Genomic DNA, 72,089 nt, shown 5'->3' with positions numbered 1-72,089 from the left:
TGAATTCGTTGAGAACATAGAAAGGGTTAATCCACAACAATTACAAAAACAACAAGAACAACAACAACAACTGTATACTGTAAAGCCTTTTGTTCATCTCGATCGTCCGCTTATCGTTAAGAAAATTCCTCTCTCGTTGAATCCTTTACCATCCAGACTCACCATCAAGCAGCATGTCTAATTACACTACCATGCTTTCCGGTGCGGAAAGATCCTGCTACATATTTCCTGCTACCTTTTGGTGCGTCGCGTTCGCCCGCCCCATTTCATAACAGGAATTTTTACATGACATCATAACAGCACCAGCATTATTTCTAGCTGCAGTACATGATATTCCGACTGCATCAGTTGATTTTATAACGCGATCATGTTTATTATAACTGTGTCAGTTGAAATCAGTATCGTAGCAGTTGATTTTATAATCCTGGTACAAATCCCGCGGACGTCGAAGTGTTAACGGTACACTTTTGTCTCTACGGCATCTGTCAATTCACTAGTAGTTGTATGCACCGGTTTCTGTGTGTGTGTGAGTGTGTGTGTGTTTGTGTGTATGTGCGGGTGTATGTGCGGGTGTATTGACTGATATAAGGATTGGGCGCATCCTACCTCATTGATGCTTGTTGCATGTCAATAACTTTCAACTAAAAGCAAATCTCCACCAACACCAGCATGCAGATGCTTCAGATTGCAAATATTACGGCGATGAACACTCCACGGGAAGATTAGTACTACTAGGAACAATATCGACCTTATCTCTTTTGCTTCTGTCGCCTGCACCTTGTATTCAGACTTCCCTCTTGAGTGCCGTTGGAATTTTTATGACGGAATTCGCTCAGCCCTACCCGAAATCCCCACACCGTCGCTTGGTAAACATTTGATTTTTGTGCTTGGAGCGATTTACAACCGCAGCCGCGAGCTCTCCACGCATTCGTTAGAATGGCGCCCTCTCCAAAGTCTCCCGCCAGCAAGATAAACATAGCCTGTAAACACATCACCGCTGGTCTGGGTTTCCCTCCCCTACCGTGGCTTGAGCTGGTGACCTCAAGAACACACGTTCCGGCGTCGGTTTGAAGTATCCGATGGAAGGGAGGGAAAACCGGAACTACGGTTCAGCAAACCCGTTGCCACTCAGTTTGTAGCCTGACCTTTCAGTGGTGATGTAGACAGAGTTTGAAGCAAGAAATTTTCCCATGTAAACCCCATTCGGGGAAGCGGAAAGGAAAGAGATGTGTATTGGTGCGCGGAACGGCAAGGCAAATCTGTGCCAACATGATAAAATATGTTTGGTGTCTTTGATGCGACCGGTAGAAATATATGTACAGTGGCTCAAATAGTTGATAGTACACCTATCGGTCCTTTTTTGAACCCATCATACCAATGTCTAGCATTGTAGAGGGCAAGAAATACAGTGCTTTTGCTTGTGTTATTTGTCACTGGAAAAGAAACGTTCCTCTGGCAGTTAAATAATTTAACGTTAATAGATCGATTAATGTTGAGTTTCAGGCGTTATTCAAAAAATAAACGAACTTATTCATTTTCTTCGTTCTTTGCCTAAGTACTTTCAGTTACTGATGCGAAATACATGTTAAAAATGGATAATCGTTATGAGTGAGTTTAATCTACGTGCACTTGTGTTACATTTCAACAGAAACGTATGCAACGACAGGTATGTGATCTCTGAGTTATACCACGATGATACTTCTTCGTGGCGTAACGACCTATTGGTCATATGCCTGCCCGTTAAGGGCTTACGAGACTTGTTTCCCTGTTGTACGTGGATAGTCAGTCCTCTCGTATACGGGAGGGTCCGGTTTCGGTTGGGATTCGAACCCACGCCGTCGAGGTGGTGAGCCCCGGCGCTCATGGGCCGATTTTCTAACCGGCGCTACCGCTCGGCTGTCGCGGACCCGCGGACCACGACGATAATTGGTCCGTGGAAGCGAAAATCTGAAACACTACCAGCACGATCATTTTCACGAGTAACTGTATTCAAAAACTTCACGCTCAACATGAAAACTGTCAACTTTTCACCAGTCGTCCGCACTATACTTCAGACATGTCGATTTTCACTATGCGTCACTGGGTGAGTCACGGATCGCTTCCGTTTCCAATTGATGGGGCTAAGAGGAGTAAATTCAATCTGAGTTCGTTATTTGCTTGCCTTTCGTGTTGCTGCAACATGAACGTTGGTCACTCATTTACTTTGCAAGTGTTCTTGCAATGTTGGATAACCTAACTTTTTAAAAACTCGGTCCTATCCACATAAGTTGTAAGTACGACTCTGAAAGTAATTGTTCATTTGCTTTAGAACATGGATAGTTAGGAAAAAAGGTTTCTGTCGGTTTTGCGGACATATTACACATTCCACACCAAATCATGTCGCTGTAATGCAAGAGTGAAAAAATGATTTTCAAATAATTCTGTAGGACCAAAATAGAGAAGCAAAAACCAAAAGAGAATTCAAAGAGAAAAACAAAACGAGAATTCAAGAAGAAAAACAAAACGACCACAGCGCTTCAAGAGTGCACCAGAGTTTTCCGGTGACACGATGATGTTTTTCCTCCGCACGTTGTCCCCTTCTACACGCTGTTTTTTCTTGGCTGCCTTTTATCTCATCAATGGCACATCTCGGTCGACATCCTGATCTGATTTCCTGCTTCGGCGTGCCTTGGCCCAAACTGAGCTTCCTCCATTCCGGCCTGAGTGGTGTGCAGAGGTGGGTCCGTTTACGTTCGTTTATTTTTCCCCGTGGTCCTCTTTTGTTGCCTTTTCACTCTTTCGTTGTTCGTTATTCGTGTTCTTTTAGCTACTTGGTGGCTTTGATTTTTCCCCGTTTAGCGAACGACCGATTAGATTTAATCGAATCCAACCAAAAACCGACTGCCAGGGAGCAAAGTGTTCCTTCCGGTACCTTCGGCACAGGTATGCCTCCATCCAAATCCTTCCTCGATCGAAGTTTTGGTGAGTTTTTGTTTGGTTTTTGGATCCTTTGTACCCAAACCAACACCCGGTGCGTATTTGTATACTGGTGGGTCTAAATCAAAGTGAGCTCAAATAGTTTTCTGTCTTTCACGTTCGAACATCACCGCAGCTTTTCACTTGCCAGTAGGCAGGTACAAATACCTTAGTCGATGTGTGTAGCTTCCTGTAGACATCTTGCGTCTTCCTTTCCGGAAATCCCCCGCCCTGAACAGCAAACGGCTGTGGGATCATTTCCGCGAGGATAAACCGAGCAAGCAGTGTTTGTGCCGGCGTGCGTGCGTACCCGAAGCTTGGGAACACTGCAACCATTCCCACCTTCCCACCGCGCGTTGCAAGAAAGCGATAAAGCGAACAGATGGCAAACAATGAGAGAAGGCGGTGCCTATGGGATGCAGGAGGTTCCCGGCCAGGGATGAATACCGTACATTCATCGTTGTGTGGTGCCTCCTAAGCAAAACGGAAAACCCCCCCACGAGCTCCCCCAAAATGGGCGTTTGAGTGTTTATTAAAGACCCTGTCGGATTTGGGAAGGGCGTAAATTTGTTTACTCTATCTTTTATGCTGATACGATACGGTCGCCTGCTTTATCCGATTCGAGATGGGCAGCGGCCGACGTAGAGTAGGGGAAGACCGACGCGAAGGGATGAGGGAGGAACGAAGGGAAGGATATCTTCGGGTAGAAGACACCCTCCAGCCCGAACTGGGATTGTTGTGTGGAAAAGAGGATCATTCCGGTGGATTGTTTGCTTTCGAGTTTGTGAGTGTGAATTTTCCGACACCAATCCTGGCCGTTCCCACCCTCCGTGAAGGGTTTGTTACTTGGGGGGCAAGTGATGCAACCTGTCCCATATATACCCACTGTCGCTACCTTAAAAGGTTTGAAAAAGCTCACATATTGTTACCTGTGAGTAAATTCGGTGAGTTTCACTATATTTCTTAAGTATAAGGTATTTTATTTCCTTATTCTTATATTCTATCCTTGCAAAATAAATGCCACTCAACGAAAGTAGAATCAAAACGAGCGCCATAGAAACTGGCGAGTCTAGCTCGGGCAAAGCAGTACAAATTCCATCCGCTTGCCCGAGTTAGGTTCGAGCAAATCTATGGAAGGGTTAATAAAATTTCCACTTTTAGGACGCGTTGAGCGGATGATACGCCTGCATACAGTACACATGTTTTTCCTTCGCAATGATGTATCCCCTGATTAAATGGCCACACACAGATCGCGGCCCGCGTAATAATATCAAAGGCAATTTTATAACTGTCAAAAATTTGCTGCTTTTTTGCGACCCAAAGAGATAGGTGGAGCGTTGGAGAGTAGCGTTGGTAGACAATCATGGTAAGGAATATTCGAGAGTTATATACAGCCAATAGCTAGCATGTGAGTTTATCTTCCTGCCATCTGTCCAAACCTTGTTTCCCAACCAATATGGAAAAGTCCGATTGACAGGAATAGCGAGCACTAATTTTCCATCAGAGAGCTAGTTCTAGTGAGGAAAGTGCTTTGGTTTGCGGTTGCTTTTCGCTCCCCGAAGGAGTTTTTCCCGTCGGCACACGAAGTTGTGCGCGCCGCGTAATAAAATCAGAGTTATATTAATTTGATCTGATCATGCGGTGGCATTGGGGATGCGGCTTGGGAGAGTTTTGGCGTGGGAATAAGCGGGTGGACGGAAAAGCAAGGGTATTCACGATTGGCGCCAACGTTTCATTCTCCCCACGGTCGACTCATCATTTTTTCGGGTCGGGATGAAAAATGTCTTTCCGCCTGTTTCTTGCTTCGTTTTCTTCTGGTGTAAGAAAACAGATAGCGTTGTCTATGAGCGTGATATGAAGCGACTATAATTCGGAAGAGCAAAATCCAGGCCCATGAAACGTCGGATGTGGCTTGAGTGCTAAAAACCCAATCGGCCACAATTATGTTCGAAAAAAATCGTGTGTCGTTGCCAAGATTTTGCTTTTGACGATTTAATTGAACGCGGTAGGCTGGACTAGGGTTGTGGTATTGTGAAAATTCCTTAGCTTTCCATGCGTCGCATCACTCGTACTGTTCTAAAAATAAGAATGAGAAAAGGTAAACCATCGGACAACTTTGTCTACGATGAAGGTGCTGCTTTTCGGTAGTTGCGCCGTTGCCAACAGATGCCGGAAATTTTGCTATCGTTAGAGGGAAAGGTTTTTTAGCGGACCCTTTCCTGATCCCTTCCACGGGTTTCGGGAGTTCTGCGTGCGAAACGTGCTCCTCTTCTACTTGGCGTAACAACTGTGTTTGGTTATGTTTGCTTTCTAAGGGCTTACAAGACTGTTTCCCTTTGTGTACGCGGATAGTCCGTCCTGTCGTACTAGGGAGGGACTGGTATCGGTTGGGATTCGAACCCACGCCATCAAGGTGGTGAGCCCCGGCGCTCATGGGCAGATTTTCTAACCGGTGCTACCGCTCGGCTGTCGCGGGCCTCTAGCGAGCGAAACGTGCTATTTTTCAAATTTTCCAGACCTGGCAGGTACAGAACCGGGTTCTTTAATCGGATTCTTTAAAATCGAACATTATTTTAAATTTAAGTTGAGATATCATCTTCTCGGGAATGGCGCAAAACTTCACAGGGTTGCTCATACAACGGTATGCTGTGGGTTGTTATCTTGATAAAAAACAAATTGGTTCGCGTTGTAAAGTACAGAAATAATATACGGGCGTATCAGACTACTAAAAGTAGGTTAGAGCAAGTTTTTATTTTATATTTAGTAAACATGTGTGTGTTGGAAAATTCCATTCTATAGCTAAACAAAAACGTACGAATTGAAGGGAGACTTTTAATGGCATTTATTTTCTCTAATGACCTCCGGTCTTCCCGAGTGCAATCCGTTCCATAGTTTTAAGCACCGAAATAAAATTCGTGGCCTGCAGTGCAACCTCTGGTGATGCTGTTTTTCGCTGCTGTTATTTTCAACCGCACCTGAACCAGGCTGTATTTTCCCGAACTACATTTCAACCCCCCATTCTACGCCTTTTGGACGAGCACGGACTTTGCTGGACTTTGGGTGGGATTTAAGCCTGGCGAACGTCGGGCTAAAATATGAAACTCACTCCCATATTGATTACCGCTGGCGAGTGCGACGTGGAAAAACGGCTATATTACGGACGATTGTGCAAGAGCAGTAAACCATCGTTTCACATTCCTTGCACTTATATCCGTACAGGCAAGGTGAACGAAAAAATCAACCAAAACAAATAAAAACGGAAAATGAGATTCTGGGAAGCTTGTACCTTAGTCTAGGGTGCGTTGGTAGACAGCAGCGGACCGAATGCTCGACTTTTCATTTCCAATTCGCCCGGCGCCCAATCCCCTACGTGAGGACTATTTAACACCGGAAAGGGGTTAAACAGGTGTTTCACTTCTCGCCGGCTCCAAAATTGCACAGAAACAAGTCAATAGTAGGAAGCAGCTTAGAGTAGGTATTAGGGGTGTGATCTGTGGAGAATGTGGCCCAGATCGCACAATTTCACCCTTCTTGATTGTTATGACCAAATGAAAGTGTGTACCTCCTCCTCCCAGCGATGGGCGGGATACTTTTGCGCTCTTTGCTAGATGCGCATTTGTTTTTCCGACAATTTTCTCAGAACCGGGGCACATATACGTAACACACGACAACTTCTCCGCGAGAAAACCGAATTTTCTTTTCTTCAAGCTCTAGCCACAAATTCTGCACCCGCACCGACTGGACAAATATACTGATATTATAAGCCCAACTTAGGTCAAAATCTAATAATATGGGGTTAATTTAGCGCAGAAAACTCATTTTCGAAAACCGAAAAAGGAAACAAAACCAATCTCATAAAGGATTGGTTTTCGCTAGAATGAACATTTCTTATTTGTTGTACTGCACAATAACTGTTGTTGTACACCATAACTGTGGGTAAAGCCTGGGTAACGTTAGTGTGTATTAAAAAAAAAACAAAGCAGGAAGCTGTACAACGAAAGAGCACTTGAAAATACATTCACCCGTTTTAGCTTTTGTAAAACGAATTCCGGGTGGATGATACGCAAATGTCCAAAACTCTTCCAAGCATGCGTATCCAAACCATGAAATACATGACAGGTTTATTCACTACTTACTTCCAAATGAGTGACTTATAGGAGGTTTTAATAGGTATTAAATGTTTCGTCTTACAAAACTGTAGTGAATGTCAATCTCGTTAAAAAAATCCTTAGTAACATAGAAATTGTATAGCTTTGTTCAATGCACCTCCTAATCTCCTTGGAATCGTTTTCATAAAGACACCTCAAGGCAAATCAAACTACCTTCCAATGACAAAGAATTGAAATGGAAGTTAGGGACTTGGATGATTAAAAGGAGGTGGAAGAGAGATGTATTTACTTACTGAATTCAGCCAAGACTGATACGCAGGAGCAAAGTAGACCGATCGCGGCATGGTGGACCGTCGTGTTACATGGTGGCTGGCGGGGCCAATGGAACGATAAATATAATAAACGATGGCTTGAAGAAAATTTATGATGCTCAAACACGGTTTCCGCCGCTCGGAATCAGGGTGAGCTGGTTGCTCGCCAGGACATTTATTTAGTTTTTAAGTTACTGTGCAACCAATATTACAAGCCAATAGCGTTTGCCCATAAAGTGGCTTCCACCTCACCGATACATCATTCATCAATCCCGCCGCGCGAGCAAACATTCTTCTTCTTGGTGTAACGACCCCTTGGTCATGCCTGCCCCGTTAAGGGCTTACGAGACTTGTGTCCCTGTTGTACGTTGATAGTCGGTCCTCTCGTACAGGGGAGGGTCCGGTCTCGGTTGGGATTCGAACCCACGCCGTCGAGGTGGTGAGCCCCGGCGCTCATGGGCCGATTTTCTAACCGGCGCTACCGCTCGGCTGCCCCCCCCCCCCCTTCCCCCGCGGAGCAAACATTTCTACCTTTATTTGTGACTCCTGGAACGAGATGGTGGCCACTTTTGTATGGGCACCCCATGCGGCAGGCTCTTCGGTCGAAATTAAACCTATTTACATTAAAAGTTTTACCGATACGGCAAAAAAGAAGGAGCGGGAGGATGGACCTAGCATGGACAGATTGATTCATTAATGCTTTTTAGACGACTGTTGAGCTTTCTAGCAGCACCTGATTACCTGTTTCATGGCACCAGGTGTCTGTATCATGAATCACCAGGCGTCTCCATCGTCAAGCAGCTAGCATTTCCATTATGGAAAGTAATCATTGTAATCTTTAAAAATATCAAAAGACAACCAGCCCATTTTGAACATGGACGCTCGTTTAGGGAAATCACAACAATGAAAACCTGTGTTTGGTTCCTTTCGTGTTTGAGCTATCGGTGTGGCAAATGTCATTTCAATTACGCGCCATTTCCGGACTCTGACCGGGGCGCAGCTTATGCTGCACATTACAGCTTAGGAGCAAATCTTCCAGCTGCATAAGATGCACTTTTGGCTCTTGGACTTGCCCACCCTACAGCACTGCCATACTCGGGCATGACGATGAGCAATATTTACCCCCGAGCCACTGATTGAGGTTGGCAGTGAAAAATTATCCACTTTTTCAGCGTCACGAAATGCAGTGAATGGTCTCGTGTGCAGAAGGTACAATAAAATACATAGAAAAGAGTAAAAACTGTATATAGATATAAATGGAGAAGGCAACAAAATAAAAACCTCGCAGTACGGAAATCGTTCGATTGATGGCCTATTAATGGATTCACGTGTCCGTTTTACTATCAGTTTTTGTTTGCGTTAATTCCCTCACATTTTTTGATCCTCATCCAATTCCGGCTGGTTGGTAGTTATTTTATCATTTTCTCTCAGTGTCCGGGTCGAAACCGGCCAGCGCATTGTGCAAAGCGAACGAAAAGATTGCATATCCCTTTTCCAGTTTGACACCCTAATCGACCAAGGAGAAAACTTCTAATGAATGAAGCTGCACCGGAACTCATGGTGACACATCGGCACCCCGTTGTTGCAAACACGCATCATCTAGCTTGCACCGGCTTCGACCAAACAGGCGTGTTTAAATTGAATTGCAAATCAAACACCCCCGTCACACCGGTAGGCGGTTAGGTTTGCTTTTCTTAGCAGCTTGGTCATTATTTCACAATCTATATTGATTTTGAACGGGTCGGTGCCTTATTGGGGGCGATTGGGTTGAACGAAAGAAGGCACTGTAAGGCACTAGGCAATATCAGAAAGAAATGTATAGCAATAATGAAAACAAACTCAGCGAAACGAGTGCGCAGCACTCGAGACGATTGCGAAGTTCTCTGCCAACGAATGCCGATTAGATGCTCAGGTTTCACGAGGAAGCTTTTTTCCATCTTTTTCTCTACTTCTTGTAGCGCAACTCTTCCCCTATTCCCGCAAATTTTCTTCACCCCGGTTGAGAGTAAAATATTTTTGATCGGTTGGTCGTTTTTCCGCAAGCAAATAAGAGAAAAACCAGCCCAATATGACAGGGCGTTTTCCGCAGCAAGGAATCGAGGGTGTGTGGTTAGACCGTGCACCTTCGTGATGGTGTACTTCCGTGAAGATGTTTTTGCTCCGTTGCACCACCGGTTGCGTGACAAAAACCAGATGAGAGGGGGGTATGGCTAAACTTCGACACATCCGGAGTTTCGGGAAAATCTGGCACCGCAATCTCGAGTCCTTCTGTCTGTGCCCGGTCTTATTTTCCCTACAGTTCCCTACAGAGATAACACTGTGTGAGTGTGTGCGTTTTTTTAGAACTACACCTTTACCTTCTTTCATCGTTCCGAGGAGCATGGCGAGGAAAAGTACACTCGGCTCTGGGGAAAGTGGCCCAATTGATTCACGAGCCAGCAATCAACGAAGGGAAATGTAGGAGTTGGGAAATTGGAAAGAATGATGGAGGGAGAAGAATAAGTAAAAGCGTCCTTGCCGAAGCGGATGTCACCAGCAGATGTCATTATCATAAAACACACACCCGAACTAGATTATGCTACAAAACCAACGCTCTAGCCTCTCTGACTTCCGTTCACCCTTTCCTCTCCGTTACACAAACTGCTCAGTGACAGTCGACGCTCGAAGCTCGTGTGTGTGTGTGTATGTGTTTGGGGGGGGGGGGGGGGGGGGGATAGCTTGGGTGTGTGTATGCGGTTATGTGTGTTTACAGGAAACCTATATCTTGGCAGTGGGAAGATACGCAGCTCGGGAGGAAAAACACAGTAAGAGAGGAACGACGAACCGTTCGTCACCTAGCGAGATCGTTTAGGCGGGAGGATGAGACTGAGTGGGAGTGGGGGAAGTGAAAAAGGGAACTGGAAGCAAATAACCCATTCGACCATATTCCCCTCCACCGTTAGCAACCACAACATTGGATTCTAATGTTCCACTTCTGTTGCATAATTCTTGCTCCCAGCAGCTGGCTGACGACTCCTATCTCATCCTTTCTCTTCGTATTACTTCTTGCTGAAGCTTAGGGAACATTCATATTCCCCTCCGAAAACCACCACACGCACACATGACGCTGCTTGTGTCAACTAAGCAGTTCCACTATTCTACATATCAGCTGCAGCTGGTCCCACTGTTCGGTTATCTCTCCCAGAACCTGTTCGTTCCTCAGTCTTCCGCTCCCTTGTTCTTTGCCTCTTCAAGTACAGACCTGCGAGTGACAGGAAAAGCAATTAAATTCCACGCTTGTGGCTTGCTTGATAGTTTAGTGCAAACGCCTCCGACAGGCCTTGTGTTTCGGCAAGTTAGCGAATGTGGCTTAAAAAATGTATGTTCTGCAAGCTGCATTGCACACACACACACACACACAACCCCCTGCGTTTCAAACTTTTTGAAGGTTCACTTCTTGAAGATCTTTTACTTCTCCTTCGGTTCTCTCCACTCTAACCTAGTAACAACAACACCCTTAACCTCGTTACATATTATTTAAATTATACGATTGGGAATGCGCAATTTATGCATATGAAAAGGCAAGTCTCAGGATTCAAGATTTGTAACGTTCTGCAGATGTGTTACCATTATACTTCGCTTCACACTTTGTCTGCCCAACATCTCCATGCCCAATATGAGGTTTGCAAGACCAAACAAATTCTGCTTATTCGAAACAGTTCGATGACATTATTTGCTCTAGCCATTTTTACGGATGCTGGGCATATTTTTTGTGGTTTATTGCACAGTTTGCAAGTTTTGCATGGCCCCCGTTTAGTTTTAATCCAACCGGAATCCGCTTGAGTAAACCCATTACTTATTTTTTCAAATATATAATACAACAGTAACAACCGTTGCATTCGCGTGTCGCCAATAGTAAATAGTTTTGTCTAATTGGGATGCGTATTTTTGTGGGCGAAATGGCTTGGGCAGGTTTAGCGTATTCCAGTACTTGCCTAATCCTAGGGATTCGCATGTTTAACTGAGCTGGGTGCTTCGGTGCTCTATAAATAACGCTGTTGAACCCTCTCTTCCCATGAGTGGAACGTGATACAGTAAAGGGAGTTGGGATTGGTACCGTTCGATGATAAATGAGACTGTTTTTTCAGTTTTGTTCTCCATCTTTTATTTGACATCACCGTGAGCGTTTTAAAACAGAACAAAATAACAAATGAACGATATTCATTTACGCTTATTGGATCGAGTAAAGAGCTTATTGAACTGAAGATAAGAAGGTGAAGAAAGGAAGAGGAAAGCTTAGGAAGACTGGCGAAATAAAACGAGTGGCGAGTCTTATGCCGTATGGACGCGCTATCGTTTATTGGGGGAAATTTAATCTCTCTGAAAACGAAAGGGAGTGGTTTTCACAAACGATAATCGCCTGGTTTAAAGTTGAGTTTTATGGAACCTTGTACCGAGTCGGGAGGAACGGCATAATCTTAATGGCCGTTTCTTGTGCTTTCAACCATAGCTGGACTGGTGATATCACCTTGATCTGTGGTTACACAAGGAACGGAAAACAGGGGAAAAAAATTGCTTCGAAACGAACACTTCGACGAGGGTTTTTCAAGACATTATCCTCAGAATAGAAATAAACACATGATCGTAGGACTAAGACTGGAAATGTAATCGGGCAATTTCCCCTCTACCTTGTCAATGAGCTCGTTAACACTTCTTGTTTTGCTTTCTTTTTCCACAGTAATTGAGGCCGGTTACCACGAGAAGCGGCTACTGCACCATCTGCTGGACAACTACAACGTGCTCGAGCGGCCGGTAGTCAACGAGTCAGACCCGCTGCAGCTCAGCTTTGGCTTGACCCTGATGCAAATCATCGACGTGGTAAGTACCTACCGTGAACACTTCGTAAAGAGCTGACACTCATTACAATTGTGAGTCAAGTATAGAGCTCTGCAAGCCTACAAATCCGAAGGTTCCAACATAAGTTCTTCCAAAGCGCATTGTGAAGATATCAGAGACGCTTTTGCCCATAAAGCAATGGAATGCAAAAGAAATGCAAGAAATTAATGATAATATTGAGTGAATATCTTCCTTATACCACAATTGTATCTGCATTAGGGTGAAATTATCTATTGCCATCGAAATATTATCATGGTGAGCGTTAGAATAATTTAAAATTAAATAATTAACAGTTTTTCCCAATTCAGAATAGATTCAATAATATCTTACATTCCTTGTGGCTTTGTTGAAGCCCCGTTTATCACATGTTAAAATGTATAGTTTACGTGGTAACATGGCCTGTACATTCCACTTACAAATGATCAAATTGCGATGTTTGTGCAATGCATGGAGGGCAGCAAAAGCAGTTCCCGAGCAGATCGATATCTAGATATTAGTATTTGCGGAGACCGTATTTGAATGTGCTATCGAAACTAACATCCAGAGTGGGGAAAACAGACCACGCCGTCGACAACACACATAGTGCATACGGTTTGTGAGTAGGTGTATGGGCATGGGTGAATACTTTCCTTGTTTTCAGGCATGTGGTGATTGGTTTGTCCGACCTTCTTTTGCATATTGCATCCCACTCGGTCATTGAGAATGTGTGTTGTTGTTTCCGTTTATATCAGTATTTTTTTGGTTCTTTTTTCTAACCTCCAACATTTCCGTTGTGTTGTGGTCGCAGGCAGGCGCCGGGATTCGATTGTGTTAATAGCTCGATGGTGGCCCCGAGTTGAGCAGCCACAGCCCCCGAAGGGTTAGGTGCACCGGAATGGTACTCCGCTACAATATGCAAATGGCAGCGAGGGAATGGCAATTTAATTAGTTTCGAATTAGCATCCACGAGGCGAAGCTTATTTTCGATGCTAGCTCTAGTGCTTGGGCAGGTGGTTATGGTTGTGTGTGACAGTATGTTTTATTTTTCCCTTTTCGTCGACAGAACCATCCGTGTACGTCGTTTTGCACTTTTGTTTTGTTTTCCTTTCATCTAATGGTATCAAAAAACGGGGGTTTTGATTTCATGTATACACGCGATGCAGCGATGAGCTTTTGCTAATTAGATGATCGCCCACTCACACCTTCCTCTTCTCCTTGTCCTTCCTTCCTTTCAAACAATGTTTGCTGGAAAATACAGCGACGTAAATTAACGGGCTGGACCTTACTTTTTTTTGTCCTGTAATTTAAATCGTTTTTTGTTTTTCTTTACAATGCTTTTGTGTTCGGCACTGTTAACCAATGAGGTGGCGTTGCTATAGTTTAGATTTAAAACCGTCAGCTTGCATGCGAGGTGTTCTTTTACTTGTTAAATTCCTCCGGATAAGTTATTTATATGTTTTACCAATGTAGGAAAAAGACGGAGGCACGGCTAGTGAAAGTGGGAGAAATATAATCTTATTCAATTTGATTTTTCAGAAGAGTTTTTTCTAGAAATCGACTCAAATCACCAAGAAGTCGACTCAAGTTTTAGGCGCCAATGCGTACTGTACAGTTTAAACTTAAACAAATAGACGCGGGATAGATTCTGCAAGTCATAAATTTAGCAAAAGTTGCACAATAATAACTAAACAAAATTCTTAAATCAAATCAAACCAAAAATCACGAGTCCAAAGACGTGGAATAGCGGCTCAATGATTGGCTATTATTGCACGAAGAAAACATAAATGATTTAGTGGATAAAACTATATTATTCGCACAATACTTGTTGACAGTTTGATGTGGCATCTTGTTACCAAAATATATTGGATAAATAGTGAAATGCGCATGGCTACTACACGAGGGATAACAGCCAGCTCCATCGGCGATAATGGGCGATAAGTAATTAGTTTAATAAATTGAATTCTTTCATTATTTATCTTTTCTATCAGTTTTCATTTTTCGTCTCATTTGATTAGCTAAATAAAATTTTAGAGCTATCGAATACATTTCTGATTTATTTATTATTAAGTTCTGATACATTGTTACATAAGATATTTTAGTTAAAATTTGTAGGTTCTTCCAATCGTACATTCTCTTAAGAATGTTTAAAGAATACCGGAAAAGATTCAATCCATTTGCTCCGGTAAATGAATCAAATCATTGAGTTTCTTCAATTTCCAAAGGATTCGTACCATCCGGAAGTGATAACAATCAAGCGTTGGTTTAATTAAATCCGTCGCACGATGTTACGCAGTGATTAACAAGCGTCATCTTGCCAGGGTGATTTTGTGAAAGATACTTTTGGCTTTCTGGTGCACGCCAGTTACAGACTGAGCGCCCGCGGTCTGCCCTCGCTTGCTCTTAAAGCAAAAAGTTACGCCATAGAACTTTTCCTTTTCGGTGTGTTTCGCGTGCTACATATCGATAATACTGTTGACAGGTCCCATTAGCGAGGGTTACTATGCTGGAAGCAACTTTTTTGGGTTGTTTTGTTTGCCCTTTCTCTAGCACTTCGACAACATTGCCGATGCAAGCCCGTTCGAAGTACCGATTTCGTTTGGGGAAGCGAGAAGTTGTTCGAATGTCTCTTTCCGTGTGTGTTGATTGTGGGAGAGGGGAGATCTATGCGTTAAAAACAAGGTGGCTCCTTCCCCTCTTCTATCTTCCTCCTTCCATTCTGGTATTAATCGCATAAGTTACTCTTGGAGCCACCGGGATACAATGGGGTTCGCATGGAGAAATAGTAAAAAAAACCCATCACATCCGCCGAAAACGCCTCTTTACGTATCGAAACTTGATACCTAGCCCGAAAATAAGGGCACCGTATACTTGTGCCTGTGAGTGTGTGTAGGCAAAAAGCGCAAGCCGGATGGAATACTGTACCCTTAGATGAGAAGCTTGGTTTAGAAATGATGAAGACGGTGAGTTTTAAGCAGGAAACGGCGAAGGTGCTCACGTTCAGCATGACACATCCTGCTTTGTCTTGGGCTTGTATTGTGTCGCGTTGTGTGAATGCGAGTCCAATGTGGAAAACGTGTGGAAACCGCTTAAGTCGCCCGTATCTATAGCGCAGGGTAGATGAATGGATGAATGGCTGCAAACTTGTTTTTTAAACTTTCCACCCGCCACTCAAGCGTTGTCAATTTCTTTACGTAATTTTTCCTGTTTTTCGTGCTACTGTGTGGTGTTTGCCCTTCTTCTTTCTTCTTCCCTTTCTAACTTATTTTAATACTACGCTCCTCAACTCCTACTTCCAAGTTTTGTTTCTATGCCAATCAGTCTTTTTCCTTGTTCGCGCGTAAAAGTAAAAGCAACGGAGACACGCGTGGCCTGTCACACGCAAAGGGAGCCCACCATAACCTTAGAGCTTCTTTTCTTTTTACCAAGATTGTTTAGGCACCCCCTGCTGCCGGGAATGGGAAAACTTTTCCGTTTCTTCCCCCTCCCAGCAACCCTAACTTTTATATGCTTCCTGTATTTCCTTCTCCACGATACGATTTTTTATTGTACATATTAGCACCCAAACTAAAAAGAAACCGAAAAGGACGCGCTTGAAAGGATTTAAACGAAGGCTAACGGTTGAATGTGTATGTCTGTGTTTGTAAAAAAATGCGAGAAGGGCATGGGAGAAAGTTTCCAACACTCTACCTTCAGGGGAAATGCTCTTCAACGCATATTAAAGCGCGCTCATATTTCGCGCCCGCGTACCCATGAGCAATTTATAGTCGGCCCGAGCTCGGCACGCCAGCACTGCGTTTTTCAACCATTCGATGGAAAGTCGGCAAGGAGGGTTCGCGTAACCGATTGAAGGATGGATGACCGGATGTCGTAAAGCGGCAAATTACTGTCGCGGCCAGGAAACCTGGCATGGTTCGAGCGACGCTGGTGTTAAAAATGGTGAAGGTTTGCTGGCCCTCGCTACCGCATAGATCTTGATTAAAAATTGTTGACGAAAGTCACGTACACTCCGTGGCGGTCCGTTGTATTTTTGTTGAATTTTGTTTTTCGAAGGGAACGAAGGACGACAGTTTAAGATTGTGACGGCTGCTTAGGTCATCTATTTGACACTGATGTTACCGCGCACACACTTTTCATCTCTCACATGGTGCTTTTTGATAACGAGTCATTTTTACCCCCTAACTTACATAGTCTTTTCCAGCAAACGGACAGACGGTCGCTTGAAAAATAGTTAATAAAAAATAATCTAAAGTCAGCTAACGAAAATACTAGCTGTCACATAGCAGCGCAAATATCGGTCTTTTGCATAAAAAATTTCATAAATTCAAAAAATCTCTTCCATATTAAACCACGATGTTTCGATGAAAAATATCGAGAAAAATATACATTTTAGTGAACAAAAAAATGTTTCCCGTGAAGAAATTGCAAATTGGCTTTGAAACACCACCTTAAATTTGGCGAACAATTGGAAATATGTTCGTTAGAAAAAATTTACGAAGAAGTTAAAAAGATGCGACAAATTGTTGTAAACGATTGATTTCTCCGGTCGTTCTAGTGTAGCATGCTTTTTCCAGGCAGGCTAAAAATTCGTCCGTTACTGGCGCGTTTCTGACTGGACAAACGTGCTCATTGCCGCAACTGCATCGACGTGCGTACCACAGATGATCTGGAGCCGTTCGGGGAAAAACGGGCTACCGGCATGCACCCCTCACGGTCTCAACGGCATAAAATTAAAAAAACGCAAAGCCCACGTTATGATTGTAAAATGTATGGGGTGCTGTGTGTGGGTGCTTGTTTTCAGTAAAGGAAACTTTAATTTCGGTCTTAAAATGCATCATAAATATAAACAAATTTATTCAAGCTCGTTTACAGTCCGCCGTCACATTCTCCCTTGCTCTTCACCTTCATCGTGTTAGCACTCTACGTTTCTTCTTACTACGAGTGGTAGTGTATTTGTGTGCCGCTACCCGTTGCCCTAGCCCCTATCGCTAAGCGCACCGCGAAAAGTTCTACTGGGCTGTATTTTGCTTCCTGTTTCTTTCTTTTCTTGCGATGGAAAAGTCGTCGAGACTGTCGGAGTGGATTCCAACGCGGCGTCTACAATGCGCTTGTACGATACGGGCCAAAATTAGACTCCCTCCGATGGCATGGAAAGTCACGTACACTCCAAGGTGCGTTGGCTCCCACCAATGGCACACGGCTCTTAAGCAAATTGCAATTTATACATTTGTGTTCACCACAGGAAACATGGCAACGTCATGGATGAAATTAGATATCGTATCATCTTTTCATAGCTTATCTTTTTATTACCAGGCCATATGCTGTTTATTCAGCCATCCATCCATCACCCGATCCTCTAGCGACTGCTGGCGCGCGCCGGTGTGTATGTGTGTGTGTGTGTGAATGTTCTATTCACATATTCTTTTACGGTTGATACGTATGCGTGAGAATGTCGGTGGAGTTGGTGAATAAACAAAAAAAAAAAAATAATAATAACCATGTTATCCTGTTGCCAGGAGAAAACGGTAGATCCGAATGGTTATGGCGTGCTAATTGTTACTGGGCATATTTACTATTGGCACATCATGTGGTGATTTTCCTTTCATGAAAACTGTCACAGTCTCCATGTGGTACACTACATCCTTCAACAACGGCTCATTCTCCCCTCACCGGCTATTCCACACCCATCCCTTGAGCCAACATATTAGTGTAAACAATGGCGGGGTGTATTTTCGCGACTGAGGAAAGCAAAAACCAAAGGCTGGAAAAAAGAAGGGATGTTGCGGGCCGCTACATTATAGCAAGGATCTACTACACCACACTTTTGATTTCCTCTTAGCCCCTGCCAAAGTACACTTAAATAAATACCACACCCTTTCAACGTTTTGTTTACGCTGCTCAACGTTTTGTTTAAGTTGCCATCAGAACTGAAGTCCTGTGTTTCTTAGTCTCGTTAGTTTTTTTCTTTGGAATTTTGATCTATGCCAAGATGACATAAACAAAACCATTGCGTTGCTGAGACCATTAGTGATGACTTGCTTGGTAGTTGAAAGTTGGTATTGCACCGAATTGGGAATGGTGATATGTACAGTTGTCGGTGCAGTACATGTTTTTATGTAGCTCTACGTTTTCGGGTATGCGTCAGTTTTTAATAAAGAAATCTTCTGTTGTATTCAAAACAATTAATTCTGGCGTGTTGTGAATATATTTGTTTAAACAGTTTGGAATTGTTACTTCTAGCTTATATTACTCTTATAGACGACTTTTTAAATAACTAAACTAAATAATATGTAGAAGTTGTGTTACCAGCAATTGTGCCCACGAAAGAAATAGGGATCAGCCGAGAATAGTCTTTAAATAGAGTAACGTTCAGTCGCATCGTCTTACTGCCGAATACATGCTTAAGAGGAGTGATCATCGTTATACCTTTCTTAATCTTGCAACCTTAATTCGTTTGATCTTTGGGTCCTTAATTAAAGGTATGCGTACTTTAGTTTGCCTGTTGGCAGAATGGACACACCAGCTTAAATCAACACCAGGCAGGGGGAATGAAAACCCTCTAGCTTGCACGTTTCCTTCGCTGGGGTTCTCGTTATGCCGCAGAAGGGAAAACCATCAGGGCGAAATGTATCGATAATGGCTAACGGTTACTCAATAACTTTCACAACCCGTAGTCTCGCAACCGTCTGCATTGCGGCAGCAGCGAAGGGACCGGGCGATTATAATTTACTATTAGCTCCGTTTTTCAGGTGTGTTTGTGTTTGTGGTGTAAGCGTATGTTTGTTTGTTCTTTCTTTTTCCTGAGAACTTCGCCCGAGGTTCAGCTTCGACTTTCTTTTACTAAACTTTATTCTAAAGTCAATATGAACATCGCAAACCGACGTCTCTCGAGTTGCTTTGATTTTATGCGCAATAACTTTTGGCAGCGTTCTGAAAACCGGTATTTATTTCACTTGCAGTGTGTTTCCAACAGCAATGACTTCAACAAGCAATACGTCACAAACGCCGCAAATTAAAAGGACCTATTAGTGTTGAAACGAAAGGGCCGTGGCAAACTTTTTGTTCTCGAACAAGCGAACGACCGAACGCACCAGCCGTTCCCGGGGCTTTTAAAAGGGAAGTTGGCTTGCGAGAACGATGCTCTTCCCATGGGGCAAAGGCTGTTAGGAAAACTTCGCTGTTGGGAAAACAAGCTCAATTTGATGTACAATATCTGGAAATTTACCTTCAGCTCCTTGGGAAACCGATGCGATGACATCTTCCGAGGTTACGGAGAGCACAACGAGCTTCATTGGAACGAGAGTTGTGAAAGGGGTTTGGCTGTCCCTGGCAATGACAAGGAATGTCTCTAATAAGATAATTTATATAACCCTTACATTCACTTCAGTATGCCTCATTTTAATTTATTTTAACTAGTTTATCTTTCCTTCCTTTTACTTCTTGCAGGACGAGAAAAACCAGCTGCTGATCACGAACATTTGGCTCAAGTTGGTAAGTGCAAAAAGTTTATTTTACTTCATCTCAATACTCCAGCAACTTCACCACGAGAAGCCACTTAGCTAGTCGTTTTCCCCATCTTCAGTTTTCGTCTCCAACTGTACCCTCCCGAAAGAAGGCTGATGATTAAAAGAGCCATTTGTTTTTCAACAGTAAATTATGTCAGCTCGTCTGTCACCCTTTGCCACACATGCAGTGACGCTGTGCTGGATGGTTTCGCTGGCAGGGCCTATCTCCGATGTCGCCCACGGCAGGATGGTTGGTTGTTACCTACTTTTACCAAACAATTCCTGGCGTTCGGGTTGACAATGCTTGCAGGACGCTTACTAGGGTTGACAATGCTTGTAGGACGCTTACCAGGGCATCATTTTACGCTGCCAGTTTTGTCTCGCTGCCAGTTTTGTCTTAATACCGAGCTAATGTTGCCATTTGTTCCATTGGTCGTATTACTTCACCTGCAAAGAAAACTATGTAGTGAAGTCTTTGTAGTATTTATAAAAAAATGTCATCTCCTATTGAGTAATCCAATAAAACAACTAATAAACCTTAAAGACAGCCAATGGGGGTTCGCGACAGCCGAGCGGTAGCGCCGTTTAGAAAATTAGGCTCAAGACCGCCGAGGCTCACCACCTACACAGAGGGAACAATATAAGCTGTTGAAATTATTCAGTTGGGCTGCCATTGCGCTGACAATAAACAGCTATGGATAATATAACGATAAATATTATATTGCAACAATAGTGCATTGACTTGACTGAGACAAGTTGTTGAACGGCAGCCCTTGCAATTGTTTTATCACGTTGTATATGAAATCGTTTCCGCCAATGTTCAATTGTATAAATTGGTTCTTTTCGTAACAGGAATCAAATGCATTATTTATCTTACTTCATTTATCAAAGTGCCTCTTTTGGAGCGGCCAGCGACAGAACCTAATTAGCGCAACAAACCATTCAACGAACCGACAACATTAGCACTCAAGCACTGGGGCGTGCTTTTGCTTGTGTAAGCAGGAATTAAGCAAATCACGATTACGATCGATAACGATGGGATATGACACAGAATACTCCAGTGAAAACCAATACAAAAAACAAAACGAACTTGCCAGGAAAAACATCAGTCAGCATAAAAAATCAACCACACCCCGCCGGGGCCACGAGACCACGACCACGCCATCGCTAATGACAGATGCTGTTGCTATCATGACATGGTGACATTTAATTGTCACCGATCGCTTCCCACCAACTGTTATTGCTTTATGTGTTAGGTTTGACGGATGGTGGAAACTATTCTTAGACACATCTGGCGGCTTACTTACCATATCATTTGGTTGTTTCTTTTTTTTTATTTCTTGACGATTTTTATGTTTTCTTTATGTGTATTTGTGAGTATGTGCACATAATTGACAGTCAGTTCATAGTTAGATAACGATGATATTGTCGATGTTATACAATGTCCAATCATACCAAGAGCTAGTTCGAACGGATAATGTGTAAACATTGCATGGCCGAGGATTTCACATTGTTTCAGTAGTTCTCCCATTTCCAAGTGGGAAGCTTGTCGTCGTACACCCAGAAAATTCCAATTTTCGATGTGACTATTAGCGAGACCGCACGTAACGATTGTGTAATTGAGTTAGTGTCGACCCGGCGTTGTCGTGTCGATTGACCATGGTAACGCCATTGCGTCTCACGTGTCAATCTGGTATTCGCAATGTCTATCACATCCGCGTCGCCCGCTAATGGATTCAATGCCGTATTACGCCCACCAAGTTTTTCCTACTTCCTTCTCCTCCGCCTCTTCCCCTCGTCCCCTCCCCCTCACTCTCCTATCAACATCCCGCACTCCATGATTATTTCTGTCTCTTGTTTTGCACACAAAAAAATAAAAGCGAGATAGCTGAAACCATAACACAAGCCGGTACCATTTCGAAGTTGACTAATGGTTCCCATAGCAATAAGTGTGCGTTTTGACACAAGTATATGCGGTGTGCCCGGGATAATTGGTTTTGCGCTAACGTTCATTAGTATTGCGTCCTTTTAGCCAAATACTTACTTCGCAAGTATTTCGTATGGTACCGAGAAAGCAAGAGAAAGCGGCAGAAAGAAAGAGAGAGATTCCTTGGCAACCAACAGGCGATGCAAGGCGAGCGGTCATCTTAGGCGAGCGGATACAGGAAACAGGTTATCCTGAAGTTAACCAAAAACCTCGACCAATCCCTCTGCCCAATTGCAATCAGATTAGCTTAACTCCAACCGCCACGCTTTGCCTCAAACTCAAATGACAATTACAAATATTTTACCCATTACCTGGGTTCCGTTCACAACTTGGTGACATATTGGTTGGGTTAAGGGTTGGCCATTCGTTGGGTTTGTATCTGTGTGAGTTGATGGCAATAAAATATTAATTACAGCCTATCTTCACGATCTTCATAGATGAGCTCGTTAGGCAGCCCCTTTTTTTTCTCCATCTTATTTTTTTCTTTTTGACCCTGTCATTCTAACATTGATGCCTATCGCGAACGAAGAAGGTTTCAACAATCGATCGATGCATTTTTATCGGTCGTTAAAGTTATCTACTCGAATTTTGCATCGCATACGCTTTTTCTGAATCGGTCGATATAAATTTATCGGTCGATAAGGCAACCAGTTTTTTGGCTGCTAATTAGCTACTTTTCTATGGATGTAAAAATCGCAAGGAAGACAATCGTCATCCAGCTGGATCCAAGTATCCTTTTTTTACTGGTCAAGTGATACATTTGGTAAACAGATGAAATCAGATGAAAAGAAAAAATCAATACAATCAGTGATTTTGGTAGAAATAACGAATTGTGATGCTCACTGGTGTAAGTTATTGTGGATTCCTGTCGATTTTTTAGTGTACCATCATTAAAAATGATCTTTTACCTCGCTATCGATTGGTCCATAGCAGCGGATAGTATATCGATCGATAGGCTTCATCTTTTAGCGTTCGCGATAGCAATATCTATCGATATAGCAACTACCCGACAAATTTGTTCGCGTTTGACAGCCATTTTATCCACTGCTATATCGATAGATAACTTTCAACGTTCGCGATTGCTTAGTGAACCAAGTATCCTGAAAATGAACACTTGTTGGTCGATATACCATATCGATTGATAGAGCAAAACGTATCCGATAGCTCCCATTAATTGTCTGTGAGTTGACAGGTAAACGGAAAAAATGGACGACTATGGCTTAAGGACACTGAAGAACCTGTTCTCTTACACTGTGGAGTTATTTTTCCTTCTCAGTCTGCTATTTCAAGCCATGGCAACCCTCTCAGCTACCTATATGAAGTGCACTTCGGCCAGACCAGTCATTTGTTGCCACATGAGGACTGAAGAGCAGCATTCCTGGTACTGGTGCTGAAGTATCAGAATAGTGTAACACCTCTAACAGGGTACGAACATTTCATTTAGAAGTGGTTCACGGAAATTCACGTCCGGTGTTCACCTGGTGGGTGCACCTGGAAAGGTCTCAACCCAGGCCTACTAAGGCCTGTCAGTTTAAGTGGATTATAAATCAGGTAACCGACTCAAACCCGAGCGCACAGGTTTCGTTTGAGTTGTCAAGTGTATGATATTTCACCGTTTATGCCATCAATCAATGGGGCACAAGGAAGCAGAGAACATAATGAAGAACATAAAACGAGGTACCTACAACCTACGTGTACACGAGTACATGTCGACTAATGAATGAGCGACGGTTAGGTGACGGGCCTATCGTGTGTCGGCTTGTTGAAATAAAAACAAAACTCGTACTACAACCGTACAGGAAATTTGCACAATGTTTCATCACTGGGGTGTCTTGGAGATGTTGCCAGTATCATTCCTCGTAGGTTGCCTCGTTTGTTTGTGCATTCCATCCTTTTCTGATTGCTGCCATAGTAAAGAAACGTGGGTATACCTTCATTTTGTGTACCATCAAAACCTATCAGACATTAGAGGTCATCGCTGATGGTTACGGAGCATTAGATAATACTTTCCACTGATTAGCCTAAGGTTAAATTCGGAGGAAAGGTTAGAAGGGTTCGCCGATTGCTGTATTAGCTTACCTAGGATCGTTCAACTTGGCGATATTTATATTCTAACACTGCAAATAGTGAGACCCAATTGCCAGACTATGCACAGGATCAAGTAAACTACGAACACATTCTTGTCCGTCCTGTTTATCTTGCCCGGTAGTTTATTTATTCATATATCAATCATTCGGCGATTAGGTTGCTAATTTTGCGCTGTGTTTATCTAGGCCATCCATCTTCACCGAGGATTTGATGATGGATCAAGAAAGGGGCAAAAAACTACCTCGGCTTCGCTGTATATAGCAGTGAAAAAATTAGCAAGAAGTTTCTCCTTCCAGCCTCGTCTCGATTTTACGAAACCAGATTTAAAAGCTAGTTTGAAGAGTTTGGGAAGCTCCAGAGGCGAAGATCAATCGGTGTCAATCTGCGCCTTGATGGATCTAACGGAAGGAATCCCAGAAACCATCCTGGCTTGGTATCCTCAGTTATTGACTGCATCTTACCAAGCTCTTCGTTTCCATCGTCTGGTTAATGATTTCCATTTAACCTTTGGCATGACACTAAAAAAAGGGAGCGAGGTGAAAGAGAGCGAGCGAGGTCTGTGATGAACAAGCAAACCGGAGCAGACCTGGTCCCAATCACAATCTTCAAGAGTTCAAAGGTGTGCCCTTTTGCGCTTCGATATGACAGGGGTTTCATTCCTTATCGTTCCTATCGTTCAGTTTTTTGGTTGTGCGTGGATGTCATCACTAGCTGGGAAACTTGCTGGATATTTTTTGCTTTTCAATCTCAATCCCTCCGCTACTCCTCCTTCTCCAATATATCCTCATTCTTCTTTCTTATCTAAAAAAAATCAACAGCGAAACGGTACCATAATGATCGACGGGGTTTTGTAATGGAATTGATTCAAGAAATTGTGCTCTTCTAAATCGCTTTCAACCTGTATTGCGTGTGTATGTGTGTGTGCATGTGTGGGCAGATTGAACTTACAAGAGGATATATGAGTTGGGAAAGAAATCTGTCCCTTTGCCACGCCATTACCGACCAAGTGGAACGAACAGCCATCAGTGAGCGAGCGAGCGGTCGAATTAGGACCACTTTTCAAAGAATTGTTCTGAGGATAAAAAACATCTTTCACCAAGCAGGAGCTAAGATGCGTAAATATGGGCATGGTCCGTAATATAGTTGAAAATAATCAACCGATTTACTCCAAGGGCTGGCCACAAGCAACGGAAATAGAGACAAAACGAGGAATCGAAGCGAATAGAATCTAGAAGATGCCCTACTCCAGAAGCTCTCTGTTTTTTGCCGAATTTTGCTTGTCAACGCGCTTTTATTCCGGCGTACGTCGATCAAGTGACAAAATGTGTCTATCTAAATCTAAATGTCCAAATAAAGAGAGTAGATTTTCCCGCTAGACCGTACGAACATTAACGAACCGGTTTAATTTTAAGTGGGATTTTCGTAGTGCCATTTGGAGCACTCCAAAGTGGGCAAATAATAGGCCAAAGCAAAGTTTTTCCATGTCTCAGGAATAAAAATGACCAAAAAGCCCCTTATCACTATCCAACAGAAAAGGAGTGCCGAAGGAAACTGGGAAGTGTGGAAAATAGAACAAAACAAAAGATAAACCTAGGGAGGCAAGAAACGATAGGAAATCCCAAGCCCACATGCACACACACACGAACACGTTTATCTTTTGACACGTATTCCGCTCGATCTCGCTTCCGCATTCGCATTCTTTTCATTTAATCCCTGTCAACTATATTTGTTTCGATTGTGCTCGACAACAAATGTAAGCGAAGGAAAAATTATCATTGCAGTTCCTGGCAAGATTGAAGGTTAGTATTTTTTATTTTCATTTTTCTCTGCGCATCCAGAGAGTGATGAAAGCTGAAAAAAGGATCCAAACGCACAGAAAGTCAAAAAAGATCGGCGGATAAAAATGAGCTTCAAAACGGAGTATGATTTGCATGTCGCTAACCAGCACGTAGATAAAAGTCAATAGATCGTCGTTTGGAGGAGAGAGAAATATTGACGAGGATTTCCTGGAGGCAAGCCCGAACCAAACATAAAAATCCCCTAAAGGGTTCAGTACTCCGGGGCATTATTTTCTGCCCCTTTTTCGGCCTTCGCTACATCTCTGCAATAAATCATGTGCTGATTCTATACAGGTTTTTTTTAGCTTACGTTACCTTCGTGTAACCACCCCGTCATAAACACTACAAGCATTTTTTTTACAATACGTATATCCTTTTTCTCCATTTTTAGCTTTCTGCTTTGTTCATTATCCCCACCAATTTTACAATCAGTTATATTCTTATCAGTTTTTACATGTTTACATGTATTTATTATATCCTTCAGCTCAACACTGTAACTAAGCGTTCATACTTTACGTAAAATATGTGTGAGGCTTAAGTCTGTATGAAATACCTTTTGCATGACTGTAAATCATTCCTCCACCTCGTCAACCTTTTTAACTACCTGCCTCTAACTTATTGAAAATCGGGACATCAGAAACTGAATGTTTTCATTTTGGTATAATTACCAACCCTCTCAATCGGCAGGATAAATTCCTTCCGCTGCAAGCAAGCAGAGTACGATTTAACGAGAAATCAATAAGCGGTCAAGTTCATACATATACACACAGTCTTTAGAGTTCCAAACATGCTGACTAACTACCTGACTGACTGAAATCGGGAAATGGAAAGATGGAAGATTGTAGGAAAAACCAAAACCGTCGAAACCAATCATCAATTGATGGTTTCCCAAAAATGAAGGCTGCCCCAATGGAAACTCGACGTTTCGATCGTCGTAATTGACTTCCTGCAGTATATATATATATATATGTGTATATATATATATATATATATATATATATATATGTGCATGTGTGCATATTTATATATATATATATATATATAAATATATATATTGTATATTGTGCATTTGTGTGTTTATTTTATTTTACGTTTTATTTCAGACCAGCAGACTTGCCGTTGAGCGAGTATCAAATCTGTCCTAACAACGAATGACCGCGGGTGTACACATGTGATTGTGTAGCAAGCGCGAAGGATTGCGTCCATGCAATGGTGGTAACTCAATGGGGGTCGTTGGGTGAAATCAATAACACCATTCCTTTGGACAAATTGGTACCGGTGCAATGTGCTTTGATGTTACTTAGAGTTTGGTTTTCAAATAAAAAAGTTACCTCTAACTATTTCCATTTCAAAATCCAACGGCTCAATGGCACACGCTGTATTTTCGCCCCTTTACTCTTTTTCTGTCCGGGAGAAAGCACATTCCTTTACGTGTAAAATGCTAACTATTCCATTTCAAACATTTGGAAATCATCGACCGGCCACGGTAAAGAATGATAAATTCTCCATTACCATTTCACTCCGTTGTAACACATATATTTCTCAAAAACCAAAAACCAACAAACAACTGAAAAAAGTTCCACTTAGCTGCGTTAGACCTACGTGGAAAAAATTCTAGCTGAGAGCAAAGTTTCCTTTGCTTCGCAAAACTTTTGCCTCCCTCGTGCGTGAGTGAAAAATGTCCGATGCTCCGGGGATGGTAGTGCACTCCTAGTGTCGTGTGCTGAAAACGCTGGGATAAAATAATATAAAACCGAAAATAAACTTATTTTCGATGGGTGCGGGCGAAAAAAAAAATTGGTATAAAATCTCAACCTCCACCAATGGGATCCTAGGAGGAATAGAATGGAAAATGAACGCGGCGCTAAAGGCCGTCCTTTCATAATTCTATTTCCAATTTACAGCTACACTGTACTTTTCCCCCTCTCAGCTGCCCGGCTTGGTTAGAGGTTTTTTCACGATGATGCATCGCGGTCCGAATGAAATGATCGTTGCGTGTAGCCTTTTCTGGCGAAGAAGCCTGACTGTTACCTTTTTTTTTGTTTTTGTTTTACGTCAGGGGAATCTTCTGAAGATACGGGCGCGACTCCGTATGCCGGATTTTTACCGACTAAACCACCTGACGGGCGCAACCCTCATCCCCCCCCCCCAACTAGTGCCGCGTGGCGTTACTGGGGGAGGGGTATGGCTCCTTTCTGGAGCTTTAACGCTGCGACCCGCTTGGGGCTCGCGCAAAGCCCTTGCGCTGACTCCGCTGGACATATACAGATTATGGTTACTGCCACCCGTTGTTTGCGCTGGTCGGCGTCACTGCCTTGTCTCTGCGTTAACTCTGCGATAGTGATGCACGAGCTAGCGGCCCGACGTTGTGGCTTCGGTGATTGCTGCGTCCTCGTCGGAGGTGCGGGCTCGTCGGCGTGAGCCGTCAGCCTCGTCACCGCTTTCACCGTCGCTGTCGCTGCTGTTGCTGCTTCTACTGCTGCCCAAGCTGTCACTGCCACCAGGAACCTCGATAGGAGGGAGCGTGAGTAGGAATAGCTCCTCAAAATATCCACGTGCAAGAGCAACCTGTCTTACGCGCTCCAGAAGCTCGCGACGACGTCGTCGCTCCTCACGAGAGCCTGACTGTTACCTGGGGAAAAGGTTACCATTCAGCGTGATTGCTGCGAGAAAAAATACCCACCCTTCCTTTCCTGTGCGGTTTGAACCAACACTCTCAGGTGGTTTAATTTTATTAATGACTATTCTAAAATGAGTGGTGAGAGGAGAGAGGTGAAAAGAAAACATCACTAATGCTGGACACGGCAATAGAGTGTTAAAGAAATGTTTATTATATTTTCCCAGCGCTACGAGATGAGCAAACGCCGTTAGAGTTAGGTAGGGCAAAAGTGGACAATTTGTCACTTACATCAAAAATAATATATAAGTTTTTCATGGCGAACTTATTTTATTCGAAATGTTGTTTAAATACACCTAAGAATGTGTACTAAGTTATACGCGTTTATTGGCTATTTTTACTGCTTATTTATTTTTCGAAAATGATTCTTTTTCAAGTTTGAAATTATGCTATGAAGCTACAAATAAAATGCAACCGTTCTTCTTTCTATACTATTTGCGTTGCATTGTATTTCATGTAATATGAGAAGCGGAGCTATTTCTATGCGAGTACTTTCACTCACTACCACCTAACTTTTGCTTTATATTCCGCTGAGTAGCGAAAGGTTTTGAAACTAAATGTTATTAATCTATTCCGTTGTATCCAGTCGTTGTGCGAATGAAAAAAATAAAGTTCGCCTTGCCAACGAATCGACATAAAGAAAAATATGTCACAAAACCGTGCATCGTGCACTTTTTGGTATGCAAACTTTTCGTAAACTCTGTTTCCTCCCGTGCCCAAAGGTATGTAAGGCCCGGAATGAAAAATGGCAATGGAAAAACGTAAAAACTTTTGATTGGCTGCAATTTTGAGCAACACCCTCCCCCGAATGTCGGGGCCCGTTTTGCATCGACACATGGAACAATTTATTGCATAAGCCGGTTCGAGAGAGGCGCTCGTTTGGTCAGTGGATTCAGTTTTCGGTAGGACCTCTAACCTCTAACCTCCTCCACTTGTACTCCATATAGCAAAAAGTGAAAAAAGTTGAGCTGCCGCTTTTGCTCTAAATTCCCGCAGTACTTTTCCCGATCGGGCGTAAAACGGAAGGCTTCCATACTTCCGTCAACAAAAGTGGGGAGCAGGGTGAAAGTTTAGCTAACAGAATCACGCTAGTTTTGACCCGTTCTTCCTCCCGCTGGCTCGTTTTTTGAGGCAACCGCAAGGACGCAAACCTTTCCCTTCGTTTGATGTTGCTCGCTAATGAAATCCAAACCGCACAGGTTAGGTCATCAATGCGTCCGGGAGAGAAAAATCCAAACTAGTTGTGCGGGGCGAGGATTTTCTGCGCTGGAAAGAATGCTCCTGGTGATGATCCTGCATTGGAGTTGATGGAAAACGTTTGTGTTGGTGAATAACCGAAATGTGAATCGTTGCAAAAATGACGAAAAAACCACCCTACTAATAGGAAAAGAGATTGTTAGGAGGGAAGAGACGATGCGAGGGCAATAAAACGGTTCAAGCACACACACACATGTATCTTGAGCGCATTCGAACTTGCAGATACGTCTTACTAGGAAAAAGCCAAGGCAAAACGAAAGGCGCAAAAGAGATCTCGATGAAAACTGATGGCCATAAGATAGAGAAATGAGCAAGCGCAAAGGCAAAAGCAAAAAAACACTTTATCACAGAAATAGTACACACAAGAAATGTTTGCTTTGTGTTCACAGGAAACATTTCCGGCAAGAATTTTAGGCCAGATCTCTTTTTCTTTTTTTTTACTTCCTACTTCAAGGTACGAATTTGAAGTTTCAATGGAAATGAGACAAACGACCGCCTCAAATGATTTTTCTTTGCTTAAACAATGACGAATTTTAAAAGGCAGGGCCATTTTATCGGCCAAAATTTTCGTACCCAAGGAGCAAAGGAACTGTGAAGTTCCCGATAAATGAGTTAATCCATGCCCCAATGAGTGGCTCCATTAGGAAGCTATGCACCTATCAAATGAAAGACTTATTCATGAATGTACTCAAAATTAGCTGGAGGTTGTATACATCTTGGAAGGGTCAGCATTGAGTTTGCGAATTGACTCAGGTGCACTACTTCGAACATCAAGAATACCGCAAAGTGCTGGCGCTGATGACCATACTCAAGTTCCTACGCGCGAAAACTATCGAGAAGTTTTGAAAATTTTAACTTCCAAACTGACTTAACACAGTAAAGCTTATGACCAGCAAGCACAACACCACAGCACCCATGAATGGCAAGCGGTCCCTAAAAATAAAGTGTTACCTAGCTGAATAAGCTGTCGAAGGCCTTGGATAGTTGGTAAATATACAGCACTTTACGCCGTTCAGTAGCAAGGTTTCAGAACGCCACGAACCACGAACCGCCAGGTGTCTCTACTAACTGTTTGCGCTTCATAATGGATACAACGCACCACTTATGGCCTGAGCACATTACCGATTCACAAAGTCACATTAAATATCTAGCATACGTGAACTCGCTGTCGCAGTTGACTTTTTCATGATAGATGTTAGAGTCAAGGGGGATGAAACATATCAGGTATGATCATCCCAACAAACAATTTAGCAGATTTGAATAGAATTTATACCCCTTTCCCAAATCATGTTTTTATTTTCTTTCATTCACTCGTGGAGCTGAGTGATATATACCATGGTCCGGATCAAATAACATTACCACTCCAATGGCTACCCATAACGGGAAAAGACGACCAAAACAGGACTACAAACTATTAACCAGAAAGAGAGAGAGTGTGTGATGAAAAGAGAGATAAAGAAAGTCACGCCCAATTAAGTCGTTTATGATTAACCAAAGTTTCCTTTCCATCTCCTCTCGTTCGCGTCGAACCGCCGCGGGACGAGCTTTTTCCTCAGAAGAGCCATCTTGGTTTTGCATTCAAATTAATCGGCGACCGGTGTCGTGAGCTTATGACACTCCAAGGGCAGCCTTTTACCATTGTCACTGGCACGCACAAAAAAAGGAACCGAAGAGAAAGAAAAGAAGATGGTGTAGTCTATTCTGAATAAGATTTTTATGAAAATGATGTTGATGAGAGATGTTTTCCATCGCCACCAATGACCCAGTGTGGAATGCGTGTGTCCTGAGACAAACTTGCAGCTCAACTTTAGAAACGCACTTCGGTATTGGTTTTTCTTCTTCGCGATAAAAGAATCAATCTATGTCTTATTTCAACTTAATGACAACCTTCCGTTTCCGCTTGGAAACACCACTGCAAACATATTTGAACATGTGATACGAGCGAACATTGCTTTATAATTGCCTTTTGTCCCACCATCAGTGGGACCTCTGCATTGCGGTTACTTATTTCAAGGCCAAATCCGAGAACTGGCTGGAGTCAGTCTGATGATGTGATGATCTAGTATGATGCTCTGAAGTATGTGATCGCATCACGCAAAATCTACCGAAAGTTGAATAATCTGAACTTCGTTTGTTGATATTCCCATACCTCCGTACCCCTCCCCAGCCTACCCTCTAAAATTAACCAAACAATTATAGCACAACGATTATTGATCGAATTTTCAAAAACACAAATTGGTACACGTACTGGTTACAATTTCTTCTGCTCGCAAATTTCTAATTTTTGCTATGCTATGAAAAAGAAATGGTTTTTATACTAAGCTATATTTAGGCTTCAGACATAGCGTGACTGTGCCAGGCACGGAGGCCATTTGCAAACAACTCTAACCTGGTAACCTAACTAGAATGAAGTTATTGGATGGATGACAATTGTTGACGTGTATTTCACTTACTGTAATGGAAATAAAAGGTGCTGGTCGCAAGTCACGATGGAAAAGTCATCCGGGTTCCGAGCGAGCCAGTCGCAAGTGAACTCGAAGTTTTATTCGCTTTCATCTTGTCTGTTTGTTCGAAGGCTGGCATGGAGGTAGGAACGGCAAGGTTTGAGAGTAGGATGCTATATTATCTCAAAAGTATCAAATCCTTCGCAGATCGGTACCGACATCGTGAATTTCACCCTACTCGACCAGTTCCGCTCACGCTTCCGTTATTTTCACGAGGTTCGTCGCTTTAATTTATTTTTCTTATCCCTCCCTATCAATTTCCATTTCAATGTTTTTTATGCGCTCACTGGCAAAAGTTATAGGAGGTGCTTTATCACAGTCAATGTATTTGCGCAATGATGAGGCACAGGCTGTAAGAAAGTCATGGTGGAGTGGTGCCGAGGGGTAGTGGAGGAGACATGTTGGCAAAAGTTTCCGAGCAGCTTACGCCACAGGCAAATTTGTGAAAGCGGAGAGGGGATACGTCCTTGGAGATCCGATTCCTTCGGCTGAAGGAAGATGGAGGATAAGTTCAGATAATCTACTGTCATCCGCTATTACGCTGTTTGTCTTCAGCCAGTGTGCGGTTTCTCAGCAGCGGGAGATCAAACCAGCCCCAACCTTTCTCCACCAAACCCTCCATGTCTATTGAGTGGAGCACGAAAAACATGCAAAGGTACCGTGCCGCAAGTCAGTGCTTTGCTCCTTTGTCTTTGTATTGTACCTATGTATACAAACAAAATAAGAGATGGTCGGAACCCTTTTTCAAAACTCTACAGCGCAAAAAAAAGCTCCATCCTTATTAATCGCGCTGGACCCCACGAACGAAAAAAACTCAAATATGCACAAAATCATTTCATTCATAACACTTTGGTCATGTGAACTTTCACGAACGAAACATTTTCCGAGTGATGCACGTTATGTTCATCATGAAGCGAATTTTTGGGATGAGAAGGGCGGGACAAACTTTCTCCATAAAACCCCGTATATCTTTCCTCCCCACGCCTCTCTTGGGGATATACTTTGACAATTTCTCCTTTCAGGGCCGGTACGAAACTGTGTCCTTCAACGAGCGGCTTACAGCCCACAGCCCATCGAGTAAAGTGTGAAACGCTGTACGGAAGAGTGTTTACTATCGGTCGGCCGATGCTAAATCAGCTAAGCTGTTAGCTGTGTTTGACCTCCTTCTCGTGGACTGCCGTTTTCAGGGCAAATGACACGTGATGTAGATTATGTGCAGCTTTGCTTTCGATTACCATCGAAGAGAAAAACAGAACGGTATTTATTTAGATGATGTTTAACCACCGAGTGAGGATTGCTCGAAATTTTCTTGCATTTTGTGGGAGTGGGACGAACAAGGAACAAGATTCCTCACAGTGTCGGCGTTCCGTTGCAAGCTATATTTATTGCCGCACTCCTTTTGTCAGCATTCTTTGGCCACTTGACGCTTTAATGTTCGATTTTAATCGTCATTGAAAATCGGGATGCCAACCGTTCTTATTTTTGCCTTCCAGTGTTCGGCAGTTCGGGTGTCTCATAACTCAACATCTCGAGCCTATAATTCATCGTCGGGAGAGACCCTAGCGTCTCGTCGACAACTCACACCAAACAGGGTGTCAGAACAAGAGCATTTATTATTATCACTCCTCCACCCTCCCGCTTCAGCCCCTTCACCCTTTCTATAGCTCCACAGATTCTGCAGTGTAAACGCACGGAGAACAAATACCCTCTTTGTCCGTAAATCGACCGCAAGCGTAGGATCTACGCGAGCGTAGGATTTCCTCATTGGATTGCCACACCACATCGCGAAGAAGCGGATCAGACGAGGCAGTATTTCCGTGCACATAATAGAGGGCCGGACGAAACGCGCTCACGGCTCGCTAGCACGCCACGTTTTCAATCAGTTAAGTCCCGAAGTCATGGCCCATTAATAACCAAACGTAAGACGATGAATGATGGTTTTGAAGCATATATTTTCATAAATCGAATGCGGCGCACTAATGTCTTGCACGCTAGGTTCGAAACGAAGATAGCAGAGTCCAAAAAGTGTTTAACTAGACAATTTTGCATTAAGCATCTCCACATTATGATCTAGTTTTTTCTCATTCTCGCTTCTAGAAACAGCTTAATAGAGAAAAATTTATTCGACTTTGCATCTATTTTTATTTAAATGGAATTTTTGGAAATAACTCCCCTATGGTTTCTCGCTTGCAACCAAATTTCACGTGCAGCACCAGGCGTCTCCATTACGATTGTAATTAAAACTTATTTATTTTCCCAATTTCTATCCACAGCAAATTGTTGATAAATTAATCGTAACCACAAGATAATTCATTTGATATCATTTGATTCACCCTGATAATGACAATTCCGTAGCGATAACTTGTCAACAAATCTTCCCCGAACAAAAACTGCCATTTTCTTCCTCCACAGGGGCGCTTATGACCACCGCAGTGAACTGGGTTGTTTATACGCCTCTTTTTGGGTGTATTTCATTGATATTGATTGTCAGCTGCGATGTGTCGCTTATTAGAAGTGTCTTCGCTGAGCCTTCGCCAAGCGTGTCAACCTAGTTAGCAGGAGAGCTTTTTGGCGTGGTAACTAACTCAGTTTTGGGGTTCAAAAGGCGCAAAAGCTGGGCAATTTATCAAAGTAAATTGATAAATATATCAAGCTTAGCGTGCTCGCAGTAGACACTTCTCCGTCTACCTAGAATGGATGGGGCAAACCTTACTTTCAAGCTTTCAGTGCTGTGACGTTTCGCATTAGCTCTTCGTAAATAACTTCACCGTTGAAGAAAAAGGGATAATTGGAAGGATTTCAACTTGATACTTATCACCCTTCGTTAGTGGTTTTGCCTGGCTGTGGGAAATTTGCCCAAAGCAATTTCCTTACTACACATAATTTGCAACAAGCGAGTACAAATGTTGCCACGGTTTGGCGTTTTGTGTATTCCCCTGTTGGTTAAAATAGACTTTCTGCCCCCCCCCATCACTCTTTTTCTCTCTCTCTCTCTCTCTCTCTCTCTCTCTCTCTCTCTCTCTCTCTCTCTCTTTCTCCCTCTCTTTCTTTTTATACCCCCCCCCGCCCCCTCTCTGTCTGTCGAGTTGCAAGGAAAACAAAATTCCACACTAGACACATCCTTCCGTTATGGCTTCAATGAACCTTTGCATTTGAGAAACGATCGAAACAGCACTCATGCCGTTGGCCGGATTTGAGACTACAAAAAACACTATCACGCCATTAGATGGAGCTCTATGAACAACTCATAATATCCACGAGCGGTGGGTAGGGTGATCTCGAAAACTATCCGAAAATCCATCATCACCTATGAGCGCTGCAGCTTCGTTTAAAGCTTGCCCCCAAACCAAGCTAGTAGCCACTGCGCCACTGACAGATGGTAGATGGACTATAAATCATCAATTCTCATGCCTGGCTCGCACTCTTGTTGGCGAAGGGTTTTTTGTTGATCGGTTTTTTGGGCCCTTCCCTTTTCTGCCAATGTGACCATCCGCTCGAAATTTCTTCCTCGTTCGCATGTTGCGTAATTGCCAATCAGCCCGTTGAATTATTGGTTTGCGCGGGCAGGCAGCAAATTAAACAGTACCATTTATCTAAATTATCCCTTTCGCAACGCAACGGTTCTTTGCTATGCAAGAGAAGGAGAAAAGCCCGCCCGACACATTCTGCTCCCTGCCCAAGCGTTGTCATTAAGAACGATGCCAAGCGAAACGAGTCAATGGAAAATAAGAAAGAAAATATAAATAGTCGATGGTCGCGGATCTCGTGAATGTATCGAAACGTTGAACCGATTGTATCGACCGTTGAAATGTTGAACCGTTCAAAAATACACTCACACACATACGCACCGAGCGACGTTCAGTGTAGTATCTCGTTTTTCATTCGCTCTATTTCTTCCACTTTTTTTGTTTTCTACCCTTTCTCTGGTGTGAGTTTATCGGATTGAGTTCATTCCATCTCCTTCATTTTTAACGGATGTGTATGTGTGTATATATTTCGAAAAGAAAAAGTGAAGGTACCTTTTTCTTTCAGTTGAAACTACACAATATAAGCCTCTGTGCATCTACCTAAATGAATTTCCACATTGAGCTGGCGAGTTGAAATAAACCGCGCTGCAATACTTTTTTTTTGTGGCACAGCATCCCTAAGTAGGACAAGGCCTCTCTCCGAAGAGAGTTTTTGGTGACCGAAAGACGGTATATTATAGATCGGTGGTCAGCCGTTCGTAATATCGGGGGTGCCAGACTCGAGATTCGATCCCACACCTATGGCGTGGTGTTTCCTCGCGCTACCACTGCGCCATGGGCACCCCCGAAGTACTTTACAAGTGTGCTAATAAAACAATAAGTAAATATCGGCCCGAGAAGGAGCACGCACTTATACACTCACACGCACACACACACACACACACACACACAAAACACACCGCGTGAACAGGTCGTCAAATTTTATGAAACCAATTTGCAACGTTCATATTTCCTCCCTAAATTGGCAACCCCTTTCCGTCGTACCCGGTTGAGCACTCACATCCTCGTGCTTCGTGTGAATATCGACTACTTTCACTTCCAAAATGGCGACTGGACAAATTATATTTTATGTCCGCCTCATCGCAACACCAGTTTGAGTCCAACGAGCCTGTGGGCCTCTAAAAGAACGCCAAACGGAATTCCAGTTTCACGGTGGTGGTGTGTGTTTTGAATACTGTTTCTTCACATTCACAGCTTGCAAAAGTATCATTGTCATCTGGTGTAAATGGTCGCTTTATATGGATTCTGGTCACTACGGTACGGACTTCTATCTTCAACCACTTCTTTAATTTTCTTTTGCATCTCTATCAAAACAATCAACTAAAATAAGATATCATTTCTTTATTTTCTTCGTTTTTTTGGATTCCTTTCAACTGAATAAGTACATTCCTCGTGAAACTTTCGCCCCACTTTGGGAGTTAAACTCGCCGGCATGCACACATTGTCTCTTTCTATTACTTTTTACGTATTTTGCAATTTTGTTTTACAGTGCTATACTATTACTGCACTTGTCAAAAAAAACCCTCAAAAGTAAGACACAACCCTGTGTTGTGTTTGTCTCTTTTTTCCTTATTTTTATTCGATCTGTCCAATACAATCCTTCCACTCCCCAACATTGTGTGTAGTTCATTTTATCTGTTACCCTAAAGTAACAGTAAACGTTTTACAGTTTAGTACTTTTCGTTCGCTTCTAATTCAATCCAGTATCCGGTAAAAACGAAAGAAAAAACAAAACGACACAAGCACATCAATACCTCAATAAGAATACAAAAGCGCCGCGGAAAAAGGGATTGCCCAGAAGACGACGATCAGTCAGACTAATACCGGTGGAAAAGGGGGACGGGTGGTGGGTAACAATATCCCCTGTGATCTAGGTGCGTATATAAATGGCAGCGTAAACCAACCCTCAGCCTAATGGCAGTGAATGAGAGCACGATGGAATTAACAATGCATTGAAGCGGTTAATTAATTTTGCACGATGACGAAGTTTTCGAATAATGTTCGTCCTCGGTTTGCGTCAAGTGTGTATGCGTATGCGAAAAATATAAGGATCTTGGAGATATGGGTAGAGTACCTTGGATATAGAAGGGGTTTTGTCTTGCAGACGAGAATGCGAAACATGTGATCTACACCAAGATGGATTATATTTTCCTCGTTGCAGACAGCTAGTTGCATGGCCCGAGAAGAAGGAGATGGTCATGCAGACAGAGAAAAATAAGGTTGTGCTGATAGTCAATTCAAGCACCCCGTAAAATTCAGCAGCTCCGTTCAAAAGCAGTCGAAAGTGCCGCCATCGGCACAGAAAAGATAAGATTCTTCGGAATGCGCCGAGTGAGACAAAGGACCAGATTTTTTCTTAGTGATACCGAGTCATACCGGATCCTGGATCCTTTTTCTTACATTTCCGTCTTCATGATGACCAATATTCCCCCATCCCTGGTGCGCAACATGAAGAGATTTATTTATTTATTCATTTACGACGTTCAAACGTTTGCTAAGTTTAGGAATAATTTATCAGCCACTTCTCGTTCCCGGTGGACTAATAAAGAGCCAACGCGATTACGCGATAACCAGTATAGCAGATCCTCTTTCCGGGAAAAGAATCATGACGAACACACTCTTGCTTTGGGCGTAGACGTTCATTTCGTTGATTAAATGGAGCTCTTTGTCAACGCAACTAGCAACTTGTTAGACGGCTTTAGTACAAAGTGCTTATCGACAACACTCTCGAGAAAAACAAAACTTATGAAGAAAGTGTAAATAATAAGCGGAGAATCAACTTAACCTAGCTATTAACTCGTCAAATGCGCCCGGGTTGAGTTCGATCAGCAGCCCCTATGGAGCTCGTGTGGTCTGTTCGGCTTTTGTTCTATGGCAGGGAAGAAAACGTAAATAATACCTTCGTGATACATGTGAAACCCCAACAAAGCCGCACCCCAGTGCGTGCATACTAAATCGAGGGAACTTCGGCCTCTAGATTTGATTTGGGGGAAGGGTATGTGAGCTTAAACTAAGGTACTTTGTCATGATTTTAATCCATCGCCATTAGCACGGTGCCGTAATGATGAACATTTCTATAGAAACTCAATTGAAATACAATTCAAATGATTGCCAATAAACTACCTCTAAGTGGGTGTGTGTTAATTTGATTACAATCAACCAATTCAATCAATTTTTTTAGGTTGGTAAATAGCATTTTTCTTCTTGCGATGGAAGCTTCCTGACATTTGTTTATAAATGATTATGTAAAAACCCCCATCCGTCCTATTTGGAGCAGCTGCAACCATCTCCCTATAGCCAGAACATCTAAACGTTGTTAGTTACCTTGTATTCCAATTTCCTCTAGGGATTTCGGCTTTACGTTGCTATGCCGACGTTCGTCCAAACAGTTCGTTCGCAATGTGAGCGCATTATCCCTTGGCAGGTGTTTTTTTTTTATTAGCAGAATACAGAACGGAGACCCAAAAGTCTAGAACAAACCTTGGCCGGATCTACAGAGTTCGTTTAATTTGTTACGGCTTTTGGAAAAACGATCCGGTCCCAAACGAAGCTCTAGTGACCCCGAGCTTGGCCTATCCGATCCGCCATCAATTAGGTCGCAAATGATATAAAGGACGCTTGCTGTTACCCAGTTTTAACATTCCTGTGGTGAAATAGGAGTGCACAAATAGGCTCGGCCGTCAGGAGGATCCTGGCGATGGTTTTGCTCCCGAAGTTCAAACGTAGGAGCCTCTAAGCACGGGTTCAGTACCAATCGGTATCGCCTTAATCCAGTAATCCTGTCGGAAAAACAAAAAAAAACATGTTTAGAGGGCCTTATCCAAAAACGGGCTGTGGTAAGCTGGAAAGCAGTTGTACCATATTATCCAAAAGAGTAATCGAGGTAAAGAGAGCTCGGCTTTAAGCCGAGCGTTGTCGGACGTCGGGCGATGACAGGTGGTATCGCCGGAGTTCCTTTGCGTTGACACTAGTCGACAATGGAGAAGTTATATTACACTTTCCAAACCCCTATGTTACCTGCAGCAAACTGAAAAGAATCGTACTTCCTTTCCCCACTCCAGAACATCGTTGCTCGGGTCAATGTTTTTGATAAAATACAGCTCCAGATTTTGTATTTTATTTGAATATTGCCAAACATATAACATCACCTTTTTCTATCATTTAAGAACGACACTTTCCCATAGATTAGCGTGACATAGGATGTTTATTAGTTACGAACAGTGTGGAAATGAGTATCAAAACTCTTTGAAAGCCAACAACAGCATTATGCTAACCAACGTTTGCTCTTTCTCTCCATTTCCTCCCGTGGGTAGGTAACACCGAAATCAATGCCAGCTACAGTTTCCATTTCTCGACTACTTTAATGATTAAGTTTTGTTCCAGTTTTTTCCGCAAAAATGCGAAGAAAAGAAAACAACGAATTGCCAACAGTAGGACTTTAAATTTGAACAGTTTGATAGCCTCATGGCGTGGCTTGTGTTTAAATGTCTGTATACCACTCTTGTTGTCAGATGTTTTGCGTATATTATTCTTCTCCCTTGATCTTATTCGATTGCAAAACCTTCATATAAAATCTATCGCAGCCACGTTGAATTAGTAAAGGCACGCAATCCGTTTCCTTTCGTTGCGCCCCTGTTGGGCGAGAAACATTACCCCAGGCAACCTGAGTCCGGAAACAAAAGATACGGGGAAACAGAGAAAACAACGAGAAACAATGCAAAACAAGCGGTTCGCCGAACTGCGGTGCGTTGGAAAACAACAATGGGATAAACTCCTAACCTTTCTCTTCCTGCCTCCCTTAACTTTTTTAAGGCTTTTCCTACACTGTCCAAACTTACAAAATGTGTTCTCCCCGGTGCGTTTTTTTTTATTATAATTTGTTAATGTTTTGTTTTTGCACTTGCTCAATCACATACCGTGGCAGAAGAGAAAGAGAGAGTTGTGTTGTTTTACTATCTAAAATGGCGTCGTAGAACATTATTGAGTGAGCTTTGCTAGACATTGCACGGAAAAACCATCGCTTGGAATGGTTTGAATGTTTCTTTTTAGTCGCACACACACACATACATACATACATACATACATACATACATACATACATACACACATACATTTCGTGGATTCTATTTGAGGCGACACACACTTTTCTGTTACATTTCCTCTTGGGTAGCTTTTCTCAGGCGAAGGAGAATTTAAAATTAACAAAAACAAAACCAAAAGCTGTACCGAAAGTCGCCGAGCATCTGCTACCTGTCTATCGAAGGCCTGATTATTGGATTCTTGCTATGTTTTTTTCATCACATTACTTTTGTTTTGCTTTTATCCTTTGTTTTTCCTTTTCCTCTTGTTATTGAACTGTTTCCCGTAACCTCATAATCTCAACCGAAAAGTCAATCTATGCTGTTCGCACCGTACGCAAAGGGCACAAACTTTCACTGGTTATACCGTGCTTGGTTTCGCCCGGCAAAACTATAAACCACTATTTTGCCTTAGGAAAAGCGACATGGGCAGTGTTTGTGTGCATGCACGCGAGCCATTCATTTTTATTTTCATAGAAAATTTGTTTCAGGAAATGATAGAAAAAAGTGTTATGGTAGCAATGATGATGATGTACGGCAGTTTTTATACCGTGCGGCCGGCTACATTCGGTTGTCATACTCCTTCCTATCCTTGTTGGTTGCTGGTAGATTTTTCTTCAGTTGCGTTCTTTTCGATACTCTCTCCTTCTAGTTTTTGGACAGCTTTCCTTGTTCACATGCCTTCCCACCTGGTGGTGCGATGATGGCAAGTCAGTTCGCTCCAGTGTCGTTCCGCTAATCATATATTAATGTAGCGTGACACCGTACGCGCGGAAAAACGAACAACCGAGCCGAACAAATACTATCAGTCCGGGGAGAGGCCGTCAGGGTACCCCTTGGTGCTCTAGGCGTAAAAAATTGGTTAAAAAACCTATCTCGTCATCCGTGGTGGGAACTACTGCCGAGCCATGGCTGTCAGGAAAGATGTAACTTAGGTCATCGTGCCTCAATGACTACACGATACATAGATATGAAGTCAAATCCCAAAGTACCAAGTACCATAGTTTCTTGACAATCCCGTCAAGTGAATGTAGGTATATTATGCAGATGGCTTTTTGCTTATTATCGACAAATTATTGCTGATCACAATCATAAATAATGCATATGCAAACTGATCATCGTTTAATAAAACAATTCCCAAAATTAAAAAAAAATGTTTTCTTCGGTTCTAGACCAAACACTATACAAAAATGAAAAACAAACAGTGTGACAATTTTTTGAGCCATTTTCTCAACTTGGCAGGACTTAGAAGAGGTTAAACAAATATTAGTATTCTATTTAAAACGTAAAGGTTCTAAATCTGATTAATTTATTAAACAAGCTTTCTCTCACTCAATTGATACATGTTTGTGAAATTCTATTCTCTCCTATAAATATTGCTAGTGAACCGAAATACAATGCTAGTAATGCACATTACTCAACACCGAAGTCGTATTTCCAAACTAGAGCTTTGTTTACCACATATGACTCAAATGTTGCATAATGGAGGCGCCTGGTAGGTGATAAATGAATAGTAAGCTTCATATAAGACAAAATGAAGCAAAAAAGTGATAAAATTTTCTACTGTACAGGTGGGAATGATAAAAATCATAATTAAGGATGAAAAGTATAAAAATCTGGCTGCGTTTTTTTGATTGATGATGAATTTTAAAGCTAAGAAGGTACAGCAGTCATGCTTTTATTTATTTTTATTTCATCCTGCAGTTTTAAAACACATGTTCTATTTTGCGTAAGTTCAATGATTTAGTTTCAGATTTTCATCCCAATTTCAATCCATTGTGGCTCGGTGTGTGTAATATAATCGCATCACCTCGCGCAAGGCAATGCTCGCAGGCCGCTGTTCGCGATCATGCATGGTATGGAAATTAGATTTACCGTCACTCAAGGTGAAAATTAAATAATTTAATCCCACCGTAAGGAACACGTGCCCCGGTGGGTCGAGCAAAGATTGATACCGAACGAACGAGCTTCTTAAGGTAAGGTGAAAACCTCGTAGAGGGTAAAAGATGCGCATCCGTTTTCGTTAGGTTTGTTGTTTTTCCACGCAAGGTTAATGAACCACGTTTACTCAACATATCACGAAACCGTGATTCCACCGGTCGTTTTCTAGAGAATAAAAGATGCCTGCTGATTAGGGAAGGGGAGGAGCGGGGGGAGAATAGGTGGTTCTGGAAAACAGGCTTTGAGCCAATCGAGAACATGACCTACCCACTAAGGAAACTGTGAATTATTTGTTCCTTTGGGCGATTGCTTAGTGTATCTCAATCTCGATCCCGTCTCTTGTTTTCACTTTTCTTTTATGACACTAAAATTACACTTAACGGCCGTTACTTTACGGCGTCACCCGGTCCTGCTCGTGTCAATGTCAATCAGTGGCGTAAGCATAATGCTTTATTAAATTTACTCGTGATAAGATGGTTAACCAAACAATGTAAGATTTTCAGCCTCCGTGTTTGAATAGGAAATGGAAATAGACGATCAAACGAGCGTTATCCTGTAAGAGAGGACTGATTATCCACGTGAAGTGGATGTATATAATAAGGTGCAGGTTTAATACTAGGTTGCTGAAGTGTACCGATTGTTTTTATCGAAATGCTTCGTTTGGACCATGAGCAGAAGTTCAGGAGCTGAAATGCTTTGAAGATACGATTTCTTCTTCCAATCAATAGTGTACAATTTACATTGTAAGTCAGATAGTAAAAAAAAAGTATTGCTTGCGAGGTATACAATAGCAACTTCAGTTCATTTAAAAAGGAGAGAAAAAATCAAGGCAGTACAAAGAACTTTAGAAATTTGCCCACGAAAAAAGCTTGAAGCTTCCACAACTGACTTCTCAATTCGCTTTGTGTTTGCCTGTCAACAAGTTCGGTACGGCTCCTTGCGTGCGCGTGTAGAATCGTAAGTAGATTTTCCCGCGGTCCGTGCGCGAAAAATGGCTGCACGCGAAACCGGCTAACGCGCCGTAACGAGCAAAACTTACTTCAGGGCACAGAAACCCCCCTCGTAAGCCTATAAGCGGCTTACAGGATGTAACCAACCTCCCACACACACATGAGCACATCGGCAGTAAAAAAAAGGCCCTCGGGTGAACTTTTCCTGTGCTGGCCCTGTAAGTCAACTACTTTAGCAGTGGTTTGTGCGACGCAAAAAAATGAAAAGTTCTGCGCAGTTAAGCTGGGCAAGCTTTTCACTCCTGTCCGGACTGAACCATGTGGGGTATGTAGAAAGGATCCAATAGCACCGCTATTGCTGCATCAATTTCCATAATGAAGAAATCAAAGCACAAATCATTTTAAGACCAAAATCATCAGTGGGAGTTGCTGGTGACGAAATATTACAGAATATAACCATTACCGCGACAGAATGGAGGATCATGTCATTGTTGTGTACCTTTTTCATGTAAAGTTTACATGCTTTTGAACCTTTTGGTGTTTTTGCCTCCTATGAAACGTGAACTAGCTCGGTGGTAATATAAATTTTGTTTTTTGTTTTGTTTGTTTCGCTAGCGCCCAGCCTGAATATACCAGATAAATATGTGTTTAACTCATACAGGCATGATGTGACGGTAAATACCATCCCACTCAGCAGAGCGCCGCCATCGAGTAACGGAAAAGCCCCTCGATACCCGTTCTTTCGGTAAATAGTAGGCCAGTAAGAGAAGAAAAAAAGGAAAAATTAAGCAAATTGCTTCCTCCCGGAGTTACCCAAAGACTGGAGCAGTGGGCAGGTAAAGGACAGGGATAGAGTACAAGCATGCAATCGATAGGTGAGAGTACACCGACGCCCTGTCAGGAGGGCGCGTCGTTTGTTGTTCATTTAATTTATCGAGTAACATGAACACCAGAACGGTTTGCAAACGCACACACAAGAACACGCTGAAACCATCTCTGGCAACGAAACCACAACAGGCGATGCAGGCGAGGTGAACCACGTCCTTGGTTCATTTGGGTGACTTCTCCTGTGGTTCCGAAGCCGACCATGGTTGGAGTGAAAATCGAGAAAATTTTTTAACGTACAAAAGGGATAAGTTATGGGCTGTGCTGTTTCAGTTGCAACCATTTGCGTGGGTGTGTGTTTCGGTATGTTGGCAAGATGACGTTCGGACAGGAAAAGTTCTGTCCTTCACGAGGAGCAGTTCTGGTTTTGATTATTAGTTAACTCCCGGATTGACCTACTTCTTCTTCTTCTTCTTGGCGTACCGACCTCTTGGTCATGCCTGCCCGTTAAGGGCTTACGAGACTTGTTTCCTTGTTGTACGTGGATAGTCAGTCCTCTCGTACAGGGGAGGGTCCGGTTTCGGTTGGGATTCGAACCCACGCCGTCGAGGTGGTGAGTTGGTTGGTTGACATACTATCCTTTGGTAATAAACAATTAAGGTTGAAGATCCATACGCAAATTATGACATGTTTTATATTATTCATTTGTACATTTTCAACGCACTTCGCTGCCCTCGATTTCGTTCAGTAGTTGGAAATAAATTTGTCTTCGATATAATTATCTTTGGCGCCCACTTGCCATCCTGAAATGAACCGGTAAATGGTGTGGTAAAACAGGGTTTTCCTGTGATTATTGAAGGTATGAGAATATCAAATCTAAGTTTATAGCGCACTAAAGCGCCAGAGACAAAGCAAACTTTATAGGTTTAAAACGGATGAAAGCCGCATGGAAATGACTCAATTTAAAACAAAATCAAGCCGAATGTGTTAATCTCTAGTATCAAACGCTGAGGAAACCAATACAACGCTTAACCCTTTCCTGCACAAAAAGCCCTTTTTCTCGCTTTTTTTGCACCAAAACCGGTGAAGCGGTCTAGTTCAACTGCGATCCCTCGACTGTCGATTTCTTTTCACCGTTCGCAACATCATAATGATCAAGCGGCATCTTCCGCAATCTAGCCGACTGGAAAACGATTCCTTTCCAGACTCTTTATCACGTAACGGCTAACCAAGCGTGCCCCAAACCTCCCCCCGGAACATAAAGAATGAAGAAAAATGCTCCCGAGAGTGCGCAGAGTTCTCGACGGGGTATTCTTTCTACTCATCCTGGACCACCCGGACGCTTCCTGATTTCCAGCCCTGCTAATCGTATTTACGGGTCACCCCACCCAACTCATCATCATTTCACTGCCCTCTCGCTTCAGGGCCCCCTTGCCCATTCTACTCCACGGATAAATGGAAAAATTTTACCCGACACAAAGCTACACACTTACGTGAGGCGTCCCGTCTGATCTTTGGAGCCGGTATCTTTAGACATCAATAAAATAAGAAAAAAAAAACAAACAAAACACGAAGGATAGTAAGGAAATTTGAACGTGTTGAAGAAAAGAAAAACTCTTGCCCATTTAACCCGACCCGGATCCTTCCGGTTTTTTCGCATTCTCCCGTTGCGGTTTTTGGGCCCATTTCACTGTCATCAAGACAGCGGTCGGTAAGGATCAGCTAAAGGTCGTTGAGGAGGTGGATGAGGAAGGGGAAGAGAAACTGGCATGGAAAACAATCCCAATACCCGAACCTCTTACCAAAATCTTAAAACGAAAAAAAACTAACTGAAAAGTCACACACACACGGAAAACGAGGCTTCCCGAGGTGATTTTTGTCACATTTCACAGCTCCGAGAAACCGTAGTTCATTTGTCCTTCCTTTCACTCTGGATGGTTTAGGCAACCTGGCAAGGAATGTACACTAATGTGGGACCATTAGTTATCTTCTTAAATGTTTATTGAGTCCTTCAAAATCTCTTTTTTCATAAGTAGAAAACAAAACGTTTACACTCGGATCGTTTACATTTCATTCGGTTGGATGGGTCACAAAAAGTAACTTATCCTTAATGTAGTAGATAATCATCGCCATTATAAAGTGTTCAGTCTACTGTTTTCTGAGATTGCTCACTCAATTCCCTCTAATTTCTCAGCCAGCATTCAATTTTTATTTTTAGCACTATTATTTCTCAAAAAGAAACAAAAACCTATCATCCCTCGTAGTTTGCACAAAGTGAGAATGTAGCTATGTAGAATGTAGAATGTGGATGTAGCTTGACCGCCGCCACAACCCAACCTAATTGGAAACCAATTTTCATCGAAGCAAATATTTACTCCCTGAAATCAAAACGCCGTTCATGTATCGAATCTTTTATCATCCTTATTTTTTCTATACGTAACCGTTATTCTTTGTATCGACTTTGTTAAGCACGTAATTTTTCGATTTCTCTCGGTTACTTTGTATATTTCCCTTTATCACATGTTTAACACACTTCTTGTTGGTTTGCATTAAGATACAAGAGAAATTATTCAAAAATTCATTTGTGCTCAGAACCGTAACCTCTCAGAAAATGACCTTTAATATTTTTTAATGTGTTTCTTTGATTGTAGATTATTTTACCTCTGGCGTATCACCATTGTAGAAACTGAAAACACTTTTGTATCATTTTCTTTGCTCAAAACAAAAAGTTGAGTCTAGTATTCCCGCACTCCACCGGATTGAATGACTAAAAGAGTATAAAAAAATAAACTGTCTCTAAATCCAAAACGGTTAGGATGATTTTTATAGTTTCAGTTATTATAGACATCAACCAGGAAATTGTTCAGGCTGTAACCAAGTTTTGGAAAAAGAAAAAGGCTCTATGCGATCGAACTCTTGTATGTGAACCGCTCAGTCATAAATCATAGAACCCAAATCGTAAAACCGCCTGAGAGTATCAAATGGGATAGAATGCATAAATCAACCATCCGTTCCTGCTCTCGGCCATTCATTCGTAGGGATGATTTAGTGGTCAGCGAGGACGAAGACTTTCATTTACTGCGATTTCGCCAAGACAGAAAAGGAGATTGTAGAGGAATTCTATCTCTCTTTTCTTGGTGCTTGCCATTCATGCATCAATGAATTTTCCATTTAAATGACATTTGGATGCCGCAGGAGAGAGGGGGTTGAGTTGTTTTTTGCTTACTTCGCTACGTAACGAGCCGGCTTGAATGAAAATAATGGAACTCATCTTTAGCGTATCAAAAACTTCTCTCTGTTAGGAGCGCCCGGAAAGGACCGAACTCGTGGTAAATCTGCTAAATGACGGAGTACGCCAATGTAATAGACAACCAGGGGTTTCTATGCTAGTCAGAAGTATGACAACGTCAATCTAGTTGGCAAACCGCAATGAATTTGATTCACGGTATGTTAATGTTGAGGTAAAAACAAAACTGAAAAATCTAAGGTGGTTCCAACAGCTGTCGCTGCTGTTCGGCTTTTCATTGACAGACCGCGACGCTAATTGTGAACCCAATATGACAGCCGCGTACTGTCAAACGCAAGGCCGGTTGCTTTAATTTAATCAACCCACATTGCTTCGCTCCAGATAATTATTGTCGATACGGTCGAGAGATCGAGAGCCATAGTTTGTTTTTGTGCTAGTTTTTGTGCTTGCGTTTTATTAGATTTGCTTTATTCATCCGGCTCCTCTTTGATATACATTATTTTTCAATTCTGCGAAAAAGGGGAGGCATTTTCGTGTGCAAATTTTTAGCATTCGTTATTACTGCCCCAAACGTTTTGCAACATGGCGCACTTGAGGTAATTTTTTCGTATTTTTTCCTTAAACCCGTGCTATTTAACATGTATAATAGCTCTCGGCGTAGGTTTGGTAAGTAGCAAGTGTAAGTGGAATAGCAAAACAGAGGGCCGCAGAACCGGAGACTGTTAGCCATGCGGAGCGTTGGGCATACATAATTGAATGTTCGATTCCGCCGCTTGTGTCGGCAAATTTGGGTAGCTGTGATTTATTGCGTGATTTATTTTCTCTTGTAGGAAAACAAAAACGCGAACCGATTCCACGGGGGATAAAATTGAATTTAAAAATAAAGGAAACAGAAATAGGGGACATGAAAACGATGCAATGCATATCGTATGCGCTGTGAAACCCAACAACGGCGAGAAGCAATTGGTACGAAATCGAATTGTAATAGTGCAAGGAAAATTGATATGAACGGCAAATGCTTATCCGGTTAACTATAGTGGAAAACTAGCAGTTGCATGTACCTACTCCATTCTTTTAATACTGTGTCCTTATTTTGTTATGGTTTTACAAATTCAAGAAAGGGTCTAAAATACTTATATTTCATTCTTTCAGATAGCTTGCCCACAATGTTGAACTATTTCTTATGCTTCCTTGTTGTTACTAATTTCAGCACTTTTTATATATTTATTTTAACACTCTTTTGGTTGCAGGAGTGGAACGACATGAACGTCAGATGGAACTCCTCCGAGTATGGAGGCGTGCGCGATCTCAGGATACCACCACACCGCCTTTGGAAACCGGACGTCCTGATGTACAATAGGTAAGGTGGAAGAAAATGTTTCTTATCGTAATATTATACAAGTTCATTCATTGTAATTGAATTGACAAATTAATCGTTCAATTTCAAAGCTAAGAAAGAAATTTCAAATAAAGGTTATCGGGCAGTTTGTGGTATGTCATCGACATTGCTTTCTAGATTATAGTTAAACATCTTGCATCAGAGTTCATCTTCGGTCGGAAAAATCGGCCATCCACTTGGCCGATTGCGACCACCGAAAAAAGCGCTTTGAAGTACGGCATAATCGCGGCGTGACCTAACAAAAAAAATACAATCCACACAACTAGGACGAGATATCAATCAGCATTACTTCGTTTATGTGTGTAAACCCAGCAGATGCCAGAAGTCCGCCAGGAGATGAACAGATATAATGTAGTTGTGCCAGGACCCCGTTCAGGGACGACGCAACCCAAACGTCCGAGCTCCAAAATGGACGCAATTGCATGTCCAACGATACGAACGCTCCGAGATCCCGAATCTTGGCCATTAAATATTTATTCCCGGGGTGCGCATCCGGGTCATGGGCATCATCCCCATCAAAGGATGGAACCGGATTTCCTAGGACTTGTCGTATCTTCCAAATGCACTAGCACGCCCACACATAACCTCATTGGGAGTGCTAGGAAAATTCATTCCATCCTTCCTTCGAAACCAAACGAATACGAGCTTCAAGCAGTTCAACATGGCATCGAACTTTCTAGCGAATACCCTCAGATCAGGAGATTAAATCCAAATGTTGGCATTCTGCCTACTCTTCTCCTAAAACCCTTTCTACTTACCCAATCGGCCCAATTCTGTTTTATGGTGAATTTATATTATTTTTAGTTCTAAATCTGCTTCTTCCGCCATCCATCCGTGTCTTTGGTTATTTTTCTTTTTATTTTTCTTAGTTTGTGTGTATTGAATATTGTGAGTAAGCCAAATCCGGCTCTGTTGTTTTCACATATGTGCTGATTCCGGAACGGGCACCATCTGTTCATATCGTAGGAATTACAATCATCCTTCCGTTGCTTCCCGGTGCGGCCCCCATGGTTCCCTACCCTTCGCGCCTCATCTTACTTGACATATAAGCAGCTTGTGCTGTGCTTTTTCCGAGCGGGTATCCAGCACAATTAAAGATGCAAAAATATATGCGATAGGCTAGATGCTCTGCATCTGCAATGCAGAAAAGGCACTGCATTGAAAATCTCGGTGCTGCTCGATTGGTTCAATTTTAATTCGATTCCATTCCATCCGAAATCCGAGCTACACATAGCTCGAAATGAATCGATTTTCCTAAATGTCCCTGCGACTGTCTACTTGCTTAAAGTTCACGAACAATTCTTGAACGACGATGCCTACAAATGGGGCAAGATGAGGACCTTGCTCGTCTTCGAAACAGAATTCCATTACCATTCCACCCGCATCCCAATGGGAAGCATACCATGTGGTGAGCGGTGGAGCTAAAATATTGCACCGACCGTAACATTCCTGCGCGTACAACGTGGAAAAAGCTCGCGTCGAAAAACTGCGCGCCGGGAAAACATTAGCCAGGTTCGCCATCTATCGGTAACGGTAATTTCATCTTAAATGATACAAACGATAGTGAGTTTCATTTACATGTGGCAAAAACCACAACAGCCATTAACATCGAGCTGGTCACGCATCCGCACACAGCGGAAATCGCCCGTAAATTGATCCGCTGGAATGGGCCTGCGTAAAGATCCGTGAAGCGTATGATTGGAGCATTAATTGTGCCTGCCTCTCTTGGCCGGCGTTTGTGGTGGCTGGCCGTGCCTGAACAGACAAATTTGCGATGGCGCTTCAACCCTGTGCTCTCTACCCACTCCTCCTGTGGGTTGTGACTACATCCTGTAGCGATAACATATTTAATACCGACACGGCCCCAAAAGTCAAGCTGTTTTGGTACCGCCGTTGTTCTATTGTCTCAAATCTCAATTTTCCTCTTAGCTACGAAGTTGCAGAGTTGCATTGGCGTAGGCATCCTACGCCAAACGGTTCAATAAAAACGACACGAATCGGAACTGAATCAGTCATAGACAACAAAAATAGAAACGAATTGAAAGCGGAGCAGTCCGGAAGAACTGTCACTCGCGTCCAGTCAGCTTCAGTGGATAAGAAGTCAATGCCATTCTTTTTCTAGGAACTTCAAACACTACCATCACACCAAACTCCTTCTCTACATCAAGCTGCTGCTCTGCAAACCAATATGATATCCTTTTTCTCTCCTCTTTCCAGCGCGGACGAAGGCTTTGATGGTACGTACCCAACCAACGTGGTGGTTCGGAACAATGGTTCCTGTCTCTACGTGCCGCCGGGAATTTTCAAGTCCACCTGCAAGATCGACATCACCTGGTTTCCGTTCGACGACCAGCGCTGTGAGATGAAGTTCGGCTCGTGGACTTATGACGGCTTTCAGGTACGTATGTTCAGATAAGTGATGATCTCACTGGAAGCATACCGGATTTTTTTTGCCAATCCCATCGAAACCTTTGACGTTAGAATAGGTAAAGTTATCGACCACCAAAATCCTGATTAGCAAAAGTATTACATAACCAGAGCACGTTTAAGAAGTGAGTAACCCATTGTCTATACGACCTAAAACCTGATTATGATACTGTTTTCACACGCCAATAACTGCCTGTTTCAAAAGTCAAGCATGCCTTGGCAACTACCATCATAGCCTAGGACCGAAAGTAAACGGTATATTCAAATAAAGTTCACATCATAAATTCATCCTTTCTTTATCTGACATGACCTAGTCTGAAAAAGAAAAGAAAATATCTTAATCCATCAATTATCTATCGGCTAAGATGACCTTTAAGTGATCTGCGAGGTAACTAGATGTGAGGTTATGCGCCATAATTCATTCCAAAGTAGTGCAATCTAAAAGGATACGCACATGAGGCCGACATTGTGATGTAAGATGAGCCTGTACGACCACGGAATGGAATGATTATATTAAGTGTCACCTTGGCGCTGATCTAAGCTAACCCCATTCTCCCCCAACACCGCCCCTTCCTTCGAGGAGTCGACGAGAAGCCACGAATATCGTGCGCAACAGAGTACTGATAGTGTAAATAATCAATTAAGTCAAGTCACGGCAAATTAATTTCCTTAAGTTCTCATCTCTTGGTTGTGAGGTCTCGGTGGACTGCGCACCGGAATCGCCCAAAACAAACCTTGACCGCAAAGGAAACCGACATCATATACTCACTAACACACTCGCTGGCATTTCACTTGTTAGGGCTTGTTATTAATGGGAACCTTTTTGCGACGAACGCGCACGCCACCGACGAGAAGACAAATTATTTATTCCCTTGCGTCCATTTTCGGTAAATTCAACAGATATTTCAAAATGTCTGCCTCACAAGATCCGAACCCTCAGATCTAGTAGACTCACAGCCGGAATAATGATGGCTGGAATAATGGTGGTTTAATTAGCATGCACAAAGCAAGAAGGCTTTTTGGAATAAAGAACAAAAAACTGTATTTTCCTTGATCATGGGTGTTTGCATTTCACATTAATTTGGTCAAGGAAATCGCGATACAGATTGTCATTTCCGTGTCACTTTTCAAAAGTAATTTCTTAGAGCTCGTAGATTGTGGGCTTCAAAACTTCCTAAGAATAAAATAAGCCAGTTATAAATGACTGAGACGCAGGAGAATCAATGCAAAAAAACATTAATGCACTGCTCACTCGTTCCCTTCCCCATCCGATCAGGTTCCGCACGATCAAAGCATACATTCTCAATCAAAGCCACTCCATTCAACCTTACGAGCGCAATTATTTTGAGCGTGTGAGAACCACCGAACCATAAAACCCAAAGGCAGGCACTGTCATTTCGGTGAGTGAGTGCCTGTGTGTGTATTAATGTACTCTACCCTCAGAAGTATGGACATGGCGTATATTGAGTGTTCATAAAGCTTCCACTAGAGTTTAGGTAATGTAAGGTCCTTAGGAAATCTATTACGGCACGAGCAACACAAGTGATAGACAGGAGTTTGGAGCAAACTTGACCCTATCGTAAGCAAGGATCCGTGCTTGATTAACATTCCATCGGAAAAACAGCAGCTTGAATAAAAATGCTCTCGTTTCAGCTGGATCTTCAACTGCAAGACGAAGGTGGTGGCGATATCAGCAGCTTTATAACCAACGGGGAATGGGAATTGTTGGGTGAGTTATGCTGTAAATAGTAGACACAACTACATTTCATTATTAATATATTATTATAATGAAATGAAATGAAATTATTAATATATTTGTGTAGAATGGTCCGCGACAGCCGAGCGGTAGCGCCGGTTAGAAAAATGGCCCATGAGCGCCGAGGCTCACCCCCTCGACGGCATGGGTTCGAATCCCATCCGAGAACGGACTCTCCCCTGTACTAGAAGACTGACTATCCACGTACACATAGCGTAAAAGTGTCGTAAGCCCTTAATGGGCAGGCATAACCAACCTGGTCGTTACGCCAAAAAGAAGATTTGGGTTCATTTCAAAGAAATTTCAAACTGTGATAGTCTTATCTTAGCTTAGCTATTTTATTGCAGAAATTATAGCGCACATGGTCTTGCGAGTGGCTAAAGCAACGAAGCTCGAATGACAGCTTTTTAATTATTTCCCATCTAATACAAATTAAATACGTTCATAGAAAGTTAACTTGTTTGTTTATATAATGTTTATTGGTCTTGAACTGGATTTATTTGTGTAATATACGGTTTTACTCTTAGATAAGACTGTTATGATGATGATGATGATGATGAGTCCCACCTCTTACCCCAACACAGGTTGGGATTTGAAAGAAGAACTCCCGACAAGAATTATTAAACATCACCTGCCGTAAAGGATTCCGTAGCTTTTAGGATATGATTCTTGTCACACTAGACCTAACACACTAACTGTCTTAATGTTGTCACTTCACTTCCAATTTGTTTGGTAGGCGTACCCGGGAAGCGGAACGAAATCTACTACAACTGCTGCCCGGAGCCATACATCGACATCACATTTGCTATCCTGATCCGGCGCAAGACGCTATACTACTTTTTCAACCTGATCGTCCCGTGTGTGCTGATTGCCTCTATGGCGCTACTCGGCTTCACGCTACCGCCAGATTCGGGTGAAAAGTTGTCCCTCGGTAAGAGAAACGCTTCTAATGCTTTTGCTTGTCTAGTTTCTTCCTTAATTGACCTACTAAACTGATATATTTTTGCAAACCATTTTTGAGTGTGTATTTAGTTCAATTTGCTCAACTGTCTCATATCAAGTTCCATTTCGTGTTGTATTGGGTATGAGTAAAGATCCACTAATAACAATTCCCGTCTGGCTTTTTTGCCACTCAGAAGACAAATACTTTTCTGGGATACTTCTGCAATGAAGCGTCCTACATCTGCCATTGCCACATAGTGCTTGGAATTTAACCCCGAAAATGTACACATTAAAATTCGTTCATGAATTATTGACGACACTGAAGCCAGTGCAACCAGCTCTGTTTGTAACCAAGGATGTCCTTGCCAATGATTAATCTTCCAGCTCATGCCAGCCGGCAGCGAAAAATCTCGCCGCATCTGGTCGATGCGTAAAAATGTGCTTGCAGCTGCAGGTTTCAGCATTTTCCCGGGGACGCAAACCCGCAGCGAGAAGGCGCCAGCCCGAGCTTTCCGATAGTTCTCTTCTTCTTAGGGATGGACCCGAGGTAGGGGCTGTGAGACAAATAATTCAATGAAAACAGCCCAGCTCCTTTTCATTATAAATTATTGCACAGCGCACAGTGCGAGCAAACATCAGGCAAAAAAAAAGTGCAACCGAGGCGGTACCGAAAAAACTGTGCTCTAATGGCAAAAGAGATGTCCCGAAATTGCATTTGCATCAATAAAATATAGCCTTTCCTCAGACACACTCGTTCCACTTTCCTTTCCGGACTGCTATTTATTTTATTCTTAGTTTTTAGCTTTTTATATTTCGTTTTCGTGGCAACCTTCGAAAGGAGGAAATGCACCCAATAGCAGAGAATCTAGAGAGCCCGAAGGCAAAGTGCCAAAGATTGTTCGGTACGGGCCCCAGGATGCTTGTCCTCCAGCGTTTCCATAGACAAGAGGACACAAGCAAGGCAGAAGGAAAAAAAAGCCAAATCTAGCATACAGACAATACAACCGTTCCCGAATCACTTTTCGTCGGGAAAACTGCCCGTAACTATTTAGCTGGGGGTTACACAAAGTACTACACACATAATGAACGCTCGGAGCTTGGTTCGGAAAAAGAAAAATTGATTTTCAGATTTCTGTAAATCAGTGCTCTGTCATAAGACGTACTCGAAGGCAGTAACAATGGGTTTAACACTGATGAATGAAAAACTCTCTAAAAGCTCATACACTGGAACGCTGGTGCTGTACAAACCAAACTGAATTTAGCATCCAGTTAACTGAAATAAGCCTGCCACCGAAATGAAAACTTCTATAGTAGTTTTCAATATGTTAAGGCAAAGTAATATCAAATATGCATGAGTAATCCCATTTGGTGGCTTGAGAATGACATTAAAAAATACTAGTTGTCCTTTTAGGAGCAACATACTAATATTAATTTTCCAAAAGAATAACACTTCATATTCCATTCATATGCCTTGGTTTCCACAGGAGTCACGATTCTGCTATCACTTACTGTCTTCCTAAACATGGTCGCTGAAACAATGCCGGCTACATCAGACGCAGTGCCTCTTCTAGGTATGTCCTTCCATAAGAAAATCCGCCACAACCCTGCTCGCTGAGTGATGATTTATCTTCACTTTTACCTTCTTCAATTTCTACAGGAACGTACTTCAATTGCATCATGTTCATGGTTGCCTCGTCAGTTGTATCAACGATCCTTATTCTCAACTACCATCACCGAAATTCCGATACGCACGAGATGTCCGAATGGGTTGGTGTGATGCACACATATGGCTCAGTGTAGCTCACAATTCTTAATTTGCCTCTCGTCTTCCTTTCTTTCGTAGATTCGTGTCGTATTTCTCATCTGGTTGCCGTTTATCTTACGAATGAGCCGCCCCGGTGAGCCGTATCCGCACCCGTGCCGCCCGACTGTGGACGAGAAAAACAAACAGCTACAGGAAGTGGAAATGCGCGAACGGTAAGTTACAAATCTATCTGACCTTGCAGAAGAGCTTTATATTATTTATGCACAATGCATGAGTTACTTCATGAGTACAACACTCTGGGTGTATTCTAGCAATTTGGCGAATCCTATTTTACTCTAACAATATTTAACCTAGCGTCAAGTAAACTTCGCTGTCCGTGCATTGATATGTTTGCTTAAATCAGCAAGCATCTTTGCTACAATACGCTATGCTGTAAAGATTCACTGTAGGGTAGTCGAATAGCAGATCAAGGATAATAGAGCAACAAATCCTCAGGATCTTTGCCAAGAATGGTATGAATAGAAGGATATTGAGCACGCTCAAAGCGCAGAGTGACAAACTCTGCAAGCCGCTATTTTGCTCATCGCTGACGCTCTTATTTGAAACGAGTCCAGTCCCACCAGTTCAAATGCCTCCAACCGTTCTTTTTTTGGCAGATCATCGAAGTCCCTACTGGCTAACGTGCTGGATATTGACGACGACTTCCGGTGCAATCATCGATGCAACACGCTGCCGCACAATCCTACATACTACCGGACCGTGTACCGCCAGGGCGAGGATGGCAGCGTCGGCCCGATCGGGGCCACCGACACGATCGGGCGAACGGGCGGTCTCGGCACGATTAGTGCGGGAGGTGGTCGCTTACATGAGACCGTGTCTTCGCATACCTGTCTCAGCTCGTCGGCCGAGTACGAGCTGGCATTGATCCTTAAAGAGCTTCGCTACATCACTGATCAGGTAAGCTTTCCCGGCACCCCCAACCCACGCCCAAGGAGCGGATTGTAGACTGAAAAACAAATTTTGTTCTTTTCAAACTCCTCTCCTCCACTTCATGCCTGCCATACTTCACGCCGATTCAATTGCCCTGTGCCACATCTTTGTCGTCGGCCAATGTCCCCTTCGCCAACCCAACGCACCTCGCGCCCACAAGCAGCTTCGCAAGGAGGACGAGAGTGGGGAGATCACGCGGGACTGGAAGTTCGCCGCCATGGTTGTCGATCGCCTGTGCCTTATTATCTTCACGTTGTTTACCATCATTGCCACCCTGGCTGTCCTCTTCTCAGCGCCGCACTTTATCGTTTCATAACAACCATCAGCGGGCGGCAGCAACCACGGCAAAAACCACTGTCAGACGACGAGCATTTCCGGCAACCACGACACCGACGACATCAACCGACAATCGGAGGCACTGCTACCGCTGCTGCTGGCTGCGGCTGGCTGCGGAGCACTGGCCTTGGCTCTCATGCTCGTCCGCCGGCGCCTCCACGCACTCCGAAGCGCCCTTGCGCACCTGGGCGCGGTCGCAGACTACAAATCAAGGCGCTACATCTATGTTTTCGTGAAAAATTTTAAACTCATTAACGATGCCTAGGCGGGATACGCGGTCACGACACGCAGCACAGCGCATAGCCAACGAAAGACTCGAACACAACAGCGCAACCAACGGTCACTCTCCCAAGCGTCGCAAGGAAACAGACGGTCAACTGAAAGTGTAACTGGTCAAAAGCTCTATTCTTTAGAGACACTTAATGACAGTGAGTGGCAGCAGCATTAATGAGCATAATACAGTAAGCCATTGAGGGGTAACAGTAGGAATCTACCAGAGCCAGGAATTTGCTACGACAGCACAGTCTGACATTGGGGAAGGAAATGTTAGAAAATTAACACAAATAGCGGGGGAGAAATATTTTAAACTACTATTATACTTAGCTAAGTAAACCACACATATTAAGACAATTTTCCAACGCAAATGCTCCATATACACATTTACAAAAATGCTTTGAGACTTGCACAATATTTGGAAAATGGTGCAAAATGAAGCCCGTAACCCTATGCATTTTGCCAGCCCAGTTCGAACAACTGCTGCAGAGAGGACCTTGCGGCCGAATAATAGACGGTGGGTACGGGAGGGGGCCTAGACAGTTTGGGGTAGCTTTTAAACGATGAACCGACATGTTACTATCGGGCTATATCAGGAAAACCGGTTACGTTTATTTCCACCGGAAGGTTTTGCTGGACGACTTTCCACGGAAGAAGTTTTGCCTATACCCAGTCTACTTATACCCAGTCGGTAAGTTCTAACACTGCTCACACTTATACTAATTAAAACTACTACAGCAGCTATTACTACTACTGTTACTACTACAAAACATTATTATTATGACAGCAACCGCTAGAGGGGAAAAAACCAAACAACTACTATTGCAATCGTTATTACAAGTATTTCTACACAATCTACGACGCAACCATAAGCGTGGGGTCTGCGTAGGGAGTTGCGAAAATGCAGAAGGGAATGGTCGAGGCAGTGTTCACATGTATATAGAGTTACCATTTGAGTAGCGCATTGTAATCATATTACGTTTTGACACAGAGCCCTCTGTTTCCAAGTATTTATCTACTAGAGTTTTCAAAAAGCCACGGTTTATTCCAAAGCGTTCGCACGGCAACAACGAACATTTATAGGTTAATATACAGGATAATAGCTCACAGACTATCACACACACCTACGCACAGCAACCAAACGCCAAGCATCCAGCAGTCATAGTCATACGTATATACAATCGAGAAAAAAGATCAATTTAATCGAAAACTGAAGTCTATATTTATATGAGAAAACGCATTGTGTAGGCATGGGGCGATCCTTAAGTTTTTCTGTTAAAAGTACTTAATTTAATGCACCTGGAGAAACTTGTCATGCTCCAGAATCATTCATTTTAGTTTGTGTGCCTGTGAAACGGCCCATGCCTGAGTAATGCAAAAGCTAACAAATAAAAGAAACACACACATCGTTCTCAGATGCGACAGATTCTTAAGTTGGCCACTATATTTTTTGTTCTTGATGATTTGAGACATGGGGGATAAAGGGCAAACAACAAAAAACAAAATGATTACACACCTATGAACAAAATGAAACAAAATGATTACCATAAGCGAAAGTTGAATAAACGATGCAACGCAGATTTAAACAAATATACAAAAATCATTAACAACACAAGCTAATGCACGGAACATAAAGCCCGAGAGAGTGGAGAAACGGAGGAAAACAGACGGAAGATAAATGCTGTGATATCCACTAAAGAAAAAAAAAACAAACAAACAAATGAAAAGGTACTCAAGAAAGGGATTTAAAAAAATCAAACACACGAAATGTAGAAGCAAACATGCTCGAATGTCGTACTACTTAAAATTGATGTTCGTTTGTTGCAAAACTTGTGGTACGGATTAACACAAAATCTATAAATTCAAAACTTTGCGAGGATAAAAAAAATGTTAGAAGTAACATTACTTTTCAATGAAAGACGAAAGTAGGTTTAGCAAAATTCACCAAAAACAATCAAATCAGAAATGCGGAAGCAAATGAATGCTGCCGAGCAAACTCAAAAAAGAAAATCAAACACCTTCTGCTAACATCTTCCAACCCTGGAGGAGATACGCGATATATATACGAGAGCGGTTATGTTTCACAGCGTAAAGTACGGTGCCACGCGGGTGCGTCACCGATATCTATCAATGCAGTTCTTAAAATCAAACTGTATCCTGCATATTAACATATTTATATGACGTCAACACGTTAGGTATGTTATCAACTTACGATTTAAAAAGAAAAGAAAATGAAGCATTAAAATGGAACAAAAAATCCAAATAGCAGTAGATCCGTTTGCTGATTCATAAAAAAACGAATTAAAACGAACCCCACAATACATTAAACCAACAACACTCTTTATCAAAGCAAAGAGTAAGACTATTTAAACTCAATACAAGCAAACCGGGACAGAAGAGGTATTAGCACAGTTGTTACTTTTTATACAATCAAGAAAAAAACAACCCCTGTTTCCACGCAACTCACGAGTCCGCTGCCAAATGCCCAATGGATTGGAGTAAACAAAAACAAAACTTATTATAGAAATAACAGTGAGAAGAAAGCAAGTCTCAATCAGTGGGATGGCAAGAAATGGTGCGGAACAGGATGAAGAGGCGTCGCGAAGTTGTTAAACAAATTAAATAACTAGTCTGTAAGTCTGAAGTGGTACTTAATAGTAGCAAGGCCGTGCAGAACCGGAGCCAAACCCATTTGAAAATTGATCTCTTCGACTCGATTTAAAAAATGATCTCTTCGAACTGATCGCAATATATAAAGAAAAACCAACGCCTAGTAGTAGTCCAATAGTCGTAGCCCAACCAAACAGACACATACACCCACTCAGATAGACACACACTCACACACAAAGCCACCAACACAGGTAACACTCACGCATAAACACCAGAACAAAATACATTTCCTCAAAAGAAGCAAATTGATAGCGGAGTATGTACTCACAACGATCGGTGAGAAACTTCATCGAGACAAAAGTAACCGATTATTAGTGCAAATCGCTGAAGAAGGATAAAAACATACACGAACACCAAGCCTACTTATGGAAACAATCACTGATACACATACACGATCGATGCAAAACCAAACGTTCGTATTGAGTCGCAAGCAAGGCTTCGGAAGGACCTTCAACGGGAGCAGGAAAAAAGAACGGGAGTCGCCGAAAGGATCTGCTCTTCTTGCTACAGAACATCTAGCACCCTACCACCACCCAAGCCGCCCGGTCCTGCCCGCCCGCTTGGTAGCCTACTTCGGTTCAAGCACCTTCGTATGATTATACCAAAATCTTTAGCTTCCTTAAATGAATACTGTTGCATTGTTTTTAGGTCGTTAATAGCTGACAAAATCAAAAGAAAGAAGAAACCGTTGCTCTCTTTCGGTATGACGCCGTAGAACTCTCCCTTGTTTCCAGACCCGCCTACTCGCTTCCTCACACATCGCCTCACCGTCAGCCATCAGTAACATAGAAGTTAAATCATGAGAAAGTTGTTTTCTCAGTAATGTACAAGAATAGTCAGTTACAAGCTGCGATGTGTAACGAATTAACGAATGCAAGAAAAAAAACAATACACATTGATAATCAAACCTGTTTTACGGACCCATCTTAGATAATCCTTCTGATATATGTATATATCAAAGAAACTCTTGGTTGGAGTCATAATATATTTAAACCATATATATTATGAGACAATTAACCACCCATGAATTTCTCTTCACACACAGAGAGAAATGCATGTCGTACACTTCGATGGAAATAAAAAATAGAGAGAGAGAGAGAGAGAGAGAAATCGGTCTGAATTTGTCTTCACACACAGAGAGAAATGCATGTCGTACACTTCGATTGAAATAAAAAACAGAAAGAGAGAGAGAGAGAGAGAGAAAGAAAGAGAGAGAGAGAGAAAGAGAGAGAGAGAGAGAGAGAGAGAGAGAGAGAGAGAAAGAGAGAGAAAAATCGGTCTTCCAGCGATGAAAAGTAAGCGAATTCAATATCAAAATTGCGAAGCTGAGGCAAGTAGTTAAGCTAGAACCCATAATGGGAGAGAAAAGTTTAACAAATATTTAATTTTGAGGATGGATAACTATATCCAACAATCCGTACCCGAACGAACTATGAGGGCAATTTGCCATGTTGCACAAATGGTGGACTTTCGTAACGCAATGATTGCAATAGTGCAATTTTTCCGCGAACAGTCACAGTACATACGTAAATCATACTACCCTCGTTTTCGGTTTGATTTCAGACCCCCTTTCGGCTAAGATTTCCACCATAAAGAAAATCAAGACTAATTCCTCTTCCCCCCCCCCCCCCCCCCCCCCCCCCCCACCCCGCCCGTAACGTTCTCTACAAAAAAGGAGAAATAATAAAGATTTATAACAGCTCCCTTACGCAAAACCGATCCTATTTTAAAATATATAAACTAATGAAAACTAATCGAACGTAAAGCATACATGTCTAAATCAGATTTAACCAAAGCGCGTTCCGGCGAACTTGAACTGCTCGTCACGACGGAGGGGGTGCACGGCGTGAAATGATGTCCGGCTCTCCGGAAACCAGTAGGAGTTCAGGATATTGAGAAAACCACACTACTCCCCTAAGCACCCCCAAGTCTTTGGTCCCCTCGTGAGCACCGACACTCACACATATCCGGCTTGTGATGCAATAGGAAAAGTTGAAAAAATTGCATAAAATTTGTTAACGAAAATTAAGAACTATTCAACACACTAGCCACACGCAAGAAGCGAAGAAAGCAAACGATAGTTACAAAAGCTAGTTCTACATTAACATTGCTATCTCTTGTTTCGCTTACAAGTGTTAAGTAAGATTCTAGTATTAATAGCTCTTGAGTTCTTAGTTTGATCGGTTAAGAAAGGGATGGATTTATTGTATGGCATTGTTATGTAGCCGTATCTGGTGCGTACCTCGCCAGTTTTTCACCTGTTTTACATCTGCCTATACCTGAACCATCGGCACCTCAACTTCAACGCGAACAGATCGGAAAATTAATAATTGCTTTGACAAGTGTTTCCTAAGAAAATTCGCGCGATCTGTTGCGCGGCTTGTGAGGAATGAACCTCATTCGGAACACTTCCGCTAAAGCGCATTCAATGATCGTGCGAGTCGATAAGTAGTAGTCGCGTTCACTTCCAGAATATAGGTTACTTTATAACCGTTACTTCATATGCGGAATACAGCGTTGCGTACATGAAATGCTTATTTATCCCTATAAAACCTTACCTATACCTAGTGAATTCTTAAATCTTTGTAAGTCAAACGTTGAAACTATATTAACTCTTACGAAAACTAAAATAAATAGAAATAATATACAGCATTACAACAAAGAAAGAAATAAAGAATACGAACAGTCATGGAAAGAATAGGAACACGGAGATGTGTGCAATCCCGAGTCACTGTTTTTCTATAAAAAAAATAACGGAAGGAAAACCCTTCGTAGTAGTATACTTCCACACACATGGGGCGGATAAGTGGAAAGAAAGCGATAAGGCGAGTTGTTTTTTTTTTAAATAAATAACAGAAGCTTTCCCAATAAGAAACACTACGTTTATGGGTTGTTTTACAAGGCAGCCCTCTGGGGAAGGTCAGGGCATAAGTTTTTGAAATTAAATTAAATGTACGATTAATAGTTTTTGAGTAAGCAAGCTAGTAGTAATTAATTGAAGTTTAATAAATCGTAACAAAAATCGTATGTATTGACATATTACATACACACAGCACGCAAACACAAGAAAAGAAAAGAACTGTCTCAAATGACATGTATAAGACGTGTTAACTGGAGTAGTAAAATATGTTGTTTAACCCACTGCTGTCGCAAACACGTTTCGATGCATTTGCTCCGAAGCCAAACTATGAGCACGATAAGGAAAAAAACAAGCAGTGGAAAAAGGAAAATATTACAGTACGACATAGTAGATCACACGATACACCAAGAAAAATAAAACAGCAAATAACAAACAACCATTTTATATCATACTATTTGAATAGAAAAACAAAAAGTCCTAGCAGTTCGTAAACAAAATATCTTTCGTCTGAGAAAACCCCGCAGATGATGGAACTGATGGCTGATAGTTGTGGTGGTGGAGGAGTGTGTGTATGTGTGTTAGGCGGAAAGGCGAGTAGTAATAGTAGGAGCGCAAGGGGAGCGTAAAAAACCGTAAACCAGATAATAAAGCAAAATTATGCGATCCAGCATCCCCGATTGGCGGAAGCTGCAAAGGGTTGAACGACGAAAGAGGAGACAAATTGATCGGGGTGACGGAAAGAGCAATTAAAAGAAGAAGAAGATGATCACGAAGAAATCAACTGGGTGCAGTTAGGAGATCCATAGGATAACATAGTGAGAGCATAAATCAATCATTGCATTTTGAAACGTTCAATAATGGTTGTAAGAGATTTGTTTAGCAAAGGTAAAACAAAAACAAAAAATTATGAATGAAACATTTAAAAAAAGTACTAGAAAATCAAACAAACAAAATTAATAAAAACTAAATACAGGACCCACTAAACTAAACATAGAAAAACGCAAATATACACACAGTGACACGTACACGCCAACACAAGTAAACTAAACACAGCTGACCCGTAATAAGCAAACTAAACTTGAATAAAATGAAACCAAAAACTGGTTGGATTATGTTCGAAATAAAATATTCTGTAATTTCCAAAAAATCCCGTACAGTGTTGTTAGTGTTTGAAAAGCAACATTCATACCTCCTCCATTCATATATTCAGTGTCTGCTTTAGTTTTACAACCTTTCGAAGATATTTTTTAATTAGTTCGTACGGCTAGGGCGTATTATTGCTTTTTCAGATGCATACGCAGATAATGCAAGCAGACTTATAATCATTCTGTCCCACGATGTCACGAATTTTTCCAGCCGACCGTACTGCGGCATATAGTTCGAGTCTGGTGGCCAAGCAGAAATGGTTTATGTCGTGAAATCCGTTGCCACAGCTACATGCTGTGCTATCAGCTATTCCTATGCACGGCAGGTATGCATTCAACGCATAATGATTTCACATAAGTCTCTACATTATGCGATTTGCGAGACATTCTCTTGATCTCAGCAGTTCAAGTTTTTGAAACATTGCTGATTGTCACAGTTCATACCGTTGTTTCGTTAGTAATCTGCAATTTCATTGCGAAAGCTTTTATAGGTCATAAGATTTATTCGCTTGTCTCGAAAAATCTGTGTAACACCCTTCCTCATGTCCACCTCCTTCTGTCGACGTGATGTGGAACAATGAGGGCTTGCCGGCTGCATGTGGACAAAAACATATGGGTCTACGGACTTACGGGATCAATTAAAATCAACTCTCCGCTCGCAATGAATGATTGTGTTGCGCAATCTCTTTGCACTATCGATTCTCACGCATACGTGTGTACAAGATTCTAAAGCTGGTAGGATGTACGCTTGTGCTTTGTGTTGTGATTAGAGGATTGTTTTGGCTGTATCTTTCTCAACACAGCTCGTAAGTTCGATACGTATTCGGGATCGTCGTTCGGTGGCTCGGTTTTTTTTAGATCAAAAAATGTTCCTGGCAGTCTCAGTACCAGTACCGCACGTGATAGCAGCTGCGGTTGCTTTTATGTCCTTTTTCAAAGAAGATCGCAGTCCTAACAGCCAATATAGCCTCGGTCCAATATTTTTTGTTCGCGCAAGTTAGTGCTGCTTTTAGTTGGCGATGGACACGTTCTATCTGGCCGTTAGACTGTGATATGGAAAGATTCGAAGGTGATTTATTCCCAATCTCGACGAAAGCGTGCGAAATAAATCGTTCAATTTGCTTCCCTTGGTCGGTTATAACTTTTTCGGGTACACCAAATCTCGTGATCCAATTTGCGATGAATGCTTACGCGACAGAATCCGCGCTGATGTAATGCAATGGTACAGCTTCTGGCCGACGGATCAAACGATCTATCATCGTAGCTGAGGCAATAAATGTATCCTTTCGACGAAGATAGTGGGTCAATAAGGTCAATGTGCACGTGTCAGCATTTTTGTTCTGGTGTTGTGATTCAGGCAATCGGTGATTTGTTGTTCCGTGTGTTTTGGTTTTTTGGCATGTATTGCAAGTTGTGACGTATTTATTGGAATCTTTCATCATTGCCGGGTAAAAAAAGCGCTGTGTGATCATGTGTCGTGGTATAAATCCATGAGTGAGATTCTGTGTATCATATTTATGATTCGTTTTCGAAACGATTTTGGAACGAATGGTGTTACGTTTGTTGTGGAAGTGTCGCAGAATAGCGGGTGTGTGGAGTTTGGCAGAGTGAAAAGTTTTTTTTTCACTGTTGTATTTGCGGGCGGGTTGTTAAGAAATTGTTGTAGTTCTTCATCTGTGTTTTGATCTCTCGCGAAATCGCTGTAGTCGAATGGGTCGATCGTTTCGATCCTACTCAGCATGCCGACTACTTCGTTCTCTTCACCGGATATGTGGCGGATGTCCGTAGTGAATTCACTTATAAAAAGTAATCGCCTTTGCTGTGTCGGGTAATTACTGCGTTGTCGCCTTTGCTGCGTAGCTCGTTCTGCGCGTTGTTTGAATCCTGTTGTTAATGGTTTGTGATTAGTGAAGACTGTAAAATCGCGAGCTTTCAAAAATATCTGAAGTGATTGATCGCCTCATAAATGGCGTACAGTTCACGATCATATGTGCTTGTTTTTTCACGCCTTGCTGCGCCTTGTATCACTGTCGACCCGGTTTCACGTCGTTAACACAAAAAGCTGCTTCCAGGCAAAAAAAAACCATGTTTCCACATCGTCGTCGTCGAATTCAGGGATGTGAATCTTCTAAACCACTTGATTTTCTTCTATCGTTGCCATGGATTTTTTATCTTCAGTCAGCCCGTCTTTGACGATTTCACTTGCGAGTGACTCGAATTTTCCGAGTTTGTTCCGTGGACGTGGGGCGGGTCAAGATGACTTCGTTAACATTTTCTTTCGGTGTCAGGGGATGTTGCGCGGGTAGATTTCGTTTCCGTGGGGGTCACCAGCTCGGATGTGAGTTTTCAGATCGTTCTTGCTGCGTCTTACTCGCCTGAAGGTCCGTTGTAAAAGAGATAGATTTTGTTGCTCGTGACACTAAACTCGTGAACTAGTGAACTAATGACTATAGTCTCTTACGGGGAACTCGTGAACATTACATTATGTTTTTTATGCATTGCGTTGTTCTGGTGTCGAACACTTGTGTGTCTACCACAGACTCTTTCATCTCCCAACGAATAATTCTGTATCGGTTTGTGCTGTAGGAACTGAACACGATAGTAAAGCAATCAATCAACTCAAGTCACTTGGACGAACATTCCAAGCAAAGTCTTAAAAGGCTTCCAGGTGATGCTGGTAAGTTGATATATACTATTCCAGGAAAACAAAATACCAGAAAAAAAGAAAAAAGAACTCGCAAACACAAATTACCAATGTTCAAAGTACAAACAAATAGCACACACATTTATTGTCATTATAAAAGGGTTAGTTTTAAGCACACATTTTGAGAGAGATAAAAAAATGAATATTTGTAAAAATGGTTAATGATATTTTCTTAATTTTTTCAAACTTTATTAGGTTTTTATTTTCAAAATTTTGTGTTAATGATATTTATGAATTCTCTTGAATACTTCCAGCGTGCAAAATCGTGCTTTCTCGTTTTGTTGTTAACATCAATTAGTTTACTAAACGAGCAAAGCATTTTGCACGCTGGGTTTGAGGCCACATTTGAGATAGATTAGATATTGTTCATTTGGTCCTCGAACATAGTGTCCAGCTCTTGGATCAGTATGGCCAACATCTCCTCGACGCGGTCCAGCACGCACGGATCGTGCATATCCTCGATGGACGGTGCCGGAACGAGGGCAGTAGCACCCGCGTCCTCTTCGCTCTGCTCCTCGGCCGGAGCGGCCATCAGCGTGTACGTTCTCTGCGGTGGCGGCTCCGTCCGGAAGGTAGTGAACGCGTGGTAGGGCCCGTCGGGCGGCGGCACTCGGTGCGTGACGGAAGCAAGCGAACGCCAGCTGATGGTCACGTACTCGATGGGCTGCGGCCATTCTACCACGCAAGACAAACGGCGGGCGGCCATCCTTCTACTGGTGATGCTCTTAATGCGCTCGATGCCCATCAATAGCTTCTTCTGGTGGCCCATCTTCACGATGCCCAGATCCTCCAAATCCTCCCATTCCAGTACCGTGACGTCCGTGACTTTGCGATACCCCTGTGTCAGGATCGCCGGCACGTACTCGTCTAATCTAAGGAAGTGCATCCATTTTTCTATAGACGCCGGTACGTGACTCGGTAAAAGGTCCGGTAATTGCAGTGCCTCAATGTGACTGCGGAGGTGACGCCGGTGCACCGGATGCTTGATGCCGAGCGCCACCAGATCAGCCGAGGTCATCCGCGTTATCGTCAGCAGATCATAGCCCTCACTCAAGAAGCGGTCAGTATACTCCTGGAACAGGATCTGCCGCAGCCAGTCGTAGATCACGTCCCTGTCGCGGTTTCTCGGTTCACAAGCGCCTGCCGGCCTTAACGGGCGCATGGCGGCTTCATTTAGTCCCACCGGAAATACCTGCACCCCCAGCGAGACAACACTTCTCGGCGGCACTACCCGGGTCGGCACTACCGGAAGCGCCACCTTCTTCGGACACGGTGGAACCCGGGTACGTTCGGGCTGATCGTTACTCAGATTGAAACGTACACGACGCATCTTCAAAAATGCAACGGTTGAAGTAGCACTGTCTAATGTCACTTAGGCACTGGCACTATGCTATCCGAAGCCAAAGAATTGATGTGGTTATCTAGGTGTTTAACTATGGAATATATCGAGGGTTTGAAATCCGTACCATCAAACGTTTTCGTGAGAAGCTAACTTGCTGCTCGCTCAACAATTTTTTACTGGAAAAGCTGTAAGGTTGGTTGGTGATAAGCTACTAACACCTAGTAGGTTCTCCTGCTGCACCCGTCACGTACGCACTGTAGCCAGTAACTGAATCAAGCTCGATCGTGTCGATCAGACTGTAGTGGCTTCACTGCGCTTCTGAATACGCGGATGCTGGCGATCTTCGGATCGATCCTCCCCCTCACCTTGTATGCAACTCGCGGAAAGCTGGCAAGATGTCGATGCAGATGCAACATATCACATTTTAGAACAACACAGCAAGTCTCCTCCCCTACCCCTACCATACCTGTACGCGTTTCCAACGCGGGAATATTTTCGCGCACATATGTGTTGCAGCACGGTGCAGTTTTTGGGGTCGGTTGAAATTGGACCTATCTCTGCATGCAATTTAGAAACCCGGGCGGCCAGGACGTGGAGGCGGTCCACGGGCCATTTTCCATGGTTCCATTTTTTCAGTCGCCGCTTCAACCGCTGCGCTTGCCGGGCGGTCCGGGAAAATCGGAACACATGTGGGTTTGCCGACAGAACAATCCCAAGTGTGCGATAGGGCAATGACTGTCCATATTGTTATATGTATTTATTTTGTACGTTCCGGGTTTTGATCTGGTTCGTTCGTTATGCTTGACTTTTTTGATAGAGGCTGTAATAATATTGGGCAGCCCTTTTGGTGGGCCACTAGGTAATGCAAAATATAAAAAAAAACACAACATTGAAAATGAAAAACAACGCCAACGTTGTACCCACATATCTTCGTTTTCATGCATATTCATGTACCAAAAGTAGCTTACCTAGCGCAGTCTTCCACTTGAAACCCTTGATATTTGAATTATAAGCGAAAAGTCGTTTCATTATCAGGAAATATACAATATACAGTTCGCTTTCGATAAACGGAACAAATTCGTTTTTTTAAGGTTTTTTAAATTTGCAGGTACCTATTTGTTTGAACTCCTAATTGTTGGTTTTACTATTGTTTATTTAATATTATGATGGTGATGATGATTATTGTTATTATTATTATTACTATCATTAATTGATTTAAATTGTCTGCCCCGAGGGCTATACAATTGTATCACAGAGACCCATTGCATAGGAAGCTAGGGAAGGATAACGTTGAGGAGGTGGGAGACGAAGAAGGATCACGACGTAGAGGACACGAAGCTGAAGCGGAAACCAACGAGGGACATGATATCCAACCTGCCACTATGCATAAATAACTCATGTATCATAATCTTCTTCTTGGCGTAACGACCTCTTGGTCATATGCCTGCCCGTTAAGGGCTTACGAGACTTTTTCCCTGTGTGTACGTGGATAGTCAGTCCTCTTGTACAGGGGAGGGTCCGGTCTCGATTGGGATTCGAACCCACGCCGCCGATGTGGTGAGCCCCGGCGCTCATGGGCCGAATTTTCTAACCGGCGCTACCGCTCGGCTGTCGCAGACCCCCCCATTTATAATAATACACCTTTTTTATGTCCACACGATCACATTGTTCAATATTAAAGCTTTGATATTTCTGTGTCTTTTTTATTATAATTTAAAAAAAGTTCGTTAATAAAAACCAGGTTATAGATAGTCATCCGTATTTAAATTTTACTTTATGCATTAAAAATAAAATTAGGGTGAAAAACTAAGGAATAAAGCATAAGTGCACTGCAATAACATTAATTTATTACGATATTGAATTACCCCGGGGCTCTCACCACTTCGACGGCGTGGTTTCGAATCCCAACCGAGACCGGACCCTCCCCTGTACAAGAGGACTGACTATCCACGTACAACAGGGAAACAAGTCTCGTAAGCCCTTAATGGGGTAGGCATGACCAAAAGGTCGTTACGCCAAAAAGAAGAAGAATTACCCGAATGTTGAAGTTAATTTATTACATTGGTGTTTTTGAATTTGAAAAACGATAGTTGATCCAAACAAACTGATCTCTTTTACTCGGGCACTTTCCGAACGCCCTAACACCCACCCCACCCCCCCTCCCCCCTACCCTCCCACTCTCACCACCCTCCATACCTAGTCAATTGACTTAACGTTTAACCTACCACTTAAAGCAGCTGAGAAAAGCTAAAAATTGCTATAAAACTAGCTCGCATTACTATAAAACTTGTTGTAAAAAAACCACCAACGAAAAAAATTTTATGTTCGCCGTTTGCGACAATTTTTCTACGCATATTCCCTGTTCATTGCCGCGACTGTCGCGACTCATCTTTATCGTGCCACTTGTTAGCCACAACAATACGCTCGGACTCGATGTATTATGTGCAGCATGTGCAGTTTCCTGGAATCGCCGCATTCATGGGCGGCATATTAAGCCGACAGCTGGTCGGGTTGTTGCGAACGACAGCTTCGGGAATATGGGTCAATACAGGCGAACCCAACGCTCAAGATCCGGTGGTCTCAAACACGTGACAAATATCTTCCATAGGAGATCTATTTCGCATTGGTATCAATAATGGACGTTGACATTACTTTACTTAAAGCTACTTTTTTTGTAGATTTTACTGTAAAGAACGTTTCGTATCCGAACCTGAAGAGTATCATTATTTACTGTGCGTACCTGAATCAAGCAGACCAGGTATAGAATGATTTTGCTTGTACCGGTGGAGGCGCATGGTACAACATCATTTAAGATAATTTAATAAAAAGTAAAATAACTGGAAAGATCTATTGTCATGTTTAGAAATGCTGTACGATGTTCTAACGTATCGCATCGGTAAACAGAAAGGAAAGATCAATGGACAAGTTGATTAAAAACAAATATTTCGCAACTTCTACCGTTTTTGAAGATTTCGTTATTCGTACGCACTTTCCATCCCATTATTATTCTACGCCATTGATCCAATTCGCAAACCGAGTTGGATAGATAAACTTCCTGAAAAGTTTAGTTTGTACATGTGCACTATCATCTAAACCGGATGATCTTGTTTTCCCTACGCAGATATTGATGCTTGCAATGTATCGCCAGATTCTGGCCGACGTTTACCGAAAGTAAAAAAAACCACAAACAATAGGAACCAAACGCACGCAAAGAAGCACGGTCGATGTTTTGACACAATGCGTCTTATGCTTCAAAGACATAGTTTCTGTTAGCGTGCAATCTGCTATACTGGACGACTGGAAGAGGTAGATACGGGGAGGCCGCACCGAAGCGCGGCGTTCACAACGGATTGGAAAAACATTATCGTGAACATCAAAGCCTTGCCTTGCGGACTCTGCAGTCGGCTGGTGTTTTGCGTGGCGGAACTCTTCGAAGAGAAGAGGATATCCCAAAATAGCATAACAACCGGACGGGGCGGATGGCATTGTGCGAATTCAGGATTGTACAGTTTAGTTTAGACAATTCGCCTCCAGATGGTTTACCGTAGAGTTTTCCACACTAGCCGTACGATAACACCACTTTGTGGCAATGACGAAAGACGGAAAAACGAATCATTGGTGATTATTGAATTTTCCGTCCTGATCATCTCCATCGGAGACATGAATGAGTGGATGCAAACGACTACAAACGGGAGCAACCGAAGAAGAGAAACTCGGCCGAATATTAGCGTGCGGAGTAGTACATTTGATCACAACATCGTCCAATCAGCTTCCGAGAGGATGGATCAACAGCCATACGCATGCGTAAGCGTAGGTGATTTTTCATTTTT

General features: G+C 42.6%; 1 protein-coding gene across 1 annotated transcript; it reads left to right on the top strand.

The window, feature by feature from the left end:
• Positions 1-12,049: 12,049 nt before the first annotated feature.
• On the top strand, positions 12,050-57,245 carry LOC131291359 (neuronal acetylcholine receptor subunit alpha-7). The gene is made up of 11 exons (XM_058320560.1): positions 12,050-12,232; positions 19,673-19,717; positions 48,901-49,010; positions 51,267-51,447; positions 53,130-53,205; positions 53,969-54,163; positions 55,659-55,745; positions 55,832-55,941; positions 56,018-56,151; positions 56,596-56,896; positions 57,093-57,245. The coding sequence occupies exons 1-11, from the start codon at positions 12,050-12,052 to the stop codon at positions 57,243-57,245; spliced, it is 1,575 nt and encodes a 524-aa protein (XP_058176543.1).
• Positions 57,246-72,089: the final 14,844 nt, after the last annotated feature.

Source organism: Anopheles ziemanni, chromosome X (genome assembly GCF_943734765.1).
Source record: "Anopheles ziemanni chromosome X, idAnoZiCoDA_A2_x.2, whole genome shotgun sequence".
Classification (NCBI taxonomy): domain Eukaryota; kingdom Metazoa; phylum Arthropoda; class Insecta; order Diptera; family Culicidae; genus Anopheles; species Anopheles ziemanni.
Note: the sequence above shows the minus strand (reverse complement) of the source record. Positions and strands in the feature narration are given on the sequence as shown.

Bases quoted from the DNA above. Each gene is read 5' to 3' on its own strand.
- LOC131291359 (XM_058320560.1), top strand. From the start codon at position 12,050: ATGAGCTCGTTAACACTTCTTGTTTTGCTTTCTTTTTCCACAGTAATT. The intron at 49,011-51,266 runs GTAAGGTGGAAG...TCCTCTTTCCAG, and splicing joins GACGTCCTGATGTACAATAG to CGCGGACGAAGGCTTTGATG. The intron at 51,448-53,129 runs GTACGTATGTTC...CTCTCGTTTCAG, and splicing joins GGACTTATGACGGCTTTCAG to CTGGATCTTCAACTGCAAGA.